The 69954-nt window shown below is 49.6% G+C and overlaps 2 protein-coding genes across 3 annotated transcripts; both read right to left on the reverse strand.

The window, feature by feature from the left end:
- Window positions 1-207: 207 nt before the first annotated feature.
- Window positions 208-16513, reverse strand: E2F2 (E2F transcription factor 2). Its single transcript, XM_054571467.1, has 7 exons — window positions 16262-16513; window positions 10751-10856; window positions 8742-8961; window positions 7759-7917; window positions 6585-6699; window positions 4541-4733; window positions 208-479 (listed from the first exon to the last, which is right to left on the reverse strand). The coding sequence occupies exons 1-7, from the start codon at window positions 16511-16513 to the stop codon at window positions 208-210; spliced, it is 1317 nt and encodes a 438-aa protein (XP_054427442.1).
- A 17960-nt stretch (window positions 16514-34473) lies between these two features.
- Window positions 34474-36075, reverse strand: ID3 (inhibitor of DNA binding 3). 2 transcript variants are annotated; one of them, XR_008528976.1, is made up of 3 exons: window positions 35706-36061; window positions 35506-35584; window positions 34474-34955 (listed from the first exon to the last, which is right to left on the reverse strand). XR_008528976.1 is itself a non-coding variant. In XM_054571468.1 (3 exons), the coding sequence occupies exons 1-2, from the start codon at window positions 36003-36005 to the stop codon at window positions 35529-35531; spliced, it is 360 nt and encodes a 119-aa protein (XP_054427443.1). In that variant the 5' UTR covers window positions 36006-36075; the 3' UTR covers window positions 34474-34955; window positions 35506-35528. The 2 variants fall into 2 exon arrangements, 1 of the variants encoding a protein (XP_054427443.1); XM_054571468.1 differs by having other exon boundaries at window positions 35506-35588; window positions 35706-36075.
- Between the last annotated feature and the right edge of the window lie 33879 nt (window positions 36076-69954).

The raw sequence follows: 69954 nt of genomic DNA on the forward strand, positions 1-69954 counted from the left end.
CCTGATACAATCCTCACCTGTACCCTCCACAAGCCGCCCAGACACCCTCGGCTGGTGCAGGGGTTTGGGGGGACAGGAAGGAGAGAAGACCACCATGCTTAAGGGTAACACCTTGTGTCCAACGTCCCTGTGTAGGCAGAGGGCCTGTCAGTCTGTCTGTGAGGAGGTAGAGACAGTGGCGGGGCTGCTGGGGGCGGGCAGCGTCGCTCAATTAATCAGCAGGTCCCCGAAGTCATAGGAGTCAAAGAGGTCGCTGATGCCCTCACCCCCATCCAGGCCCCACAGGTAGTCGTCCTGGTCCAAGGGCGGAGAGAAGCTGATCAGAGGGGAGCTCTCTGTCAGGGCTGGGGACAGGAACTGGTCCTCGGTCTGCTGCAGAAGCGGGTGCGGCAGCTCCAGCATGCTGTCAGTGGCCTCCAGAGGGACGAGGGACGGTGGCGGCAGCAGGACACCTTCCTGCTGGGGAGTCAGCGATGGCGCTGGAGACAAACAGACAAGGGTTATGACTGGCCCTGGTGCCCAGAAGCCTTTGGTCAGACCTCAGAGGATAGGGAGAGCCTCCTGGTTCCCTGGATGACCGTGTACCCTTCTCTTCTCTCTCGCCCTGCCCCACACCTAGTGGCGCAGGACACCACCCCCCCGCCCACCGCCCTGTCCTGGCACCAGCTCTAGCAGCTGCCCTCCGTCTCCCATACTCTCCTCCGTCCTCTCCCAGTGGGTGGGGTCTCCTGCTCTCAGAACCCATCCTCTTTCACCATGATGTCCCCGAAATCATTTTCTCTTTTTCCTGCATCATCAGTTTCACTCTACTAGATCATTCCCATCCACACAGGGACATATCTAACAACCCCTGACTCTGACACAGCATCCGCCCCTGACCTCGTGGCTCTCCAGTTACCCGCCCATGTAACTGCTCCCTTTGAGAGTACAATTTCTCACGAGTTTCCTGCACTCACTGTCATGATGAATGAACCACCACCCACTCAGCTGGCTAGGCCCAAAGGCCCAAGAGTCCTGGAATCCTGCCCATTTCCCCTGCATCCAATCCAGCAGCAAGTGCATCTTGGCAACCAAGTGGATTCTGAAAGCTCCCCACTTCTCTCCTCTTCCATCGTTGTGGTCCTTTTCCCGCCCCCTCCTCTCTCACCCACACCGCTGCAGGAGCCTCCTGACCAGCCACCTTCCTTCAACTCTTGCCCCTTGCCGTCTGTGCGGATATAAAAAGAACTTAGAGCCTTGGCTGGTATGGCTCAGTGGACTAAGCGCCAGCCTGTGAACCAAAAGGTCACAGGTTTGATTCCCAGTCAGGGTACATGCCTGAGGTGTGGGCAGGGTCGCCGGATGGGGGTGCATGAGAGGCAACCACACATTGATGTTTCCCTCCCTCTTTCTCCCCCTCTCTAAAATAAATAAATAAATAAAACAAACAAACAAATAAATAAAATCTTTAAAAAAAGAAAAAAAAAGAAGAACTTAGAGCCCTGGCTGGTGTGGCTCAGAGGACTGAGCACTGGCCTCTGAACCGAAAGGTTGCTGGTTTGATTCCCGTCAGGGCAGATGCCTGGGTTGTGGGCCATGTCCCTGGTTGGGGACATGATGTTTCTTTCACACACTGATGTTTCTCTCCCTCTCTTTCTACCTCTCTTCTCTTCTCTCAAAATAAATAAATAAAATCTTTCTTTTGGGGAAAAAAAAAAGGACTTAGAATAAAATGCAAGTTCCGACCAGGGCTGGGAAGGCCCTGCACGATCTGGCCCCGCCCCCACACTTCCCACGCAGCTGCTCCTGCTGCACTGGCCATCAGCTAGCCTCCAGCGCCAAGTTCATTGTCATATAGAGGTAAGAAGGCAATCTCCTACACAGAGATGTGGAGGAGGGCACAGAAGTCCCCTGTCAATATATCCCGATGCCTAGAATCTCTCACCATTTGAGTCATTCCTCAAAGCCCAACCAAGCACTGCTCTGACAATGCAACTGTGCTGTGCGCCTGACCGCCTGTGGGCAAGCGACTTAAGCTTCAGCCTCTGTTTCCTCACCTCTAGGACGGGGACGAGTATACAGACCCCGGAGGGCCGCTGAGAGGATTAAATGCTAAGCGCAGCTGAAGAGCGGCTGGTGTGCAGAAGCCTGCGCCGGGCCTGCACTGCCCTTGTCAACAGCCACAGGGACCCCTAGTCACCGAGGGCTTCCCGGGCCCAGCTCTGCTCTCAAGGAGGGGTATGTTTCACCTCCTGGGACACTCAAATGTTAGTGTTGTCACCCCTACTTACAGATGAGGAAACTGAGGCTCAAAGAAGTCCATCAAATGTATCCAAACGAAAACAAACAGACAAACATTTATCACATTGCAGGGGCCTGCAGGTATTACAGAAAGAGGTCTGGCTCGGGAGTGGGGAGGACATGGGCTCAGATCCCAGCCCCCTTTCACCGGCAGTGGGACCCAGCACCTCCATTTTACCACCAGGAAAAGTAAGGATCGACCTCAGTGAATTGCTGGGAGCAGCAGCTGGGATAACACGTGTGAAAGCCTCTGCTGCAGGCCAGAGCTCGCTCACGCGCACTCACTCTCTCTCGCTCTCTTTCTTCCATGCTGAAGGGAATTGCTTTGTCCTGTCTGAGCCTCCACTGTCCTCTGAATGGCTCGTATTCACTTCTATATCTCCCAAACTGCACACAGTAGGTGCTCAGTGCACATATGCTTTTTAGAAAATCACATTCACCCAGTATCATCTCCAAAACCCTCTCCATGAGGGAGTTTTAAGTGTCCCATTTTAGAGATGCGGGAATAGGCTCAGAGGGGCTAGAGCGACCCACCCACCATCACCAAGTCAGAGGAGGTGAGGTGCAGGCGAGTCTCCCCGTCTCAACTTTTGCGCCGTCAGCCTTATTTAGATTTACCTCAGAATGCCAGAGCCTGGAAGGATGGTGTCAGAGGACAACTGAAGTGAAAGTGGTTCTGACTTGGGAGAGCTGTGCACTTGTTGACAGCGGAGTGAGAAGCAGGAGGAAGAGCAGGGTGGGGCACAGGTCTGGAGTGGGAGATAGGCACTGGGAGGTGCCCAGAGGGGCAGATGGCTGGTGCAGGGAGAAGCCCTGGTCCCCAGACCAGGCCAGGACACAGGCGAGATCATTAGAGAAGAGCTGGGAGTCTGGGCTGTTGCCCAAGTTCCACCACCGACTTGCTGTGTGACCTTAGGGAAGTCACCTTCCCTCTCTGGGCTTCTGTCACAGTCACTTTCTTTTCTTTTTTTCCCCCCCTACAACTCTAACAATATGACAACCATTCTTAGCTCATGAACCATAAAAAAACAGGCCACATTTGGCCTCTAGGCAATAGCTTCTTAATCCTTGAGTTAAAGAAAGAATGGAATCCAATATGTATTCTATAGACCCTCCCAAACATGCCTCTTCCATCAGGCTGGTTCTAGCTCTGCATCTGTTTAAACATCGGGGTTCTACTTAAGGAAATTCTGCTACTAAAAACACAAAAAGTGGAACACCGGCCTCAAGAATCCTGCCAGTCTGACCTGAAGTGTGGTCCCAGGAAAGGGCAAAAACCATTCTGGTGGAGGGGCCTTCGCCGGTTCCCGCTCCTACTCCTTCCGGACTCCAACCGTCCCTGGGAAGCGCGCGGGGACCTCTCCTACCTCTTCACACCCTGGCAGCTGCCACACTCTACCTCCCGCAGGTGCAGCAGCGTTTGGCTGCGCTGTCCACCTCCCAGCTGGGGCTGAGCCGGGACCCCCTTCCCTGACCTGTTCTGTGCCTCGCGGGGACAGCACTGGACTGGGAGTGCGGAGATCAAGGCTGAGGACCCCACTCTGTTGTCTCCCAGCTGGGAGACCTTGGGCAGGTCACATTGCCCCTCTGCCTCAGTTTATTATCTCTAAACTGGGTATAATAAAACCTACCTCAAGAATTGCTGTGAGGAGTAAAGTGAAAATAGGTGTACCTGGTAGAGTCATGCTTCAAAAACCTTACTTATTACTGTTCACAAAAGTGTTGAGTCTTCCTCAAAAAAAGCCTATAGTTTCCACTTCCTGTGGGCTTACTGAGCGCCAGGAGCTTTGCTGTTCATGGCTGTCACAGAAGCAGCAGTACTATTGGTAGTGGCAATAATCATGATAACAGCAGGTAACATGTATTGCTAGGCACAGTTCTAAGTGCTCTTCGCATATTAACTCACTTAATTCTCACAACAACCTATGAAGTAAATACTATTAACTACTAGGCCCAACTTACAGATGAGGAAATTGAGGTAAATCGAGGTTAAATAATGTATCCAAGGTCACAGAGCTGGTAAGTGGAAGAGCTGGGATTCAAACCCAAGCCCCCCACTGTTGCGAAGCAGGATCAGCCTGCCAATGGGGCAGCAATGCGCATGTGCTTTACAGAGTGTGGAGTGCAGTACACACACACGGGAGGACTGTATCCCCTGCCGCTGGCCAGAAGGTCGACACCCAACAAATGCTGCCATGGAAGAGGAAACTAAAGCCAGTTGGTCTGCCCACCTCCTGTCCCCCCGGACAGAGGGCCCTACCTGGGGAGGCTGTGGGTTCCAGAATGCCAGGGTTGGCGCTGCTGCTGGGCTGGGCACCGTCAGGGCTGGGGCTAAGGGTGGACGTGGAGGGGACGGGCTCCTTGGCAGGGCTGTCTGGTTCCTGCATCTCCTCCGGGCACAAGTAGACTTCGATGGGCCCTTGCGTGCTCTTCAGGTATATCTGCAGGTTGTCCTGGAGGAGGGAGAGAAGCCAGGTCATGGCTCTGGGCAGCTGAACACTCACTCAGGGGTCCGTGTACATGGACGGACACACGTGGCTCCCACCATTCACGGGAGCAAGCTCAACTCCTGAGCTGGGCACTGAGGCCCGCTCGTCTGGCCCATGTAACATCTGCTGCTTCTGCCTGTCTGCCCGCCCCCCATGCCCCCTTCTTTTAGGGAGAATGCCTGGATTTTCCTGTGGGAAATCCCTTTACTCCTACTCTCAAGCTCCACTGGGTGAGCTTGGGATGCAGGACAAGAAAGTCCAAGTGACAGTGTCTGGGGCAGGATGGCATGTGACTCAGGTCAGTCCAACCAGCATCAGGCTGCAGGCCTGGCAATGGATGCTCCATTCCCACTGGGCTTGCTGAGCTGGTAACATAAAAGCTGTTTTTGCCACAACGGGAGAGCCCACCTGTGAGCAGAGTCAGCACAGAGAATGGCGGAGTGAGAGATGGAGAGCATGAGGGGGGCTTAAAGCCGTAAGGCGAGCCCCTGCGGCCAGCCTGGCCTGCAACCTCCATTGTTTCCCCCTTCCCCCTCACTGAAGCCAGCTGGACTTGTCTGTGACGTGCAACCGTGAGTCCTGATACATGGCTTTCCGCCTGCCTCTTGCCTACTACACACCTGCCGCTCCGGCTGCACTCGGCTCTCCAGGCCGGGGCTTGTGCAGTGCCCTCCTCCCCCTACTGCACTCGGCAAGAGTCCTGTGCAGTAATATTGAGAGAAGTTTGCACCGTGACACGTGATTACTAAACTTAGTGTGGCGATCACATAGTAAGGCGTACAACTGTCGAGTCATTATATTGTACACCTGAAACTAATATAATATTGTATACCAACTATATGGAAATAAATAAAGGGCTTAATTTTTAAAAATCCTATTCATTCTTTAGGACCCAGTTTAACTGTCACCACCTATGGGGGCTTCCTCCAACTTCCCTTTCTCCTGGCCCTCTAAGCCCATCTTCAGTCTATGAATCGCTGCTTGCTCGAGTCTTTTCTCTTTTAGGTTCCTAGCTCCTCCAAGGCAGTGAAGGCAGGGCCTTACTTATCTTGATGTCCTTCCATTAAATGAGTTATTTCTTGAGCCCTTATTGGGCTCTTGGTTGGGGGTACATGAGAGAAAAGTATTTCTAGGGCCTTTACAGTCTAACGGACGAAGCAGACACAGCCATGTAAGCACCAAGATATCCTGGCAAATGGAGGCTAGGTGTGGTGGGAAAACACTGATGGTTATGAAGTCTGGGGGTGATCAGGGAAGGCTTCTGGGTGGAAGTGATGTTTGAGTTGCGACCTGTAGGCTCAATGGCAGTAAACCAGGTGGAGAGTGGGAAGAGTATTTCAGCTGGAGGGAAGAGCACGTGTGGAGGTCCTGTACTGGGGACAAGCTTACTGTGGTGGGGAAACTGCAGGCAGAAGGGTGGCTGAAGCAAAGAAGGGACGGGGTGGGGGGCGGTGGCATCCAAGAGGAGGTTGGTGAGGTCAGAGCACAGCGGGCCTCGCAGCGGGTGTTAAGGATTCTGGTCTTTAATCTCGAACAGCATGGTTAGTGTGAAAGCATAATGGTGAGTACCAACAGCGCTGTGTGCAGGGACGCAGGGCTGGTGGGATGCAGAGAGGAACCAGAAGCAGAGGTTTTTCTCAGGCCAGAATCTGTCACCCTTTCCAGCTTCTGTCCTTTCTGCCTCAGCTCAGATCTTGCCGTGGACACCAGCAAGGACTGGGGAACCTTGGGGTCGGGCAGCGCCAGGGACAGGGCCTGCAGAGCTGCCCGGGGCCCTCCTAAGCCTCCTTTCCACTGAATGCTGCCCCCTCTCACCTCGCTCTTGTCGGGCACTTCCAGTCTTGTCTGCGGAGGGGCCTTGACAGCGATCACTGTCTGTTCCTTAAAGGTGCCAATAGCACGGATGTCCTGGTAAGTCACATAGGCCAGTGTAGGGGGCAGGAGAGTCAAGGGAAGTCAAAATCCACACTCTCAGTCCATCAGGCAGGGATCCCGTCCCTGTCCCCTAAGCCTTTGAACATTTTTCCTCACGCCTTATACGGCTTAGAAATGACCCCAAGCCGTAACCTGTTCTTTTAATAGCATAAGGTACTTCGGATCTCTTTAGAAAGCAAATGAGGGTATAAATCATTTTTCTTTAAATGATGCCTTTTATCAATTTTTTACATAAAGGCTTCCTCTCTCAAACTAGAGAAGGCCGAAAGGCACGTCTTATTGCTTTAAATCTCTCACAATGCCCAGCATCCTTCCAAAAAATATAAGGTCATATGCAAAAAAAAAACCAATTAGATGGTGAAACTATTTGGGAAAAACATATAAAAAGCCTTAACAAAGCCCATGCTCTGTGACCTCATCATTTCAATCCTAGTTGCAGAGAAATAAGTAAAAGAAAGGAGGAAAATGTTCTACATACAAAGGCATCCATTGTTGTGTTGTTTCATAAAAGCAGAAATCTAGAATAGATCTAAATGTTGATTTTGGGCCTTATTATCAAACTCAGAGCACAGTCTGAGTGGGACATTCTCAAAGCACTTTAAATATGAGGTTAAACCATATGAGACTGCTGTTTTTGTAGATAAAAAATGGTTCAATATCAATAATTTCATATAGATCAACCAAATAGGAAGGAAGGATTTGTAACCACATAAAAATTGTCTATGGTAATATACTAAGTGGAGAGAAGCAGGATATAAAATGTCATGCACAGCAGTCACACACTATATTCAAAACAACCTCTGTAAAGTTGGAAAACAATGGCTATGTTGTGGTGGCAGCTATTTCTTTCTTTTCTCCATTTTGCATTTAAAGAAATATTGTCTTACTTTTACTATGGGACAGTAACTTCAGTAGAATCAAGAGGAAAAGCCACCCAGAAAGGAAAAAACAGATATGCCAGGCCCTGAGGGAGGTACTGCGTCAACTCTGGACAGATGTGAGCAGGCAGCAGGTCCCAACCTCCCGACAACCTTCTCCCAACCAAAGAGGATATTTCTTGTTGGCCTTGTCCTCGGTCAGGTGCTTGAAGTTCAGCGAGCAGCTCTGGATGAGCTGGTCCAAGGCCTGCTCCGTACTCATCAGCTCCTTCAGCTCCTGCCCCAGCTGCTGCTGCTTCCTGGGCCCACTGGGGTCTTCAAACATTCCCCTGCCTCTGGGAACAGAGCAGCCCCCCAGTGTCAGTCTTAGTCCACACCTAGGGACCCCAACCCGAGGGCTGCTGTGCTCAACTGCAAAGAAAGTGCACAACCCCGAGGTGAGGCCATTCACGTGGCCTACGATGGTGCTCCTGGGCTGTGCAAAGCAGCAGTCCTGTCCAGCTCCCAGGTAGCTGCCAGGAATTGAACCCTGACCTTTGGGGGTTGGCCTAGGGAAAAGAAACAAGTCAGAGCCTGATCCCACTTATGGGAGGCTTTCAATTCTGTCGACCCTATGCCCCAGCCTCCCCCGCCAAATGGCAGGGAGCTAGAAATGACCTCAGTCCTGAACCCCCCCCCACCCCAGCCTGGGGTCTCTTAGGGTTCATGCCAGGGCTGCAGGTCTGCTCTTTAAAATCTTGTAGAAGTGAGAAGAGGAATGTGGAGCCCTTATATCTCTGAGCTGGAAGGAGTCTAGGTTACTACGGCTCAGCAACCAGGGGACTTTCCTACACTAGATGGGAAATCTTGGGATTCCTGGCTCAAGATGCAGTGCTCTTAGGCCTTTACACATCCTAGAAAGCATTCTCCACCCTGCCCGCGCCATGCTCTCCCAGTACTACTCCAGCTATATACCTGCTCTTACGCTCCATTCCTAGACACATTGGCTCCGCCCCCGCATATAAGCCTATTGGATGTGGCTCTTGGTCGGCTCTTAGCACTTGTGCCCATTGGATGTTACTCTCAGCCCCACCCCCGACTTTCACACCCACTGAATATTGCTCCTGGTTCCGTCCCCCAGCATGTGCACCCATAGGTGCCATCAGCCTCAGGCACTTACACCCACTGGATGTTGTTCTTAGCCTTCTTGCGGATAAGCTGGATGCCCTCCAGCACGTTGGTGATGTCATAGATGCGTCGCTTCTGCACGTCCAGCACCTCAGCAGCCCAGTTCAGGTCCAGGACCCCATCCTTGGACTCACTCAAGAGGTAAATGAACTTCTTGGTGAGCAGCCCCAGCGACGTGTCGTACCGTGTCTTCTCCCCAGGGGACTTGGGTGCTGAGGAGGAAAGAGGCCCAGTCAGTGCTGAGAGAAGGCCAGCCTGGGGAGCCCCCTTCGTTGATCTGGACCCATTCAGTACCACCGTTCATGTGTGCACCCACTTTCCAGCTACGGAGCACTAGGAGGCAAGGAGTCATTTGCTACCATTGTCCGAAGAGGGAGCCTCATACCTAGAGAGGGAAAGTCACTTGCTTAAGGTCTCACAGTCAAGGGCAGTGTCAGGGCTGGAAACCGAGTGTCCTAACTCCTGGTGCAGAGCAAGCACCTTGCCAACAGAGCTTAGGGCAGCCACATCACCACCACCGACAAGGACAACAAACGCTTACTGGGTGTAGGCCACCTTCCATGTATAACAAATTTAATCCCTACGACGTCCTATAAATTCAGTGCATAACCATTTTATAGATGGGAACACTGAGGCACAGACAGGTTAAGTTACATGCTCTCCTCACTCGGCCAGAAAGTGGCAAAGCTGGAATTTAAACCCAGGCACTGTGACTCTCAGTCTTCCTTCTTAATCATTATCCTATCCTGCCAGGTAGGTCAGAAATTTGGAGCTAGGATAGGGAGTGAATGACAAACTTGGATTTGAGAACATTCTTACAGACTTGCCTTCTCTTTCTATGTGCTCCAGTGGGGCAGGTTCATGAAAAAGATCCCTTTGTTAATGAAGCTGATGTCACAAGACCACATCTCAGCTGCAGCATCTTAAACCACAAAAGAACTTTTGCAATCAAGTGTCTTGCAAGTCATATAGCAAGTTAGTGTCCAAACTAGTTCAGGAAACTGAGTTTTAGAGAGTCTCAGATTCCTCTAGAAGGGGACCTTACGGTCCCTTAACATGAAGATGACAAATATTTGGCACACAGGCTCCTTTTCCAACTTTTGCGTCCACGGCAAGCATCACTAATTGATCAACGCTCTTAGGATCCTGCAATAAAGAGCTCTGAGCAGCTTCTACCAACCAACAGGAAAGGAAACTCTGGTGCTACTCCTGCTCTAGCTGTACCTCATTTTACAGATGAGACAACTAAGGTGCACAGGAGAGGAGTGGCCAGTCATGTCAGGTCAGGACACAGCTCTGCCTGGACCTCCAAATTCCTGACCCTGTCGCTTCCCACCCAGTCACATACCTTCTTTATCGGGTCTCTGACCGCCAAAATTAGCGTTCGCTCCTAACACAGGTGTTAAAACTCCCACTCTAACTAGGATGACTGCAAATAACAAGGTGGAAACATCTCTCCAGCTTAGCTTTAGAAAGTTAAGGCAGCAAAAACTCTGAGGTAGCATGGGTTGGGTTAATCCCAGCTCCATTCCCCGCCGAATCACTTATTTAGCTCTCTGTCTGCATGTGGGAGGAGGAACCTACTCCTCTCTGAGCTGGATTCTCTCTTTTAGAAAAGGTCAGATTAAACTAAAGAAACTTCTGAAACAGTAAGCTCCCAACAAAATTTGTTGGTCATCATATTTCGAACCCCAGGGCAGAGGTGTGAGGGAAGCAGTGCAAGGCTGGCTTGGGGCTCTGACCCCGCGTACCAGCCGGGTGACCTTGGGCAAGACACTCAGGCTCTGGGTCTCAAGTTGCTTCTTCAGTCAATGGCGGGCACCCCGACCTGCCTGGCAGGATCCACTGAGAGAGCGCACAGGCACTGTTTTCTACTCCAGGAAGTGTGCCACAAATATTGCACCTGATGATTTGGGCAGGGCTGCTGCCCTCTGCCCCTGGCCCCCCCCCGCCCCCAAGTCTCCTGAGTCTGCCCCCAGCGGCCCCGCCAGCACAACTTACTTTTAGGGCTGGGGAGGCCATCCACTCGGATGCACTTCCCCTTGGGGGTCTGGAATTCCAGGACCGCGGGCCTCCCGATCCCCTCCAGGTCCAGCTTCCTTTTGGCCTTGGAGAGAGAGGAGGGGAAGAGGCAGAGTTTGAGAATCCTTCCTCCTGCAGCCTTTCCCCGGCCTGGGGCCAAAGCACTGAGGCCACCAGCAGCCACTTCCCACCTCAGTTTACCCCCAGTCCTGGTGAAACATCACTGTACTTGGTGAGGAGATATCAATGACCTGACAAGTGACCTTTCAGGGGAAGGAAGTCCTATTTTCTGAGAGGCACACCACACTCCCATCTCTGAGGCCCAGGCACTTGAGACCATACCAAAGTTAGCCTGGCCAAGAGCTCAGAGTTCCTTAGTAACAGGCCACAAGGTCACTTCTACATCTGCCCCCTCCCCCCAATGTACACAGGATGATGCAGGAAGGAGTGGGTGGGGCCTAAACCACAGACTGGGGAGAGTGCCCCCCCCCCAAGCAGCTGGCCTAGCCAGGCTGGGTGCCCATCACAGCCCCACAGCTGTCCCTTATCAGGGTGGGGCTGGGCATCCGCCCAGGCCCAGGGGACTTCCTGGATTGGTGCCACAACCCAGGGAGGTGCCCACACTGGGAAGCAGTGCAAACACCCCCCACCCCTATGTTTGGGCTTCAGCTCAAGGGCTCCAGGGCCTCCTGAATAGACTCCATTTGCCATTCTTTCTTAGCGGAGAGGGGCAGACAATGAATCCTTCCCCTATGTCTTAAGGACAAGCAGCTGAGGTCACCCTGCTCCCCCTCCCTGTTCCCGCCAAGCTTGGGAAACACCTGCTGGGGAAATCAAACCACAGACCCATCTGCTCCTCTACACCCCATTGCCACCCGGCCCCAGTTAGGCCCAGAAGCTGCGCTGGCCCGGAAGGGGCCTCACTCCTGGTTAGAGCTGGGCAGGGGCAGGGCTAGGGCACTGGGGCACTGGAGTCAGAGACCTCTGCTTGCACCTCCCAGCTCCTTCACAGGCACACAAGACTTGGAGAAATGCCCCACGACTAGGAACCTGTTTCCTCCTCTGTAAAGTGGGGCAGAAAAATACCTCCATCAAGGGGCCGTTGTAAGAATTCAAGAAGATAAGCCCCGTACTGCTCAGCCCGTGGCTCAGCACACAGTAGTTGTTCAGGAAACACGGAGTCCCTACTCTAAAATCCAATCTCAGCCTCTTCCTCGGCACACACTTCTGGGGGTCACTGAGCCTATTTTCTTCTATTTTCTGTCCCAACCAGTCATCCCGACCCCAGTTGGGACAGAGAGGCCTATTTTAACCTTTTGTAGTGAGGTCATGCTCGGCAGGGCTGAGACTTCTAACCGCTACCGAGCACAGCTGGGCTGACAGGTGTAGGAGGTGCTGACAGTTCTTGCTCTAAGCTCTCCTTTGTGCTGCAGTGCCCCATTCCACCTCCTCCAGGGAGTCTTCCTGGATTGATGTGAGGAGTACCATTCCTTGGTTTCAGGAGTCTGAATATGATATTTCTCTCCTCCACACCTGCCCAGACCTGGACATGATCCAAACACCTCCTGAAGTCTCTTTGGAATATTCCTTTTCGAATATCCCAGCTGGTGACATCTTAGATTCTAGGGAAGGTGGCCTGCTCTAGAGAAAGGCCCAATCTTTCGCTGAAAACTTCCACATGCCCTGGTATAAGCCCCAACATTCATCGCCTCACTGAATCTTCCCAGCACCACTAATCCCCATTTTACAGCTAAAGTAACTGAGACTTGGTGAGCTCCAAGGCCTTTATCAATCCTGATCAAGGTTATTGATCCCAGAATCCTTCATCCATTCCTCAGAAGGAACGTTAAGGGCAGGGCAAAGAAGGGAAGTCAGGCTGAGTTCTACCTGAGGCAGGGGTGGGGCAACCAGAATCTCCCCAACCCCAACGACCTCCCTACCCGACAGGAGCCTGATCCTGCTGAGCTCACAGAACACTCCAGGAAGAACCTCACCGCCCGCAGAGTGGGGAGAAGTAGGGGAGGACCTTGAACAGAGTACCCGTGAAGAGCCTGTCCTGTGCTCCTCAGAGCTGCGACATCAGTACTGGCAATCTCTCTTGGTAGAGAAGCAGAGACTAGAGAGGCTAAGCCATGTGCCCAGTCTGGGAGCACATGGGAGGAGCCAGTCTGAACCCAGGTCTGCCTGATTCCAAAGCCATGTATGTACCAGGCTTCCTCAGCTCCATCCCACACACGTTCCTTCAGAATCTGCTGGACTAGGGGCCAAGGCCTGGCTATACCCACCTGCCTCCATCACTTTACTTTACACACACCAGTCCCCTCCCTTCTCACTCTCAATCACCCTTATTCTGCACTCTGAGTCCCAGAGCACAAAGTGTCCCCCACCCAAGGGCATCTCTCTGATACCTTTGTGCACTGCCCAGAAAAAGGCCAGCGCATGGATGTTCCTGGGCCTGCAGAGCACAGCAGCAGAGGACAAGCACAGGAGGAGGACCCAGGAGAGGCCGAGCACAAGCCTCAGAGCCAGGCCACCGGGGGTTCCCATCCAGCTCTCCGACCCCACTTCTTAGCTGGGGGAGCTGAGCAAGTAAGTTCACCTCCCAAATCCTGCCTGTAAAGTACGGGGGGTAACCCACTCGGCCTCTGCCAGCGAAGTGCTTTGCTCTTTGCTCACTCGGGAGCTGCCGTCACTAAAGTGCCAGAAGCACCAGAAGGGAAATGTTCAGAGGCAAGCTGGAAAGACAGAGGTTGCCAAGAGCAAATATCTGGGACCACACCCAGAGGCCAGGCTGGCTCTAACCTGGGCCCTCTGAGGCAGCCCCTTTGGCTGTCTCCTAAAAGCCTGGCTAAAATTCGAAGCCACCCAGCCAGTCCTCAGGGAGCAGAGCAGAGGCCCTTCCTCTGGCAGCCCCAGGAGTGAGGGAGCCAGACACCACCCCCTCTTGGGGCAGCAAGGTGAGGAAACTGGGGCTCAGGGGAGGGGAGGCGACTTGCCCAAGGTCACACAGGGAGTGGAGCCAGGCCTCTGAGCACCCAGTCTTAAGCTGGACAGCGGGGGTAGGAGCAAGTGAAAGGCCTTACTTGAGAGCCTCACTTCCAGGTCCCAGCTGGGGATTCACTGCCTTGACTCCCTGAGCTTGCGTTTCCTCACCCCACCCACCTTGCAGAGTTGTTCATCAAAATGCTCACTTTCTTTCATGGTTCTCAGAGGAAATTTGGAAAATAGAGAGAAATTAAAAGGAAGAGAACATTGCAGAATCCCACCCCCTTCACAGGTTCCTGCAGGTGTCAAAGACAATGATGCAGTGCCTGGTCGGAGCAGAGACTCAACAGACGGTCGTCCCAAGCCTTCTCCGGAGAGTGGTGGGAAAAGCACTAGACAGGGAGTGCAGGGACCCAGCCTCTGGCCTTCATTCTGCCATCCCTGGGCAGTGCCTGAGGTCCCTTTAAACAGCAGCTCACTGACAAATCCTGTTCACCCTGCACTTTGCAGCCTGGCCACAAAGCAAGCGACCACACCCAGGGTTGGGTTTGGAACTGCTCCAGGTCACACCCTGGTAAAATGAGTAAGCAGGGGGCCAAGGCCTGCTCACAGGGCCAGGGGCACCGGGCATCTGAGGGCTGACAGGAAAGAGGGAGCTCTGGGCCTGGTAGGCCCTTAGGGTGGTCTTTTGCAAGACCACTCTACCGCTTCTTGGCTTGTTCCTTGGAAAAGTGGCTTCACGCCTCTGCTCAGTTTCCTCATCTGTAAGATGCCTCATCCCAGGCATCTCAACCAAGATAACGAATGTGAAGAGTGCCAAGCAGTGCCTGGCACCTCGCAGGCACTCAGTAAAAGAGAGCCATTCTTGCTGTGATTACTGAGCCCCTCTTGGAGGGAGGTACAAACAGATGCACTCAGGCTCCTCTGGGAGGGAAGCAGTTCAAAACCACAGCTGTTACTGAAACTCTGCTTGGACTCCTGAAAGCAGCTGGCCAGAGGGGACAGGGCCAACCACTGAGCCCCTTCCCGGAATGCCCCCAGCTTCTAAGTCAGCCAGTACGAGGGAAAGTCAAGGCTGCAGAGAAGAGACTGATGACCACCTGCCCATGCCTCATACATCTCCCTGTATGGCCTTGGACAGGTCATATCCCCTCTCTGAGCCTCAGTTTCCCCCTACTGCCTTCTACTTCACAGGATTCAAAACTGTTTTAGGCTGTAAAATGCTGAACACAAGACAGATACCTAGTCCCAGCTAGTCCTGACTGCTTGGCCTGTAAAATGGGACTAGCTCTCCTGCCTTCTCCTGCCTAGCTGGAAATAACACTCAGGAAGCGGCTCTGGGTAGGTTAAAGCCTTGAATGTGGGCAAAGCAGGATTCCAGTAGCAGGGAGTGAGGGCTCTGCCTGCATCCATACATGGCTGGGGTCTGCGCCTGGTGACCGACGTGGGTCTGACCAGGTGCCTCCAGGGGCATGGTCTTACCCCTATACCTGCACTTATTCATCTCTCACAACTAAGCAAGCCTACAACCCCACTCCCTGCAGCCTGCTTCCAAAACCCAGCACCTGGAGCTGGAAGTGGCCTGAGATGAGTTAGCTCCACAGCTACTCCAAGCACACACACATTTTCAGGAAAATGAAACAGAAGCTAAGATTTGTCCGAGGACACAGTGAATCAGTGGCAGTTAAGACCAGAAACCAGGCTCTCCAACCACCATCCCCCAGTTCCCCAAGGGCTTTTCCCACCCCACCCTCACCCTATGGTTGTTTAGATTCTCATGAGCTCCAGCCAGGAATTCCACTCCCACAAAACACACCCTTGAGCCCAGTGCCACCGCACTTGGGGCTCTCCCTGGCAACAGGCTTGGGGGCTTAAGGAGGGAACAGTCAATCTGAACAGGAACCCCAGCGAGCTGCCCCCAACTTGCACCTGCTACTGGCTGTCTGGGAGGGAAGACTGGGCCTGGGGGAGAACCCAGAGCACATAATTAGGAAGAAGTTGGCTGGAATAGGAGATTTGGAGTCTGTCCAAGCCATATTGGACTGAGAAGACCTAACCACCCTCCCTTACACACACCCATTTTTAAGTCCTTACTGTATCTGCAGACCTAGCTCTCTGCTGGCACAATAGCAGGAGCCCAGCACTGGTTACTGAGCCAAACGATGAATGAAGAATGAATGAATGACAACAAAGTTGGCTCCCTGGACTTCCCCAAGGTCACAAAGTGCACTAGGGGTGGTGGGTTGGATCTCGACATTCCCAATCCAATGTTCATTCCACTCCATTCCAATGTTATTTTACCCCACGTTTGAAAATGAAGGGCTCTTCTCCACCGGGGGGGGGGGGGGGTGGATTGTTCTGGAAGCTGGAAACTCCCCTTCTTCCTCCCCAAACTCGACCTGCTTCATTCAGACTGGGTCCCAGGCGCCTCTCTCTCCTTGACCACACCAGGAAAGCATAAGGGGAAGCGGTTAGGGAGATTGTAGAAAGGGTCCCCAGAATTACCGGCAGCCGGCCAGCCGGCACGCATCGCACAGCTTGGCCCTCCGGTCCGTGGGGGGTGGCGTCGAGGCAGGTGCCGGGCACCGCGGCCGGAGGCACAGTCTGCGGGTACAGCGGGGCGTAGTAGGTGGTGGTGACCGGGCACAGCTGGGGGCTGCCGAGGCCGGACGGCCACAGTTCGGTGGGGCTCATCACGGGCAGCCCCTTCAGGGTCGGCCCAGCGGCCGGAGCCAGGGCCCGGGGCCCTCGCAGCATGGCGAGCGCAGAGCCCCCTCCCCTGGCGCGCCGGCGGGCACCAGCGGACTCCGGAGCCAGCGGTGGCTCACACGGCCCGCGGCATGGTGCGGAGGCTGGGGGAAGCCGCCAATGGACGCCTGCCGGGTAAGGCCGGACCCTCCCCTCCTGGCCCAGGGCCGAACTGAGCAGCGCTTGGAGATCCCTGCTTGGAGATCGCCCCGCGGCTGGGACTGCTGCACAGCCAGGGGCTGCCCCGCCCCAAGGGCGGCCGCGACCCGCGACGGCCCCACGCCCCCGGAGGCCTCGGCGCTTAGGGTGCAGCGCCTAGGGGTCTCTGGCGTACCCGCGGGCTCGACCGAGACGTGATGCGCTCGGACAGGGTAGGAGGACCGATTGCACTGACTCTCGCTTCGCTCTGCAGTCCCTGAGCCTTTCTCTGCCTCTTTTTTTTCTTCTTCTTTTTTTTTTAGCGCCAAACTGCGTGCCGCGAAATTCGGATCTCCCGCGGAAAATGCCGCGCTTCCGTTGGTCGCTGCAACAAGCTTAGGCTCCACCTCCCGGAAAGGACCCATCCCCTAGGCGGTGATTACAGGAGGAGTTTGGCTGCTTAAAGAGACAGTCACACCTGCTGTCGCTCTTGAAACAGACTGGGAGGGTGGTTCCGGTAATGTGCAGAGAAGCACCTGAGCACTGCGGAGCGCCCCGGGGAATGGGCCCGAATTCCCTGGGGGTGGGTCGGAAACGCAGTCTTGACCTGAACCCAGCCCCAGCAGTACATTACCCAGGTCGAGGGTCTATTGTTTGTTGGCAGGTTGCTTAGCTAGCATATATGCATTTCTATCCTTATCTTGATAAAGTGAAGGCCAGGAATCTGTTCTCTTTCTTGGGGGCCGAGGGGGGCCGCGGCCGAGGGACGGAGCCTAACATACCTCTTAGCAGGGGCATGCTAACGTCTATTGAGCGCCTACAGTTGCCGAGCCGCTGCTAGATGATTACATGCATTGTTTTGAATTTAATACAACAAATTCCTGGGAAGAGTAATAAGGATCTTCCTGGTAAAGATGTAGAGTGTTAGAGGATGGGTAACTTGCCTCAGGTCACATGGAGAGATTTGCTGATTTGAGAACTGGCAGTCCAACCTGGGACAGGCCAGCTCCTCAGCCCTCGTTTGTTCCAGTAAAAGGTTCCTCCTCAATTCTTCCAAGCTGTGCCCTGTGCCCTGCCCCTTGCAGGTATGGGGGTGGGGGTCCAGGGTTCAGAGCTCTGTCTTTTTCACAGTTGTATTCCCAGAGCCCAACACCCAGTAAATACTTGAAAATCTCCAGGTTTCTCCTAAACAATCCTTTTGTCACAAGAGCCTCCCTCCTTTATTCAAAACTTTTATTGTTGATAATCCACTTACATTCCTCTTCTCTCCAGTTAAGAGATGCTGTGGCTCAGAGACGTGACCTTGGCTAGTGAATGGCAATGCTGCCCAAAGCTGCTGCTAAATTCTAGGTCTGCTGATTCCTTCCTGGTGCCATGTGATTTTTTTTGCATGTCTGAGCTTGGCATTTGTAGCCATTCAGAGTCAGTTCCCAGCTTAATGCTTAGTCCTCATCCTCAGATAGTGAGGCTGAGGTGGCAATAATCCATGGTGACTAAGAGCCCAGACTTTGTAGACAGCCTTGAGTTTAAACCTAGGCCCTATCACTTGACTAGCTGTGTGACCCCACGCAAGTTTTGTAAACCAAGTTTTCTCATCCCTAGTAACAACCATCTTGTAGAATTCTGGGAAAATTTCATGAGATCATGCATGTAAAGCTCTCAACATAAAACCTGGTTCATAAGGAACCTCAAGAAATGGTAGCCGTGGTTACTTCTCTGTCATCTCCTGTACACAGATCCCTCACTCCAATCTACCTATTTCATTGGTCCTTCAACTCCTCCAGGAAGCTTTCCTTGCCTTACTCCCCTTTACCAGGGTTTTTCTTACACTTTCAACCCTTAGAGTGTTCTACCTCAACAAACAAGGCTTTGTTTTCATACCCTGTTTATTAGTTAGGTTCTAAGCTCCCTTAAAGGTAAGAACTCTATCTGAACACCCCTCAGCATCTAGGACCTGATTTTGCATGTGGAATGTAGGTAATAAATATCGACTATATGATTCACTCATCTTCCCAGCAAAGAGTGACAAGGAGGCCCCGATTCAAGTCCCACTGTGCACTTCCTAAGTGACCCTGAGTGAACTGCTGCTTCACGTCTCAACCCTCAGATATGGGTAATGCTCCCACTCAGCCTATTTCACAGGACTTCAGAGACACTATTAACATAGTGGTGATAAAAAGTTCCAAAAAGATAGCCCTAGTTGGTGTGGCTCAGTGGATTAAGTGCTAGCCTGTAAAGCAAAAGATCAACGGTTTGATTCCCAGTCAGGCCACATTCCTAAGTTGTGTGCCAGGTCCCCGCTGGGGGTGTGTGAGAGGCCATGCGTCAATGTTTCTCTCCCTCTCTTTCTCCCTTCCTTTTCCTCTCTCTAAAAATAAATAAATAAATAAAGTACATTACCCAGGCCGAGGGTAATTTTTTTTAAAGAATTAAAAAAAATTTTTTTTAAGATAGAAAGAAAAAATGGTGGTGGAGGTGATGATCAATATTTATGAGAACCTACTGCGTGTTGTGCTCCAAGCTCTTGGGCATCTCCCCTGAGCCTCACAACACCCCTCGGAGACTTGCACTCTTTTTATCCCCATTTTACAGATGTGGGAACCTGGAAGGAATTGTAGCAGAGCAGGTTTGGGGAAGAAGCAGAGCCCCAGGGTCAGGAAGGGAAATGGGGGTGGCAGGGTGGGGCTGAGACCAAAGGGAGCCAGCAAGGGGGCTGAGAGCCAACTCTGTGGTTGAGTTTCAGGCAGCTGAGGTTGGCTTTTGAGTTTCACTGCCTGGGAACTAATTCCTGCAAAAGGTGTGCACAGGTCTGCAGTCTGTCTCCCTGAACTTGAATTCACGCCCCATCCACTCCTAGCGTTTGTGAGACTGCTGCACCTCTCTGAGCCTCGACTTCCTCATCTTTGCAATGCGAATGGCACAAGTGACCTTTCCATTTACTGTGAGGATCCATAAGTTATAGGATATAAAATATTCAGAAGGGTGCATGCCAAGTGGGTACTTAACATGTTTTAGCTAAAGTTTGTATGAGATGAACCAGACGAGGCCCTCACATGGAATCAAACTAAAATACTTGCAGGTTTTGCATTCATGCGTTTGGACAGAAAAAAAAAATGGGGGAGGGGTTCTATGGAAAGTAACCTCACAGGGTGATCTGATCATAAATTCCTAACTGGGTAGGTCATGGTGGGTAGTCATGCCCCAGGCTTGTAACTTCTTTAGTGAAAGGTTTTAAGCAACCTCTGCCCTTGTTTTTGAGTATTTAGGTAAACATACCTTTGAAATACCAGGAGTAACACCCCTAGAAGGGAATATCAACCCTCAAGAGAGCAAATAATCTTGTTAACTGTCTTGTAATCCAATCCCCATGCTGCTTTCTCCACCTCCATGTATGTTCAAGTGTATAAAAGAAGCTGCAAAACTATTATTCTCCAGAATATTTGAGATCTTGCTCCCTGGCACATGTTGTCAGTTTGACCCAAATAAACTCATAAAAACGCTCTACAGGTTTAGACATTCCTTAATGTCGACATGCTCTACACTTTCCCATTTCCCAGGCTTTGCTTACATATCCATGTTTGCTTCATATCCATGAGGCCCGTCCTCGCTTCCATCCCCATGTGTTCAAATCTGATCCATCCTTCAAGACCCAACTCACAGGGGAGAGTGGTAAGAACAACGCATGTGAAATCAGACATCCGGTGAGACTTCAGACCCCTTGGGAGCAGGACCCAGGGTCCGTCTTCCCCTTTGTGCTCTCCTCCCTGCGAGTGCCAGGCACGGAGGGCTGCAGTCGGTGAGGACAGTGGTAAGGGCTCCCATCTCTCACGCACTTTCTCACCCTGAAGCTCCCAGCCAGGAGCTTTACGTGCGTTATTGTGTTGAAACATCCCACCTACCCTTTAACATAGGTACAATTTGGACAGATGAAGAAACCGAGGCTCAAAAATGTAAAAGGACTTGACTGATTAAAGATGAAACCAGGGTCAGAACTCAGATCTGTCTCCCAAGGCACGGAGGCATTTTGAACAAAGAACTTAGCCCCAGGACCCACGTAAAGGAGGGAGTGTTCTGCCAATGAACCAGGGGTTCCAGAGCTGCAGACATCGTTGGGCATGGAAGGTGTGCCCTCAACTAGGTAAGTTAGGGAGGCATAGTTTCATTTTCCGGATGAAAAAGCAAGGCATGGGGCACGTTAAGTGACTTGACTGATGTGGCACAGCTGGTAAAGAGGAAGCCCCTGGGCCAGCCAGGCTCAAAACCCTGGAAAAACCCCAAAGCAAACTTCTTTATCCCTGGTCTATCTTCTGCAAAACGCCTCAGGTTCCCTCTGCTTAAAGTCCTATATATCAAAATACAAAATGCTGTATATTAGCTTCCTGAAGACACGGATCTCTTGTTCCGTGGTTCCCCAGTGATTACCTGTTCCCGTGACCCCACAGTCAGAAAGAAGCCATGTTGGAGCTGCAGAAAGGAAGGAACATCTGCTCCATCTTCTTTGTGCTTCTCTGTATAGTTTTTTCAACCTATTCTACAATAAGCATGCATTACTTTGTAATTGGAGATAAAAGGTTATATTTAAAAAAGAAAAGAAACAAGTTGCTGCTTCAGGGAAGTTCTGCTAGTGATAATAATGTTTTTACTGGAAAATTGTTGGAATGCGAGGTTCATGGGTTCTCTGGATTGACACAGAGTAAATACTACATGAATGTTAAATAAATAAAATTCTGGGCTTGACACTCCTTAAGCTGTGTGCTTTGGATCATATCATTAACAGCACTACTCTGGGCCTCAATTTCTTCACCTGAGAAATGGGGCTAATCATGGCTGCCTCAGGGCTATTGTGGCGGTTTAAATCAATCTGGGATAATTATGTGAATGTACTTTGTGTGTGTGTGTGCGCGCGCGCACGCGTGTGCGGATTTCACATAGTATTACCAAAATGCATTGCAAAGGTAAAGGATTTGAATGGATAACTTTCCAAAGAAGATATACAGAGACCAAATAAGCACATAAAAAGATGTTCAACATCATTAGTCATTAGGAAAATGAAAATCAAAACCACAGTGAGATTCACAATCACTGTGATGGCTATAATCAAAAAGGCTGACAATAACAAGTGTTGGCCAGGATGTGGAGAAATTGAAACCTTCACATGTTGGGAATGTAAATTGATGCAACTGCTTTGGAAAACAGTTTGGCAGTTCCCAGAAAGTTACACAGAATGTTACCATATGATGACCCAGGAATTACATTCCTAGATACATACCCAAGCATACTGAAAACAAATGTTCACACAAAAACATATACATGGATGTTCAGCAACACTTTTCATAATAACAAAGATGTAGAAACAACCCAAATGCCCATCAACTATTGAATGGATCAACAAGTGTGGTGCGTCTATACAAAGGGATAGTATTCGGCCACAAAAAGGATAGCAGCACCGACATGCTACAATACGGAGGAATCTTGAAAACATTTCGCTAAGTGAATGAAATGAGACACAAAAGGCCATATATTGCATGATTCCATTTATGTGAAATGTCCAGAATAGGCATATGTATAGAGACGGAAAGGAGATTAGTGTTGATAGGGGTGGATCAGTTTCATCTCACAGATAAAGAAACTGAGGTCAGAGAAGCAGAGTTCCACTGTGTCTGCCTATCTCTGTGGCTTTGGAAAGTGGTTTCAGCCCTCGGAGGTGTAGTTTTCTCAATTGTAAAATAGAGATGATGATGCACACATGAGAGGGTGATTGCACATCCTTCCTGTACGTTAGCTCCTTTGCCATCTCTCTGGCCTTTGCATGGGAGTTGATAGGGTTTAAGGGTTAAGGCTGCCATCTAGAGGTGAACTCCAGCACCTGCCAAAAGCCTGCGAGGCTGTCTAGCCAAGTTAACTCCCTATGGGCCTGCGGAGGAGGAAAATGGAAGTGAAAGATGGAACCCCTCTGGGAAGGCCAGGGCTACCAGAGTGGTCAGATTCTTTCCAGATGTTTCCAGACCTGGAGATGTTTTTCACAGATGTTGGTCCTGTGGTGGTGGCCCCACATTGGGGGGTAAGGGGGCAATCGGATGCAGGTCCCAGTAGTGGTGCCCAGAAGAGCTTCGGGGAAGCTACTATCATTCCTGTTATTATGAATGTATACCCTCTTTTTCCTACTGGAACTCTTAAAAACACATTTCTAACCTTGTTACTCTCTAGCTTAAGATCTGGCAAGTAGTTCCCCACTGTGGCCTGGCCACCCCACCCCAGCCCTTATGGTCTGCAGTCTCCTTTACAGGGGGACCTTAGGCTCTGATCATACACACTTTTTCAGACTCCCTCAGACCTCCCTGCTCTCCCTGTTTGGCCATGCTGTTCCTTCTGTTTGGGTTCCTCTCTCCACCTCTTCCACCATGAAGAAAAGGCCTGTCCTCAGACACAAGTTTCTCAGATATACAAGTCATTGAGAATGCAGTGTGTCCCATGTACACACATGATCTCAGACGTCAATAAAAAAAGCGGGTATTTTTAACTCTTCAGATTAACAGAATTGAAACCTGGGACAGCACAATCAAGAATCCAGATCAATTACACTGAAAAATCAGGCTCAGAATTCTTTTGAAACAAGCAAGACATTCAGTCTTTGGAGTCAGGTGGCACTAGCAGCTTATACTGCCCAGGGCTCAGAGGCCGACTCTGACCTCGCTCCCCACCTCTGTTAGGAATCCCAGTCTGTCATCCTTTCACACTGTAATGACAGTCTTTCTGTCATTTCTATCTTTGCCAGATTTAAGATGCTCCTTTTCTTCATCTTCACATCCCAACATGCAGCCCACTGCTCACCACAGAGCAGAAGCTCGTCAACTGATTATTGAAGTGAAGTCAGTGAAAGGGTTTTCGAACAGTTGAAAGACCATTCGCAGTCTCTTCCCAGGACAGTCTCTGGCCACACTGTTAGAGGCTCTTTGTGACTCTGCATGGAGAAAAATGGGGGGCCCGAACTTTCAGGTATCTCCTTCTCCTGGCCTGTGGAGAGGCATAATTTCTCACTGCCTATCCTCATCCATCCCCCTGCCCCCAAGGTCATTCCTGCCCCAAAAAGCAAACCCAACCCCCCTCCAACCCCCCCCCATGCTAATAGTAGCAAAGTAAGGATAGTCACACCCCAAATCCACTTCAGTGATCACCACAGCCCTGTGAGGAAGTGGTGATTAGCTCCACTTTACAGCGGAGACAGCTGAAGCCAGGAGTCGTCCAATGACATGCCTGAAGGTACACAGCTCAAGTGACAGGGCCTGGAATTTTATTTATTATATGCCAGTCCCTGTTCTGAAGGCTTATAAATCTTAACTCATATAATTCTCATAATGTCCCGATGAGATATGTATTGTTATCACTTGCACTTTACAGATGAAGAAAGTGAAACGCAGACAGTTTAGGTAATTTGCCTAAGGTCACAGGGCTGATGACGGTGGAGCCAATTTTGAGCCAGGGTAGTCTGGGTTCACCCTGCCCACCCCTCTGCTCTGTGTCCTTCCCTCTGGATGTCCTCCAAGAGCCTTGACCTCAGCTTGACTAAGGAGGATAACACCCACCTCACAGGGAGTATGTTGGGCATCCGGAAGACAGTAGGTACCCAGGAGAGGTGATGCCGTATATTGCCGTGTATAATGAGCACTTCTGGTCCCAATTTTTGAGGGAAAAATAAGGATGTGCATCATATATGGATAGTACTAATTCTGTATCTATATAAGTGTTTTTAATTCTTTTATTTACACTTATAATAAAATGTAGAAATTGAAGAAGACAATACTTCTGATGTTGACAGTGATGAAGAGTCTTGGCCTACCATGATGAGTGAATATCGTAAATTTGTTACCGGCACCTAAAATTTCTTGTACCTAGTACCTGTCCTTGTGCTTTGTAATTGTTATATAAAATTTCTTGTACCATAATATGTTCACAAGTAAATGCTAAAATTCCTTTATAATATAAAAACAAGTGTCTAAATATAAATAAATAAAAAAGAATTTAAAAATTGAAAACAAAAGACTTTTTTACATTTTTTTCCTGAAAGTTTGGGCCAAAAACGTAGGTGCACGTTATACACGGCAAAATACGGTAACTTCTGTTCCTCTCCACAGCCTCAGCTGACAACTGCAGCAACTGGCCACCAGAGGGAAGTCACGCGCTGAAGACCTAAGCCCTTCCGCGGGACCTGGTTGACAGTTCAACGGTGAGGGACTCGGCTGAACTCCTTCCCCGCTCACCCCCGTGTCCAACCCTGAGACCGAGGATGTTATGTCACCAGTGCAGAACTTCTCAGAATAGACCTTCTTGCAAAAGAAATAAGGTTTAGGCCTTAAACACATCCAAGGGCTCCTTTGCCAACAGCACTTCTGGGACTGGGGTAGCGCGGGTGGGGACAGGGTGGGCGGATGTATATTGAGGGGAGCCCAGCTGTGTCCTATTTGGTGGTGGTAGTGGTAGGGGGTGACAATTATCAGCCATGCCCCTCCTGCTTGAGGCTGGGTTTCTAGAACCACAGCTGCAGGGTGGAAGGTGGCAGGGAGGGCTTTGGAATTGTCTCCCTAGGGGTTTCCATGGTTACAGATTGATGCAGGCAGCCCACTAGGCTGGGTCCTTTATCCGTATTGTCTCCGGGAGAGACAATGGCTCTGGGGATTGAGGGGGGGTCACTCCATGCAGATCAGTACTGCAGCAAGGGCCTTGTGTGCCCTGCTCTGTGAATCTCCTGACCCCGGCTGCTGGGGCTGAGAGAGTCGGGCAGGGGGGTCAGCCTTGGTAATCACTTCTTGCATTAGGGTCCAACACTACTGCTGCAGGGATGCTCCGAGAGGCCTGTCTTTCTGAGGCTCCAAAACAGCAAAGCTGCCGACGCCTGGGGGTATTAAATAAAAAACACACATGTTGTAGTCAGCCCTGATCAAATCATGATTCTGACCCTTACTGCTGTCTGACTGGGGCACGTTATTTTACCTGTCCAAGTCTCAGTTTCCTCATTTTGAAAGTGGGGACAATACCTGCTCTACAAAAATTACTGTGAGGAAGTGCCAGGCACAAAGTCTGCTGTCGAGAAGGTGCTCAGAGAGTACCTGGACTCAGAGAGGCTCATGGCATGGTTCGGGCGGCAGGACTGGCTCTGTCACTCACTCTGTGGCCTCATCAAAGCCCTCTTCTCTCTGGGCCTTAGCTGCCCTATCTGTGACTTGGGGGCTTTGAAAGGTTTGTAAGAGGTGAAATGATTTGATGCTAAGAAAATGCTTGGAAAAATAGAAGTCAAACCCCTAACACACAACTCTGCCTTCCAGGACTTAAGTCTCCTTGGAATATGCAGCACATGATTATAGGGGGCAGGTATGTGGCATTTGGGCGAGTCAAACCTTTGGTGCTATGGCACATAAGGGAGATTTTCTGAAGGAGGCAGAACTTGGAGGGTCTAAGAATTGAGGCATTACTCCAGAAAGATCTGCCACCCTGTGCCAAAAAGAAACAAAGGATGAAGGGACTCAGCTTTCTGCTGCCCAGTTTAATCATCTTGCCTGTCATCGCCATATTCTGCAATGGAAAGGTGTGCAGAGGTGGGGAGGAGTAAGGGAAAGTTATTGTCATTTATGTGACACACATGACGCAAGCTGATCATTAGCCCCATTTTATAGATAAGGAAACTAAAGATTGCTTATTCCACTGGATTGGCCAAACAATGTATAAGACCCAAGAATAAAATTAATTTGTCTGTGGTATGGAAGACAGAACTTGCCCAAAGGAAAAAGAAAACAATCTCTCCACCTTTAAGTAATCAGCAGAGGGAACCAAACACTTCCAAATGTCTATCACTCATCTTTCCAGTAAATGGTCTCAGCCCAGAGCCCCGCACATTGTAAGTGCTCAAGAAATGAAAGTTCTTATCACAATCACCATTACTATTAAATTTATTACTACACATTCATTGCTGAGGACACAGAGGTAAATAAAACTGCTTCCTGTCTTTGAGGAATTCAGCCTAGTGAGAGGGAAGGTGGGGGGGGGTTGCAAAAAAAATAATCTCTTATACTTGTTCAGCTTTACAATTTACAAAGCCCTTTTACCCACCCCACCCCACTGAATTCTCAGAACCACCTCATGAGGAAGGCATTTTTCCCATTTAAGAGATAAGGAAATGGAGGCTCAGCAGGCTCCACTGACTTGCCCAGACATCGTAAAATAGGAATAAAACATGACATAAAATAATTTTAGGAGGAAAAAATACTTTGTTGGATGAACAAATGTGTTACAGAGTGATAAAGTCTGTTGATTATGTAAGGCAGAGAGACCATAGCCCTGTGTCACTAAAGCATATAGAACAGATAGTTTTTACAGAATTAAAAAACCAGCCAGGCTTTTAAGAGCTCTCATTTATGAGCAACGACTATGTGCTTGGCACTTTTTATGTGTCGCCGTAATTCTCACAAAAATCCTCAGAGTTAGACATGGTCAGCCACCTTTCACAGATGAGAAACCAAGGCTCAGAGTGGTGAAGCTGTGTGCACAGGTTGCACAGCAAGGAAGGGACAGAGCCAGCACCGGGACCTGGGCTCTGACATGCAGGTTAAGAGCTGGAGTCAGGATTTCCTCCCATGTCAGTTTTGCCAAGGACTACACTTGGGCTGAGAGGTGCGCACGCTCTCTTGCCTCACTCCACAGAGCATGAGGAGTGGGAGGGAGAGTGCAGGCAGTTCCGCAAGGTAAGAGGGCCTGTTTCAGCCCATTTGGGAAGCAGCGCAGTGTGGCATGGCCTTCTCAAAGCATACGTGTTGACATGCATGCAGGTACACACATGTACGTGAGTGACTGTGTGAGAAGTTGGCTGGGTGCCAAGTCTCACAAAGCCATGTGATAAAAATCTGTACATCTTCCTGAAATGTCAATTTTACTTAAAAAAAAAGAGAGACATTATGATTTTATATTAAAGCACAGATGGTTAGAGAATGCATGAGAACGCAAACTTCACAAAATATGCTAAGAGAATGAATGACAACTGGCACTTGGGGGTTCCTGCTAGGGCCAAGCACTAGTCTTCAGAGTTTCATATGTAAATTAACTCAGTCCTCACAACAACTCTCTGCAGCAGAGACTTTTGTTATGCCCATTTTAGAGAGGCAGACACTGAAAACAAAAGAAGTTAAGTAACTTGTTCAAGTTTACACAGCTAGTAAGTAAAGGAGTTTGGGCACACATAGGCATTTTAATAGCCAAATATTAGAACAATCTGTTATCCATTGTTTGCTCTACTGAAAGTCCACAAACAGCTTTTGAGTTGAGAAGGATGATGAAGGAGCAGCTGGCTCCCACTGGCCTTCTTCCTCTTGATAAAACTTTAAGGGCTGCCACTTGCTAGCAGCTTACCTGTGCCAGGTTCTCTACCTCTGTTGTCTCATTTAATTTCTACAACAACCCTGTAAGAGTGACTATTTGGAGTTTTACAGATGAAAAACTGAAGCTCGGAGAGGTGGTGTCACTTAGCTGGTCACACAGCTCTGAAGTGGCAGAGACAGGTTTGAAGCACAGGTCTCTCTGATCACAAAGCTACTGCTCATGTGCATGATTGCACCATCTCTGGTCTCCAGGTCCTCTCACCTCTGGGTCACCCGCCCCACCCCAACCTCCAACCCCTAGTCTCTTCCAGATAAGGATGCTTTCATGAGTGAGCTGGTTCTGGATCAGGCTGAGCCTGGGCAGGCTCACAGGGTCTGAGTCTCTGTCTTTCCACCAGCTGATAACACATCTGCCGTGAAATAATTACAGACCCCAATAATGAGAAAGCAGCAGCTGGGCCCTGACCAGGAGTATGAAGATCTGGCTTTTAACACCCAGGTCTGTGAGGGAATCTTTCCACATGACATCGGGTGAGTCACTTCCTCACTCTGGTACTCAGTTTCTCCATCTGTGAAATAGGAATAGTAACACTCACCAGCCGTGACTTACTGAGTGCCTACCACATGCTGGCAGGCTTCTAGGTGCTTTTTACAGCAGTTCCTCACTAAATCCACACCATGGCTCTGTGGACAGGTTCCAGGCAGTAATATGCGGAGAAACTGAGGCTCAGAGATGTAAAGAGCTTGCCCATGGTGGCAGAGGCTGTGAGCAGAGGTCTGGAGCCCCACTTTCAGTCCCTGTGCTATTCCTCAAGGCACGGGACTCTCCTGCGTGTGCGTGAAGGGCTCTGGTGAGCACAGATGCTGGACAGGCTGTGCTGAGGTGCTATGACTGGATTATGCCAACAACACTAAGGAAGGAATTATGTTAGGAATCTGACAATGATGCCCAGCCAGCTCCATGGCTGGGGGGTCACACAGGATCTACCAAGTGCCAGGTGTTTTACATATGTCATCTAATTTAACCACGCAGTAATCATGTGAGGCTCCGAAAGGACAAATGACTTATCTGTGGCGGCAGAGCTGATGCAGAACAAAGCTATGATTTCAATAAGCATCTCTCCAATTCTTAGACTCAGAGAAAGTACACCAGGAGGGCTGCAGTAGCTAGCAGAGGCCAATTCTGTGTGACCCACTGGTTTGTACAGTTTTAAAAGAGCTGCAGAGGTGCAGGTGGTGTTGGAGACCTGGGCTCTGACGCTTACTCCAGGGGTGAAATGGAGGGAGCACCCCTCCCCCTGCCCCGTTACCTGATAGACACTTTCCTGCCACTCTCTTTGTATATGGAGACAAATCTACAGTGGAAAACGCAATTGGCAAGATGTGGGACCAACATTTAGGCCCCTAGGGGCCCATCTGGATGAAAACTTCGATGGAAGCTGGGATCAACCCTTCATACATCTGGACCCACAGCAAGATCTGCCAGGGGCCCCTGGTGTGAGTCAGGGTATGTGCCAGGGAGAGGGGCGTGTGGTTGTCTGTCCTGATAGTCCCCAAGTCCTCATCTCCTTCCTGCATAACCTATAGGTCCCATATCCTGGTGTGTCTTGATCCCCCGCCCCCTGCCCACCACACACATACACACACTTTTTGAGGCTAGAAATGGCAGAGGCTGAAAACAAAACCAGGTTTAGGAAGAACCGGGGTCAGTGAGCCGGTGGGTTATTCTGGGGAGTCTGCCGTGCCTTGGGTACCCTCATTGCCACACAACACACACTTTTAGCCCTAAACCAACCAGTTGCCAGCTGGCCAGCGACCATCTCAACTTAAGAGTAATGAGTTCCATATGTTTCCATAAGAAACCAGCTAAGCTTTTCCCCAGCAGTTCTTAAAAAGTGTTTTCTCCCCTCCCAGGCTTCCAACTCATGCTTGGCCACCCTTGTTTCATTTACTCCTAATGAGATCGAGAGGGAGGGGGCTGGGTGGCAATGACAAGGAGACAGCGCCTTAGGGAATCACCATTCCCTGACTTCACATTCCAGATCCTCTGGGTGAGGGGCTGTGCAGTCCACCAGCCCCTTGCAGTCCCTCTGTGAGAGCCGAGGGTGAGGCCTCAGCTGTCCCATCTCTGAAGTGGGAATAACAATCCTTGCTCAGGGTGGCCAGAGTATTGCAGAAAGAGCTCTAGATGGGAACTAGGAGGCTTGGATCTGAGGGCTGTCTTGACTAGTAACTTGCTGTGTGTCCCTGAGTAAGCTCTTTCCCCTCTCGGGTGGAACTTATGACCTCTAAGGGCCCTTCCTTCGCTGACAGGCTTTAGATGTATGAACAAATGACAGAAGGCACAGGGAAGAGCACTAACTTACCTGTTAAATATGGCTGGCTCCAGGCTTGGGTCGCTGGAAGCCTAAGGTCTTACTATGGTCAATGTCACCACCATTCTGGGCTCCTGTTGACCACAGTCTGGCCCAGTGAGGCCTTCTGCCTCTAGCTTCTGGCACAAAGGAGGAGCAGGATGCTGCTGAGGAGGAGAGGGAGTGTCCCCAGAGAGCAGGTCAGTCCCACCACCACTTGTGAGGTTTAGGGGGAGACTGTGGTCAGCCCCCAGCTATGGAGGGATGTGAATCTGAGTTCAGAGGGTTTAAAGAGCTCCCTCCCCTTATCTGATTTGTCAAAGGCAACCCCCAATCCTGGTCTTAGGATGACTTATTACCCTGACCTGGACTCTACCCAAAGGCCAAAATCACTAAACGTGGCCACTGAGGCTATTCAGACTAACCCTCACACCCTGTCTATTAACCCGGGACACAGACTGCGGCCAGCTTCTACCCACACTTAGCCCCAAACCCTGCCCAGTCAGGCTGAACCCCAGCTCTGGCCACACTCTGGCTCCTCCCTTTCGGACTGATCCCTGACTTTGGTCACAAAGCTACTCCCTGACCCTGCCACTGACAAACTCTTAACAGGAAAAATAATCAGAGAGCAAGTAAACGCTAAACTCTATGAGTGAGATAGGACATCAGAGAGGAGAGACTGAGGCGGGGTGGGGAGGGAGGCTGGGGTGGAGGGCAGAGGCTTCCCGGAGGAACCCCGTGGGCCTGCGGCCACACTCAGAAGGTCGGGGAGGCCTTGTGCGGGGCATTTCGCAGGCGCTCGAGGAATGCGAGTTGCCTGACAGAATGAAGGAAGGAAGGAACGGGGTGCGATCCAGGGCTGCCGCCCGACCGGCCGGGGCAAAGCTGCAAAACTGCCGAGGCAGGAAGCGGGGTGGGGGCGTGCCGAGGCTGCAGCGGCCTGAGCGCAGCTGGGGGCAGCGGGAGAGCAGTCGGGTCAGCGACTCCGCTGGGTGGGGGGCCCCCCAGGCCAGGAGGCTGGGAACCGGGAGGCCACGCTGCTGGCAGAGCGGCGGGGGCGCCGCGAGACTCCGGATGGGCTGGGAGCCCCGCCCGCAGGCTGCGGAGGGAGCCGGAGCCAGAGCGGAGCCAGAGCTCAGACATCCGGGCGCCAGCGAACACCTGCGAGCGGCCCCCAGGGCCCGCGGGGGGAGCGCGGGTCGCCCGGCCGAGGGCGGGCCGAGGGGCGGGGCCCGTCGACTCCGCTCAGCCGGGCTCGGGTCCACGTGGGCCGAGGCTCCGCCCCTGCCGGGCAGCCGGGAAGCCGTAGTTGGGGAGCGGCTCTCATACTGCTGGGCCGGGGGTGGGCAGAGGGCACCCTGAAAAGTATCTGTGAGGGACAGAGAGAACTACAGGAGGTTTGGAGTGTAGCCTTGGGAATGGAGAAGAGTGGTGACCATGAGACTTGATGAGGCCGGGAAGACACAATTGAAGGTTGTCCGGCGCATCCACAGCTAGGAAAAGCTGTAACTGGTCTTGGAAGGGCACTACTATCTCGGGTGTAAAAGGCAAAGATTCGACTCACTGCTTTGTTGCCTAGGAGCTGTGTGAACACAGGCAAGTTACTTTATTCTGAGCCTGTCTCTTATTTACAAAGTAAAAATTCCCTCCAAATATACATATTTCAGAGCTGATGCGATAATGACCGTTAAGACACACGATTAATAATGAACTTTGTATTTCAGGGAGCCTGGTAGATGCTTTAGGCGTGTTATCATTAATCTGAACCACAAACCTGTAAGGGAGGTACCATCATCCTTTTATCAAATGAAAGGGAGACCTCAGGTGGTCTTAGGTCTTTCTAGTTCACCAAGCACCCGCTGAGGACCAAATAGGTGCCAAGTCCGGGGAATGGCGAGGGAAAATAGCTGGCCTCGAGTAGAGGTGAGAAGGTGTGTTTTGAACCTAGATGCAGATGGAGTTTACTAATCCTTGCTGTGTGACCTGGATCAAGTTACTCAGCTTCTCTGAATCTGTTTCCTCTGTAAAATGGAAATAATGGTACTTTTCTGGATTGTGGTGAGGATTAGAAAATATTAAGATAAAATAGAGCCTGGCATTTGGTAGGCACTGGATAGGTGACTATGGCAGAATACACTGTCATCTTTCCGAGAGTTTTCTGACCTAGGGCCAAATTGCTTTCACTCTCTAAGGACTAATGAATTGGTGTGCTGGTTTCAGCTTTTGTCTCAGCCACCTGAACAGCTCAGTCTCAGCAGAGCTAACAGGCAATTTCCTTGGAATTAGCTTAATAATACCTTGTAGGTGTGTGATGCATTTCAAAGAACTTTCCCACCATTATCTTCTGTCCCGGGATGCAGTAGTACAAGAACCACCAGCTGCTGGGCTGGGGCAGAGAGAGGCTTGGAGAGGTAAAGTGGCTTGCCCATTCTAGCCTTCCTCAGCACCACAACTTCTGAGCAAGCAGGAAGCAGCATACTATAGCAAAAAGGGTACAGACCCTTGAGTTCAGTGCCTGGTTCTACTGCAATTAATGGTGTAATGTGAAGCCAGGTGCCTCAGCTGTATCCTCAAGATCTGCAATTTTATACAGATGTGAAAACTGAGGCTCAGTTATACAGCTAGTATGTGGCAGAGCAAGGATTTGCACTCCTTTGTGGCTGTCTCAGGCACCAGTACAGCACACCTAACTAATGATCTAAGGTAGACCCAGCCTGGGTCTTGCACGTTTTGGTTTGAGACAAGAGTTCCTCACATGAAGACTAAGGGCTTTCCAGGGGATTGGAGATCTGCTATTGCTCTTCAAAGTTGTATGTATTTGTGTTTATTTTATGAAGAGTGTTCATACCTTCCATTATATCATCAGGAGACCAGGAAACAGGTTGAAAACCACTGGTCAGCTGGGAGGATGGTTGGCAAAGACAGGTTGGTTCCCTCCCCACCAGATGCCCCTGTTCACCCCTGAAAAGCTCACCAGGGTTAAGGTGTGAAGGGTGATGACGTGAGCTGTTTGTTATGAAATACTAAACTCACTCATGCCAGGGGCCAACACACAGATGAGATCATATCATAAACAAGAATCTAGCGATGCCAGATGCCTGTGGAGCCCACCTGGGGAGCTGCCAGGTAGGAGGCAGATTGGCATGGATTGGGTTTGGCCCCATGGAATATCCAGTCTCAGGCCCTGCTCCTGTCTGTTACAATGTTAAGTCACTGTAGTTAAAATTAAAATCCCATTTCTGCCTCTCAAGGGGCTGCGATAATCTGCCTAAGACTCATTATCAACTGAGCCTCAGTTTCTCCATTTCTGAAATAGGGATAAAGAGGCTTGCTCACAGAGTAGGCTCTCAATAGAGGTGTTTGGGAAGGAAATACCACACGAATGAGGCTATAGGGCCTCTTCCTCCAAATCCCAGTCCAGGGTCAAAATCTTCAACAACCTGATGGGAGAGGAGGGATTGGTACCAGTACTTCCCAACCAACACCAAAGTCCTGATCAGTGTCTGGGGATTTGAGGGCAGAGACCCCTTACCCATGTTAACCAATTTTGGAGGCCCAAGAGGAAGGCAAACCAGAGAGCATGAGGAGGGAAATGAAACCAGACCCAGTGAACGATTCATCTCTGAAATGGGTCTATAAACCACCCGTCTGGGCACCAGGTGAGGGCTCCTCTATTCCACGTCCCATGCTAGAAAGACAAGAATAATTAATGGCAGTGAATTGAGACAGCCATCTGCTAGTGTAGCACAAAAGCCCAAGGGACTTAGTGGGATTCAGGCCTAATTTCTATCCTGTGCTCCCAACTTACTGGGTGAGTTTGTTAAGTCACTTCCCCTCTCCGGTCTTCCCTCATCTGTAAAATGAGAGGCCAGGGCCAGGATATTCTCTGCATCCAACCCTCAATAGATGTGGGGCTCCCATCAGGAGCTCTTTACATTCCCCCCTCCACCCCAGTGTTAGTTGGACTTTTCCCCATCTCCCTTTTAGGGGAATAAGTAAGTTTGCTTTTCTCAGACTCCAAGAAGGGCATTTACTCCCCCTAAATTCAGCCTTGTGAGAGTGTTACTAGCACTTACGGAAATCAAATTATATACACAAGTGTTTAAAAACCGTTTATTATGCAAAATGTTAACTTTTATAAAAAGTTTAATAACATACATCGCTTGGTTACAGAAAGTCACCTTCCTGCAAAAAAGGTACAAAAGCTATATACTCTATTATAGAGTTCATAATCAGGGCAACAGAGCCTTTTCCCGAGGAGACCAGAAGACCAGCTCTACTGCTGCCTTGGCAGAGTTTGGAGAGCAGCCACTCTCCCCCCCACCCCACCCCCACACTCTGAAAGACAGTCTTTAAAACTTAGGGATGGGGTGGGGCCGGGTGACGTTGCCCAGCTGGTGCCCAGAGCTAGCTCTGGCTCTTTAGGCCACCCAAGTTCACAGTCCTTCGCTCCCGGGCGCCAGGTCCAGCCTCGAAGCAGGGGTTTGGGGGAGTCAAGTGGGCAGGGAGAGGCTGGGGCACATCCATGCTCTGGGGCTTCGGGCCAGAGTCCTGGGGTCCTGGGTCCCAGGCGGAACGGGCGCCAGCACCTGCGTTCTGGGCGGGGGAGGAGAGAAGACCAGAGAGCCGTCAGTTTCCGCTGAGAGAGCCGAGGCGGGGGCCGTCCGCAGACTGGCCGGCGCCAGGGAGGAAACTTGGTCTCTACCTCCAGCTGATAACTCCGCGCCCCACGCTGCCCCCACCCAGTTGGCGCCAAAGGACCACAGGCGGAGCTTGCGCCACCCCTCCCTTTTGGAATTGACACTAGTTGGAAGGGGGCTGAGGAAGACACAGCTCTTTTTACGGCTCCGACTACCAACAGACGTCTGCTTTATTTAGTGGGACCTGCGTGTACTTTCTTGGGTCTTTGGCCACTGTGGGAGGGCAGGAGCAACGTGCGTTTAAGGTTGAAACGCGCACAAGACGAAAATTGGTTCCGTCATTCATGTGATATGGCTACGGGCAAGTTACTTGCCCTCTCTGGCCTTGGTTTCTCTATACAGTGGGGGTGGTAATCCCTTAGGAGATGTACGCACTCCAAGATTTATTGTTTAACCACCACCACGCCTGCACCCCCACACCCCTCCAAGAAGGTGAGGATACTCACCTGGAGATGCCAGGACGGCCAGGTCAGTGGCAGAAGCTCCTCTTGTCGTTGGAGATTACAAGTTCAGGAGAGAGGTCGGCTGTCTGAGAGAGAAGGAAAAGATATGAGAGAACGCATGGCACTTGGGAGTTCCAGGAGTGCAGCAGCATCCCAGTCCTGGAACTCAGCCCCGCCCCAGCTTCCGCGCACGCCCAACGTACCTGGATGGGAAGATGCGGGCCGTCTGGGGGTCCAGGGGCGGGTTCGGCCAGGACCACCTGCAGGTCGAGGATGTAGTCGATGACGCGCTGCAGGATTTCCACCTGGCTAAGCTGAGTGCCTCGCGGGACTCCGGGTACCAGTTCCCGCAGGCGCGAATAGCAGTGATTCATGTCGTCGAGCAGGCTCAGCGGCTCCTCGGCTGCAGGGCCCTTGCCGCGGCCCCGCGCGATGGCTAGGCTGCGTTCAGAGAGGCAGCACACCGCTTCGTAGCAGCCGCGCACCGGGCTTAGCGCCTTCATGCTGAGGAATGAGGTTGGAGGTGGGGAAAGGAATAAACGCGCAAGAAGAAACCTTACAGCAGCTTGCTGTGCGCGCACGCTCTCTGCAGCTCCTACTTATAGAGCCAGTGTCGGAGGCACGCCCTTTTATGCAAAACAGCCCGTCTCGGCCCCGCCCCCGCCGGCCAAGGGCGTTCACAACGCGGTTAAATTGCAAACAGGCTTTCTTCGGCGGGTCTGACGGCGAATACCGCGGAGTCGTGGATTCAAAGAATGAGGAAGCGCTGATACTGAGGAAAGGCGGGCCTCTTTGCCAGCAAGGATTTCAAAAATCACTTAAAACCATTAGCTTTAAGAATTTGCCTTTTCCTGGCAGCGACCCAGGTCTTTGAGCTCCCCTGCCCCCTGCCAGTCCACCCACAGCCCAACACTAGTTCGAACCCATAGCTCCTCTGAGGTCATAAATCCCTGAACAGCAAAGAAGCTTTTTTTTTTTTTTTTTCCAAAAGCAAAGATTTTTCAAGGGAAACTTGTAAGGAATTAGTGCCGCCTTGTTCCCCAATTTGCTGTTCGTCTGACCTCCAGACTCACTGGCGTCAGGAATTATCTTGTGACCAGAGGGGAAAAAAATTAATTGCGGTGAAGCTGAGGTTACAATGAAGAAAACAGATTTGGGCTAGGCGCTGAGATTACAGAAGGAGGAGGGGAAAGGGATTTGAGCAAAAAACATTATTTGAGCAACAGGGGAAAAGAAAGAAAAAAAAGGAGCCTGAATCGGTGCTTTTTGCATGGGAAAGGAAAAGAGCTACCATCCTCTGGCTTCATGCACTCCGTAAGGAGCCAAATATATGCCCAGTTATGTTTTGGAAGTGAGTTTGATTTGATTAGAATTTTGGACAGTTTTGAATGGGGGAGGTGACAGAAGGGATGATTTCTATATAACCTTTATAGGAGACACCCATGGAGTCACCAAATCTCTTAACTCTTGCTTCCTCCTTTCTCCCCACTCTTCAAACACCTCTATGCAGAAAACATTAGTTTGGTGATACCACAGCTTTATTGTCTATTCCCTTTCTGCTATGAAGTGGCAGGCCACCTGGACCTGATTATTCTTGGCCTTGATGAAATAGCTCCAGCTCCATCTGAGAGCCCAGGAAAGGGACCAGAGGACATGCAAGTTGAGCCCTGTCTTGCAACAGGACAGTCATTCCATTCGGTATCCTTTGCTTGTCTTTTTACCACTTCCCAGAACTTTCAGGAATTTGCAATCTTAAAATGCTGGTTCCCATCTTGACACTGACCAAGTAGGATCCCCCAATGGTTGCTTCCTCAATCAATCAGTTGGTAAATATTTATGGAGTCACTTCACATAAAGCAGTGGCTCCTGCTCTCAAGAATCTCGCAATTTGGGGAGACAAGATTAACACAGGAAACAATTAAGAGTTCTATAGTAGGAGGCACTGATTAACAGGACAATGAGAGCTCTGAGCTAGGAGCTTCTCAAAATAATCATAATAAAAAGGACATGGGACTAGAAATCAGGAGGCTTACAGTTCAACATCCCAGCCCCACTAAAAATTTGTCAGGTGATCTTGAACAAGCCCAGCTACCCTGGCCTCATTTGCCTGTGAGTAAAATGGGGAGATGGTTCTAAGTGTTACTTTTAAATAATTTCCAACTCTAGAAGTCTAAGGCTTTATGATTTTGGGCAGGCAGACGTGGAATGGTAAAGGGTGCAGAGAGGGGCTATAAAGCGTGTCCAATGCCACACCATAAATAAGGGCCGAGTCAGACCTGAAGTCTTGTTTTTTGCTGTCATATCACAGTGCTCTGTGTCCCAAGAATTGTCCTTGGAAGACATCTATGTTTTCAAGGACAGCGTCTTTAGTATAAGAAAAAGGAAAGAAAGAACCTGTGAGTAAACAAGTCAATGCATATATACTAAAAACATGAAATGGGGAGCATGCCAGCTATTTGGTCATGGAAAGGGAAAATGGCGACCATGGTGACTCCTGAATGACCATATAGAAAGCCCTTTCCTTTTCTGTCATGGAGCGTTCCATGGTTTGTGCAAAATAGTGAAGCCCAGTAGGTTCTGGAAATATCATGGTCCTCGGGTCCAGGCAGATTTATGTTCACATCCCCATTCTCTTTTACTAATGATGTCACCTCTCTGTGCATCAATTTCCTGATTTATAAAATGAACCTAATTAGACCAACCTCATTCCTTCAGCAAGTAATTGTCGAATGCCTCTTCTTTGCAAGGCACTTGACATGCTCTCACCATCAAATCTGTTAGTCTCTTTGGTGCCTGGGGACTCAGCATGGGCCAGGTGTGTGGTAGGTGCACAGTCCACAGGTCCTCACAGGTTTTCCTCAAGCCTGTAAAGCCATTTTCAAAACACCTTCATGTTTGTTATTTCCCAAGATGCTTTCAGATTGAAATGCTTTTGGGCTGTGTGACATAGGCAAGAGAGAGATAGGCAAGAGAGAGATGCAGTAGGATTAGCAAACAAAATTGTGTCCTGGCCATGACAATAACTTGCAGTGTGGCCCCGTTTCCTTCCTTCCTGGACCTCATTTTCTGTAAAATTGGGTGTGGGGAGGGGAGCAAATGACCTCTAAGGTCCTCTCCAATTTAAGATTCTAATTCTGAAAGAAGCAGGTTAAGGTTGGAACACTAAATGAAGTTTGAAGCCCAAAGACTTCTTTTTCCCAACAGCAGACTGGAGGGCTAGCTCAGGTCTTATGCAAGTTGCTTAGCGGTGGCGGGGCCTCAGCCTCTTATTCCAAATGCCTCTGAACTTTCTGTTCCCAGTTCTGCTCCTTTTACCAGCTTTTCCCCCCTCTTGCATTTTTTATTTTTATGAAAGGATGTCATTAAGGCTTTTGTCTGCACTGTTTTTGTTTCAGAACTTTTCTCACAATCCTATTTTTTGTTGAGGAATCCGCTCCTTTGCCCAGCTGTGGGTCCCGGTCCCACAGCTGTGTTGATCTAAGACTCAGCCCCAGACAGCCTGGCGCCAGGGTGGGACGTCATGCGTTCACACAGGGATGCGTGTCCCAGGCAACCTTTCCTCGGGCAGTCACCGGCCGGCGACGGCCGCCCCCACCAATGAGCGTCCGACACCCGAGAAAGGGGCGGAGTCTGTGCCGCCCCGGCCCGCGAGCGGCTTGTGAATCGCAGATGCTGAGAACTTGATAACGTTCCTTGAATTGGTGCCTTTTAGAGTCTTTTTTCACCCCTCTTTCTTTTCTTTCTTTTGTTTGTTCTCGTTCTTTCCACTGTCTTCCTTTATCTGTATATGTATGTAGTTTTTCGTCGTCGTCGTCTTCCTTTTTTAACTATCTCCTCCCAGTGTCAGGAATTATTTTGTAAGCATTTCCAGGAACTGAATCCTCCTTTGCCAAAATTAAAAAAAGAGAGAGAGAAAAGAAAAAAAAAAGTGTTGTGCTCTCTGATTTTTTTTTTTTTGAAGAGTTGGCAGAACTATTAAGTTATACTGTTTTGTCTTTAAATTTTTTTAAAGTGGTGGGGGGTCTCTGAGCTGTCGATTTCAAAGCCAAACTAATGATGATGAGAGTTGCAGATGTCTTTTTGCCTAAACCGAGCTTCTATCTACTTTTTTTTTTCTTCCGCCATTTATGTTGAAAGTGAGGATCAAGGAAACTTCAGAAATTTGCCCCAGGTTACTTGGGATGACAACTGCCCACCTGTGGCCAAGACCCAGACCTCCCTCTCATTTGGCTTTCTGTCCACTCTGCCCTCCAGCTCTCATTAGCATTAGAGTGGTTTGCTATGGTCTCAGAACACCCCCAGACACTGCATTGTACTTGTTTGCTCACAAAGGTCCTGTAAAGGTGTTCTGAGGACTTCCCAGCGGTATACGGAGAATATATCTACCCCTTCTCCCCTCAGCAAGGCTACACCTCAAAGTACTGCTTCAGACTTGTGCAATACCAGAAAGCACAGGGAATTCAGAAGCAAGGCTAGCCTCAAATCATTTCACAGACTACTTACTCTCACTCTGCCTCAATTGTCCCCTCTGTAAAATGGGGTGAAAAATAATACCCCTCTTCCTCACAGCTGGGAGGGTCAAAAGGGACAAGAGATGGAAAGTATTGGGAACCAATTACTGTTCCCAATTGGGAACAACTGCTGTTGTTATTTTATGTTCACCTGAGGACATGCTTATTGACTTTTTTTTTTAGAGAGAAGGGAGGGGGAGAGAGAGGAGAGAAGCATCAATGTGAGAGAGAAACATCAGTTGGTTGCCTCCCATATGCACCCTGACAGGGAACCAACCAGTCTGAATGGCAACCTAGCCATTTGCCATAACCATAAATCGAACCCGCAACTCTTCAGTTTACTTACTGGACGAGGCTCCAACCAACTGAGCCACACTAGCCAGGGCTGTAATTATTTTTATGTGCTATGATGTAAAGTAGCCTCTGGTGAGTAGGATAGGTGGTGCCAGGTGAGTTTAATGGTTCCTGCTGAGACTGTTTTCAAGAATCTGAGAAATACTGAGAAGGGGCTCATGGGGAGCATCTGAAGCTAAGGCACGAGTCTTCATAGGGTTGGGGTTTTTAGGAGCCTCCAAGTTGGGTTATTCTATAGTTTAGAAGTATTTGGTGCCATCATTCTCATCACCATCCTTCAGTGGCTCTTAACTATTTGCCAAGTCCCGTTTGCCTTCTCTCACATTATCTCATTGACCCATTTTATGGACAAAGAGACTGAGGTTCCAGGAGGTTAATGTGCTTGCCCATGGTCACGTAACTTGTAAGTGATGGGGCTAAGATTTGCAACCATGTCTGCTTGTCTCAAAGAGTGTTTCCTTTTGTGCCTACGCTTTTCATTCTGCTCCTTCACAAAAGACCTCCTGGGAAGGTAGCTTGGATCTGAGAGGGTTTTATTCTGCATGGCAAGGAGTGGAGGAATGCATTAAAATTTAGAGAGACAGAGGAAGGGAGAGAGAGAAACACTGATTTGTTGTTCCACTTATTCATGCATTCATTGGTTGATTCTTGTATATGCCCTGACCAGGGATTGAACTGGGAACCTTGGCATATCAGGATGACGCTCTAACCAACTGAGCTACCTGGCTCAGGAAAAGCACTGTTGTTGTTTGTTTTTTTTTTTAAGCAGAGACTCAGAGAGCATTGAAGTTATCTAACCCCTTGCTTCAGCAGGAAGACAGTGCCCATGGGATGCCCAGGGACTAGCCTGGCATCTGGGGTGGGGTGGGGAAGTTGACACCCGCAGGGAAGTGAGAAGGAAGTTTATTTTCTGAGAACCTATCATGTGCTGGTGCTTTATATATTGTCTTGTGTCATCTTCTCTAGAGCTTTTAGGGGTAGGTATTACTATGACAAAGATACTGACAGTCAAAGAGATTTGCCCACACAGCTGGTAGGGAAAATCTCTAACAATCAAGATGTGGCTCAAACATTGACACACACAAGGATGGAGACTGACATTCAAATTGCAGTGTCCAGACACAGAAGGGCTAGTTCCCTCACCGTAGCATTTCTAGGCCAATGAGGGCAAACCAGGATAGCTGGAAAGCATCAGTAGGTTATGTGGGGGTTTAACTCTGACTTAACAAGAATAGATTGCAGTTGTTTTGCTATTTCCAAAGCACCTATATTCATGGTATTACTGAACACTCTCAGCTACCATACGGGGCATAGAGCTCACCTGATTTGTAGTCAAGTCTTCTCTCCCTGATCTCAGTATCACAGTGCCTGAAACAGAGTGGGTACTTAGTAAAAATGTACTGAATTAAGTTCCACCCCAGTAATCACTTTCGGGAGACCCCTTAGAAAGGGGTTTAAAACTCAAATACAAGTTGTGCCACATGACTCTCTGATTGTGGCTCTCAGGCATAATGCCCTTTGCTGCAGACAGATGCTGACATTTGGATTTGGGCTCCCACTAATGGAGTTCAGGAAATACTTTAGAAAGATAATGGAGTCCAAGGCAAGAAAAGATGAAGGCAAAGAAAAAAAAAAGGCCTTGGAAGGTAATGTTTACTCTGCTAGATATTGTCTTGTGTTGGCCTACATCCCAGCAGCAATTCAAAGGCTTCAAGGGTAGTAGGTATGGAGGTAGAAGGGAGGGACCTGGCCTGGGGACACAGCTGACACTGTCAGAGAGGAAAGGGCTCCTCCACCCCTAATCTGGCCAGACTCTGCAGTGAGTTCAGCGGGCCAAAGATGTCCTTCAGTGTAATCACTACAGCAGCCTAAGCATCAGCAAGCTTGTACAAGATAACTTTTGCTGAGTGCCAACAATGACCCAGGCATCTTACATGATTTTATCTTCCCAATCCTCATATGGATTGAAATTCAGGTGAGATGACTTGCCCAAGGTCACACAGCTGTTGGGAGGCAGAGCAGGGCTGCCTGAGTCCAGAGTTTATGCTTTGATGTGCAAGCCAGACTACCAGCTGGAGGGAGAAATGCTGGAAAATGGGCGACTGTCTTGAGGAGAATGTCTTGGGGATGGAAGAAGGAAATTCTTATTTGAAATCTGTTTTGCTCAACAGACCCTTATGGTGTCAAGCAGCATAAGTGGGTGAGAGTCTCTGAGTAAGTGGGTTCTGCCCTGAGTATGTGTGTTTCTCCCTGAGTGTGTGATCAGTCCCTCTCTGAGTGTGAGAGACCCTCCAGGAGCCTTGCGTGTCTAGGCCCCTGGAGAGTGTGTCTCCCCCTGTGCGCTGGAGGCTATTTAAACGTGCGGTGTGTCTCTCTAAGTGCTGTGGCCCCCGCCTGAATAGATGACCTCCTCTGGGTGTGCGGCCTCTGCCTCGGCACCCCTTCAGTAAGTGTGTATCTTCCCCCAATCTCCAGGCCAGGTGCAGCACAGGGCCAAGAGGACAATGGGCTTGTGCGCCCGGGTGGCCTTTTCCTCCACTCCCTCACCCAACACGATACCCACCCCCCCCCACCCCCGCCAGCACCCCGTGCCCTAGCGGCCCCCACTCCGGCCCTGCCCGACCCTCCCGGCCCTCCCCACTCGGGCCCCGCGCCCCGGTGGCCCCCACTCCCGGCGGCCTCAGGCGCGCAGCTGCGGGACACACAATCGCAGCGCCCCCTCCCCGCCCCCCGCGCAGCCCCTCGCCCAACAAAAGCCCCTTTCTTTCCCCACAACAGATTAAAGACCAGGAGGGGGTGAAAAATAGCTTCTCCAGCCCTGGCGGGGGGAGGGGCGCGGGAAAAGCTGGGGCTTTGGGGACTCTTTGATGGCGAGTGTGTGGGAAACCCGGAGGAATGTGGCTGAATGTGGCTGCTGGGACCGACGCGGCGGGGCGAACCGCCGGGAGGACGGTCCGCCCTGGCACCCCTGAGTCCCCTGTGGCCCCGGCGCCGCCCCACCGCGCTCCCCGCTCGCCAATCCTCTCTCAAGCGCTGGTGCTCTCTCCCCTTGGCGCCCTTGCTCTGTCTTCCCTCAATCAGCTTTCTCAAATTCTAATTTCTCTGTCTCCTTCCCCTTTCTCTTCTAATTTTCCTTTTCCTTCCTCTTCCACCTCTTTCTCCTCGTTTTCTCATTTCTATTCTTTGTCTCCCTCTGTGTCTTTATCTTGATCTAAACATCCATTCTTTGTCTTCCCTCTTTTGTTTCGGACACACTCTCTGCCTCTCTGTGTCTCTATTTCTTGAGGGCTCCTTATCTGTGCCTTTGGCTCTGTTTCTCCTCGGCAGGGATGCAGCTGCCTTGAACAGTTTCTGTCGCCCTTTCTCCTGTCTGTTTGGAGAGGGTTGGGAAGAGGGAACCTGGACTGTGGGTAGTTTATCGAAACATCCCTCCTTCTACACACATGTGAGTGTGGATGGGAGCTGGTGGGGGAGTCTGCAGGAGCCTAAAAGCCCCAGGGAGACTTGGGGAGGCCTGGCCCCCTAGACTAGGGTTGGGTAGGAATAGGGGCTCTTGGAGGCCTCCAAGGGTTCAGAATTATTTTCGGCTCAGTTTAAATCAGTCTTTGAAAGGAATTCCTGGCTCAGGACCGGATGGTGGCCTTGGGACCCTGATGGGAAATGGGTTGGGTCTCCTGGCTCCCTCCTCTCCAGTCCTTGGGACTGGCAGGCTTAGGGGAGGAAGGGGGCTGGTTCAAGACAAAGGGCTTCCAGGTGGCTGGGGGCAGGGACCATCAATGCAAAGACAGTGAGGTAGAGTCCAAGAAGCTCAGTCTGGGATCCTGGAAACCCATCCTTTGCACTTGGCTCTGCCACTCACTGACAGCTCTGGGTACATCCTTTCTCCTCTTGGGCATCAGTATCCACACCTGTAAAGTGAGGTATTTGTTTAGACCAGTGGTCCTCAACCTTTTCTTCCACCCACAGACCCCAAGATCCGGTTTATTCCAAATGTGTTGCTTATATTAATTAATCTGCTTTCTCATTTTGTATTTATGAAAGACAAGCATTCAGTCAGAGCGTCTGATTAGCATGATTCATTACCATGCAGAGCTGTCCTAATTCCAGCCAAAGACACCCCAGGGAGACCCCCAAAGCACTTGGTGCTTTAGTAGTCTGTGCAGCGAAATCCCAAGGGAGGCTTGGGTTTGAATCCTGAATCTGCTAGTATCCAGCTGTGTGACCTTGGGGAGGTCACACCCTCCCTCTGTTCCCTTATTTGTAAAAAGGAGATATTCATAATATCTACCCTCCTGGATTATGCAGAGCATTATATTATGTCAGATAGCGGATATAAAAATGTAAGAAATAGGTGCCCAATAAAGAGCAACTGTTAGGATGTTGATGATCTATACCAGCAATTTTCAGCTGATTGTGCCACAAGAATTTTTTTAAATTTTTAATTAATTAATTTACTTTTACATACAAAAAGCTGTATATATTTAATGTATCAATTTGATGAATTTGGAGATACATATACACATGTGAAACCATTATCTCAATCTCTGCCATTAACATATCACCTCCAAAAGCTTCCTGTCACCCTCTTATTTATTATTTTTATTTATTTATTTTTTTTGGTATAAGAACATATAACATAAGATCTATCCTCTTAGGTGTTTTTTTAAAGTTTTATTTATGTAGAGAAACGGGAAAGGAGGGAGAAAGAGCAGGAGAGAAACACCGATGTGTGAGAGATACATCAATCAGTTGCTTCTTGCATGTCCCCCAACTGGGGACATGGCCCGCAACCCAGGTATATGTCCTGATCGGGAATTGAATCGGCAACTTTTTGGTTCGCAGGCCAATGCCCATTCCACTGAGCCATTCCAGCCAGGGCTATCCTCTTAGACATTTTTAAGAATCCAATAAACTATGGTTAACTATAGGCCCTGTGCTATATAATAGATCTCTAGGACATTCGTTTTGCATGACCAAACTTTTTTACTTTTTTACTAATACTTTCCCATATTTTCCTCCTTACAGCCTCTTGCAACCCCCATTTCACTCTCTGTTTCTCTGAGTTTGATTATTTTATATTCCTTGTGTAAGTGGTATCATGTAGTAGTATTTGTTCTTCTGTGTCTGAGTTATTTCACTTAGCATAATATCCTTCAGGTTCATCCATGTTATCACAGTGGAAGGATTTGCTTATTTTTTTAAGGCTGAATAATACTCCTTTTTAAGTATATGAATACTATATCTTCTTTTTTTTAAATAACTTTTTTATTGTTCAATTACAGTGGTCATCATTTTCCCATTTTCCTCCCCTGCCCTGCCCACTCCCCTCTCTCACATTCATGTGTCCTTGTCCATGTGTCCTTATACATGTTCCTTGACTTGACCCTTCCCCTTCTTTCCCTCCTTATCCCCCTCCCCTCTGGTCACTGCCAGTTTGTTCTTTATTTCCCTGTCTCTGGTTCTGTTTTGCTCGCTTGTTTGTTTTGTTGATTAGGTTCCACTTATAGGTGAGGTCATATGATATTTGTCTTTCACCCCCTGGCTTATTTCACTTAGCATAATGCTCTCCAGTTCCATCCATGCTGTTGCGACGGTAGAAGTTCCTGCCTTCTTTCTGCCGCGTAGTATTCCATTGTGTAAATGCACCACAGTTTTTTGAGCCACTCATTTACTGATAGGCACTTAGGCACTTGGCTACTGTAAATAACGCTCCTATGGGGTGCATAGGTTCTTTTGAATTGGTGTTTCAGGATTCCTAGGTTATACTCTCAGGAGTGGAATCACGGTGTCAAAAGGCAGTTCCATTTTTAGTTTTTTGAGGAAATTCCATGCTGTCTTCCACAGTGGCTGCACCAGCCTGCATTCCCACCAACAGTGCACTAGGGTTCCCTTTTCCCCACAACCTCCCCAGCACTTGTTGTTTGTTGATTTGTTTATGGCGGCCATTCTGACCGGTGTCTCGTTATGGTTTTAATTTACAGCTCTCTGATGGCTAGTGATGCTGAGCATCCTTTCATATGTCTAAGAGCCCTCCGTATGTCTTCCTTGAGAAGTGTCTGTTCAGGTCCTTTGCCCATTTTTTAATTGGATTGTTTATCTTCCTGGTGTGGAGCCGTGTGAGTTCTTTATATATTTTGGAGAGCAAACCCTTGTCTAAGCCATCATTGGCAAATGTGTTTTCCCATACAGTTGGTTCCCTTTTCATTTTGCTGATGTTTTCTTTAGTCATACAGAAGCTTTTTAATTTGATGTAGTCCCATTTGTTTATTCTTTCCTTTATATTCCTTGCTCTGGCGGATATACCAGTGAAAATACGGTGTGCCACGAGAATGTTAAAACATGCAATACCTGACTAGTTAGTTAGGGGCATTAAGCTCTTTTCCCTCATGTTGTCAAATAAAAAAACAAAACAAAACAATAGCCAACACAACAATAGCTGTCCCATGTGACCGAATCACAATTCTACCTATTTTTTTTTTTTGGTCAGGTTGGCAAAACATATAATACATATTTTGGTGTGCCACAGAATTTTAGTAATTAGTTTATGTGTTGCCATGAGATGAAAAGGTTGAACATCTCTGATCTATACCACTTCTGTCCAAGAGAACTCAGTGCAGTTACAGATGTGAGCCACATACGTAATTACAAATTTTCTAGCAGCCACATTTTTAAAAAACAATTTCAATAATGTATTTTACCTAATTCAATATGCCCAAAATATTATTTGAACATGTAATCAATATAAAAAACTATTAATTTTACATTATCTTTCATACTAAGTCATCAAAATCTGGAATGTATTTTACTGGAATGTATTTTGCTGAATTGCACATCTCCCTCTGTTCAGACTAGCCACATTTCAAGTGCTCAATAGCCACATATGGCTAGCGGCTACCAATTGGACAGCGCTGATTTAGTTCATTAGAAAGTCAGGATAGACCTTAGGAAATGACATTGGAGCTTAGTGTTGAAGACCAGGTGTAATTTTAACACATGAAAAGAGGGCAGGAGGAAGAGAAAGGAGAAGACAGAGGATGACGTGAGCAAAGGTGCTGACTAGCTTGGCGGGGAGGAAGTTAAAGGATGGGTAGATGGTAGCCAAGACTGGGTAGGTGACTGGAGGTAGCGTGTGTGGAGGGCCTTCAATGCCAGTCTAAGAGCATAAAGAATATGGGCATTAATTCTTCAGAATGGCTCCCTCTTTGAGATCTGCTTTCTTTTCAGGGAAGGAGGCAGCAGTATTGTGGGTACTGGTGACCATTTATTGAAGATTCACTATGACCAGGCACTATGCTAAGCACTTTGTATTAATTATCTCATTTAAATCTCATTTAAACCTTCATACATTGCTGAAGGGAATATAAAACTTTGGAAAACAGTTTGGTAGTTTCCTAAAAAGTTAAACGTAAACCAATTATATCACTTAGCAATTACTCTTTTGGTATCTTCCCGAGATAAATGAAAACATATATCTACCTGAAGAATGTGTAGAGAAATTCATAGCAACATTGTTCATTATAGCCAAAAGGGGGAAACAGCCCAGAGGTCCATTAACTAATGAATGGATAAACGAAGTGTGGTATATTGCATACATTTACATATGCAACACATGGATGGACCTCAAAAATTATGCTAAGTGAAAAAAGAAAGAAACAAAAAACCACATAATATGTATGATTCCATTTATGTGAAATTTCACATGAAAGTAAATCTATAGAGACAGAAAATACATTGGTGGTTGCCCAAAGCTAGAAAGAAGAAGGAGAGTGACTGTTAATGGGTATGGGGTTTTTTGGGGGGGGGGAGGGAGTGGTTAAAATGCTCTAAAATTAATGTGATGGTTGTACAACTCTGTAAATATGCTAAAAATCATTGAATTGTATACTTAAAGTGGGTGAATTTTATGGTATGTAAATCACACCTCAGTGAAGCTCTTTAAAAAAGGAAGAGAATTCTCCCAACAGCTTTTGTGATAGATGCCATTATTATCCACTTCACAGCCGCGGGACCCTCAGAAAGGTGAAGTCCAAGGCTCGGAAGTGGAGGAGCCAGTTGTAAACCTGCAAAGCCGAGCTCCTGGCCTCTGGGCTCTCCTCCTTCCTGGAGGTTCCCTGGGCAGCGCCCTCCATCTTTCTGGGGAATTTAGCTCACAAGTTCCATGCCAGACATGTTTTCAAGCTACAACAACTGCTTCTTAGATGACGAGGGCCAGGAGGAGGTGGCAGAGGGCCTGGGACACTGGGAAGTCCTGCTCCGTGAGAAAGCTCAGGCCGCAGCTCGGCCAGGGCCAGGCCATCACAGCAACCCCCACACTCTGACACCCCCTCCGCGACCCTGTCTTCCTCCCAAGGGACAAGGGAACTTGGCTCCATAGCTGAGGGCAGAATATGAGCCAGAGACCTGACCTGACCCCCACCTTGGAATCTATGGGATCTGAGGCCATGATGGAGGAGCGACTGTCCCCAAAACAAACGAACAAACCAAAAACCAACTGTCCCACTCAACCCTGTTGTTTTATAATCGCACTATAGGACAGACTTGAGTTGAAAGTCATGGGACCTAGAGCCTTGAAAACCTGCTTCCAGCCCCTATCTTATCGCCGACATCAGTGTGCCTGAGCAGCTTACCTTCTGCAAGCTTCAGTTTCCGTATTATGAAATGGAGACAGCAATACCCTCTCAAAGGGCGGTTGCCAGGATTTGGTGGACCAGAGGTGAAATTCTCTTGTTTTAGTTGTTCCGGTTTTAATAATTCCCCCATGCAAAAGAAGCAAAGTTAAACGAGAATGGTAAAAATAGTTAATACTAAGAGTCAGCATTTAGGGACACTGATCTTGTGCCTTTTCAAGTGTTTCACATGCATTAACTCATTAATCTTTGCAACAACCCATGAAGTGGATATCGTAATTACCCTCATTTTACAGATGCAAAACTGAGGCTCAGAGAGGTTAAGTAAGTTGCTTAAGGTCACCCAGTGTGGAAGGGGCAAGTGGACTGACTCTAGAACCTTAACTTTTTGCCATTAAAAATGAATTAAAATAGACCTCAAGAAGATACCCATCTGATTTATTCAAGTCCTGGTGTGTGAGGATAAGGAAAAGAAGCAGTCAGTTAAGATGACAGATCCATAATAACTGGCCAAAATTAATGTTTCACCATTTCTAAACCATCCTGCAAGGAGGTCCCATCTACCACCTTCGTGGAAGTGCAATACAGTCACCGTGACAACTGCATTCGTGATTTGACTTTGAATGTAAGCTATTACACTGTATTTCAAAATATTTTTTAAATGACTATGAGGGTAGTCATTTAATGTTTTAATGTTAGTGTTTTAATGTTAAAACATCAGTTTAATGTTTTAAATAGGTAACACTTTCACCTGGTTCAAAATTCAAAAAACATGAAATGGCATCAGGTGAAAACCTCCTTCCCGCCCCCACTCCTACCTCCCCCAGCCTGCCAACCTCCTCACAGCCAGCCAATATTGCTAGTTTTTTCAGGGCGAAGGGAAGAACTGATACTTTTTGAAATTAGAAAATGTGTGCTTGATTTGCTCTGAAGCTGCCAGGCATAAAGTCTACCTTACTCTGGTTGATTTCTTCAGGTTGGCCTCTGCCTGATTTCCTGTACCCTTTGATGCATCACTGCTTCCTGCAGGTGATGCTTGGTCCCTTAGGGAAATGGTTGGTCCCTTCTCCCTCCAAACTTTCCCCCAGGAACCCCCTCAAGTACCCATTATTCTCCTGGCCACATGCCCTCATACCTTCGGGCCCTCTTGTTCCTCATCCCCTGGGGCCCCCGGAGCCTGTAAATGCCAGAGAACGCGCCATCATCCCACCGTGGCTGATGGGGTGGATGTGGATCACACCTGGGTGGTCTCAGGCCAAATCTAGCTCATGAGAATATTTTTGTGGTGGTGGGGGGGGGGTGCTTTGCCTGGTGGTTTCAAAATTGGAAAACGTCACCTGAAAATCCAATTTTCCAGCTTCTTTTTAAATATTGGCAGATCCAGCCACGCTGACCCTGTATTCATTCATGATGACATCAGCTGGGGCTGAGTGGCAGTTGTCCCCTTTAGAAGGAGTATGTGCTCTCTGGATTGTCTCAGTCCCTATTGCACACCGTCAGGTAATGTGGTAGACACAACAGCCCCTCCGAAGATGTCTACACCCTAATCCTGGAACCTGTGAATGTTAGGTTAAGTGGCAAAGGGGAATTAATGTTGCTGATAGGCTGATCTTGAAATAGGGAGATGATCTTGGATGATCTTGTTGTGTCCAATGTAATCACAAGGATCCTTAAAGGAGGAAGAAGGAGTCAGAAGAAGAGAGTCAGAGAAAGAGATGTGGGTATGGAATCAGGGTCGTAGAAGTGCCATGTTGCTGGCTTTGAAAATGGAGCCATGAACCAAGGAATGTTGGCAGCCTCTAGAAGGTGGAAAAGGCAATGAAATGGGTTCTTTTCTAGAGCCCCCAGAAAGAGATACAGTCCTGCGGATCCCTCGATTTTAGCTCAGTGAAATCTGCGGCTGGGGGAGTGGGGCACGGCTGGCGAGAACTGCTCTAAGTGTGTAGATGCTTGGCTTAAAATGCTCCGTACATGGCACCTATTGTTATAAGGCATAAGTGTGTAAGGGAGGTCCCCGGCAGAGGGGAGACATGAGTGGCTCCTGCTTTGGCTTTTTCTGTCTCTGCTCTCCTCGCACCCCTTGCCCTGGATTTCTTCCCAGAGCCCAGCGCTCCCTGAGAGAGCTGGGCTGCGCAGTTAGGCCTTGGGGGCTGCACAGGGAAGTCCCTCAGAAAGGTGGCAGGTGTCGGCAGCCAGCGGAGGGATCTGATCGCTGATTGAAGACAGGATTAGAGGGTCAAAATAGAAAAGCAGGAACTAGGCCCAGGCTGGGAAGAGGGCCGCTGGAGCTGCAGGTGGGAGGGTAGGGGTAGATCCTGAAGTGAGGGGCAAGGTGGGCAGGGCACGGCGCTGGTCCAGGCTGTTCCAGGCAGCGCTGGCTAGTGTGGCGTGACTGGTGGTTCACGATTGCTGGGGGCGGGGCACAGTGAAGTAGGCAGACATGCTGGGAGGGACCTGACAATCTAATTTATCCAGAGAAATTATTGGTGACTGCCAGTGGTTTACTGTGTCAGACTTGCCAAAGGTATGTTAACAGTGCCTATCACTTGAATATAAAAAGAGGGCATTACCGGTGGCATTGTCTGAGAAGGAAAGCCCGCGGCCAGGGGTATGTAGGATGTTTCATGACAGCCACATGCTTTTCCTGCTTTTGGGGCCCCGCACCCTCAGAAGGTCTCCCTCTCCCAGGCCCTGTGCCCTTAAAGGTCCTCAGGCTTTCATTTACAATTCTTCCACTTATTTTCTGTACATTCTGGGCAAGTTTTTTGTTTATTTGTTTATATTTATTTATATAAATAAAATAATCATACAATACTTAATATATGCCAAGCACTGCTCTAAGTGCTTTACAAATATTAATTTATTGAATCATAGTAATAACCATTGACAAAGGTACTGTTAACTCCATTTTGTAGATGGGGAAACTGAGGCACAGAGAGGTTAAGTATCTTGCCCAGGATCACATGGCTAGGGAGTGGGTACACTCTCTGAGCCTCAGCTTTCACAGCTGTTATAGTGGGATGTATATAAGAGCACCCTCCGCCTAGCAGGTTTCTCAGCCCTGACACTGTGATATTTTGGGCCAGACAATTCTTTGTTGTGGGAGTTGCTTGAGCATCATAGAACATTTAACAGCATCCTGGCCTCTACCTATGAGATGACAGTAGCAAGTCTCCCTCCTAAGGTCTGACAAGCAAATAACATCTCCAGACCTTGACAAGTGTTCCCTGGGGGCAACCTTAACCGTGGCTGAGAACCACGGCTCTCACAGGATCTGGGGAGGATTAAATGAGTTAACACACAGCATGCAAGATGTCTCCATTCATTCCTCTTTCCGTCCTTCTATGCTTAGGCTTGGTGAATTTTGACTCCTTAGAATTCTTTTTTTTTTAAGATTTTTAAAATTTATATTTAGAGAGAGAGGAAGGGAGGGAGAAATTGAGGGAGAGAAACACGGACTGGGTGCCTCTCACACGCCCCCAACTGGGGACCTGGCCCGCAACCCAGGCATGTGCTCTGACCAGGAATCAAAATGGTGACTTTTGGTTTGCAGGCTGGCGCGCAATCCACTGAGCCACACCAGCCAGGGCCTGACTCCTCACAACTGCTTTTTTCTTTCTGTTCCTTCACTGATCTTGAAGGTGGGCCCAGCTAAATGTAGACTGGATGCTTGAGAGCTTCCTGCAAACCTGAAGCTGGCTGCAGGAGTCAGACCTGTGCTGTGGCCCCGTCACTTCCACTGACAGGCTGTGTGGCCTAGGCGGAACCCCTTTTCCTCCCCGAGCCTCGGTTTCCCCATGTGTACAATAAGAGGGCTGATCTAGAAGTTTTCCAAAAAGTCTTCTCACTGCAGAAATCAGTGACTGAGTGATTCATGCCAAACACAAACAAATTCCCCTCACAAAGTCCAAATTCTTTCAGAGATTTAGTCATTCCAAAGTTTGAACTTTCTCGCAGAAGCCATTTGAAAAATTCTTCCAGCTTAAAAAAATCTATTAAAAGAAAGTAAAAGTTTCAAAACCAAATCCTAAGCAAACACCCCTGAAAACAATGCATACACGCATGCACACACACGCAACACCCAAGGTAACTCCGAGAACAGGATATGAAACCTTGCAAGCTGGTGCTAAGAAATGATTCAGAGGCCTTTTAAGATGCTTCTATTTCAAGGCATGATCCGCCCACTGGATCTAGTGGCTCCAAAAACAAAATAAACCTTAAAGAAGCTGCCATTTCTTATCTCAACACAGAGTTAGCCTTGCCAGCATCACCACGTCTCAAGGGCTCCAGCCAGAAGACAAAGTTGAGTCCTGTGAATTCCCTTTCTGTTCTATTTCAAGTCTCAAGCTGCTGGCTTGTTTAAAGAAAGTCTTTTGCATCTACCTTTGGTTGGCTGACCCGAGTTTAAAGCAACAGAACCTAATGGTTTTACAACGCAGCCTGTGAGTTCATAAGTTTTGTTTAGCAAGATTCCATCCTACTAGATTCCGGCCCGGCCATTCCTATAGCTGTCTCCAACTAAGCAATCCTACCTGGCTTGGGTATTGTGCATATCAACATTATATTTGCCTCAAGCCAGGAGACATGAATTTTAACACATCATTCAAAATGTCATGTTCTTACGTAAAATAGAAATGTAAAAGTAATTTATTCATTCAATGAAATGCATATTGAGCACTTACTCTATGCCAAGCACTGGGCTAGGCACCAGAGATGTACTGCTGCTAAGATACAGCCCCTGCCTTCAAGGAAATAGGGAAAGGAATTGAATAGGAAAAGCAGGCAAGTTAAATACGGTAGAAATGTATGGAACAATTCCCTATAGGAAATATCCTCCATAAAAAGTGATACCAAAGTTGGAAAAAAAAATTAAAGAAATTGCCCTGGCTAGTGTGGCTCAGTTGGTTGGAATGTAGTCCAATAAACTGAAAGGTCATGGGTTCGATTCCCAGCCAAGGCACATACCTGGATTGCGGTTCCAACAGGTTTGATCTTCAGTCAGGTCACATAGCAGAGGCAGCTAACCAATCTCTCTCTCTCTCTCTCTGTCTGTCTGTCTCTCTCTCTCTGATGTCTTTCCCTCTCTTTCCTTCCCTTCTGCTCTCTCTAAAATCAATAAGCATGTCCTTGGGTGAGGATCAAACAAAATTTAAAGAAATGTAAACTCTTGCGATATGGTTAAGTATGTTTTCATCAGCACTTAACCTTGATTTTTTGTTTTAGATTTAGAAAACCTCTAACTTTCACTGATGCTTCAGTTGCTCCCCAGAATCCTGCAGAAAGGGCCACCATTTGGCCCAAGCCAGATGTTCACACCATTATAGGTGAATATGTTCACACCACCATTTCTACGTGGAGTCTCCCGCTTCTCCTTCTCATCTGCTCTCCAGGGCCAGATGCAAAGCCCACGTCCCCCAGGAAGCGTTTGCAGGCCTATCTGGCCGTGTCCTCACTGATTCCTTAACGCACAGAACTCGTGCTCCTTACTTGGCTCTTTGCCTGTCCTGCCTTGTGACCTCTCTTGTGTTTCTGTACTGAACTTTTACCTAACTTGTGAATTAGGGAAAAGAGGATAAAAACTGATATTTATTAAGTGCTTTCTTGATGCCAGGCATTTTGCTAGCTGCCTACTGTACATTATGTACCTGCATACAGAAAATGTTCAATAAATATTTGCTGTCTGACTGCTTGGGTGAGTTCACTTAAACCTAATAATGACTCTTTGAGGCAAATGCTAGCACTGTTCCCCTTTTAGAAATGAGGAAACTGAGGCACAGAGGTTAAAGCCTGGATTTGAGGTCTTTCTGCCTCCAAAGCTAAAGTCCAGGCTCATTCTTCTATTCTGTGTTGCTTCTTTCCAAATATATGTACTGTATACATTTCCCTAAAGTATCTTGCACACAGTAAGTGCTTAATAAATAGCTTTTGATTGATAGGACAACCATCATGTTCCCTCCTTTACCCCATCCCAGATATTACCAGCTGCTCTCTTGTGTGGGTTCATATTTTTTATTTCTGTACTTAGTTTAAAACCACTGCCCTGTTACCTGTACTGTCTGCCTCTCCCGCTAGAGTATGGGTGGCATTAAGGCAATGCGGCTGCTGTGTCCCTGGCTGGCCCGTTGTTCAGTTTCAGTGAAGATGTGGTGAACGGGCTGGGGATATAGTGTGTTGAACTATGCCCCCTACAAAGATACGCCAAGTTCTTACTCTGGTACCTGTGCATGTGATCTTATTTAAAAATAGAGTATTTACAGATGTCATTAAGTTAAGGATCTCAAAATGAGAACATCCTGTATTTAGGGTGAGCCCCAAATCCAAGAACTAGTGTCCCTCTAAGAGGAAGGAAAGTGAGATTTGAGACACAGAGGGAAGGAGGCCAAGTGAAGACAGAGGCAGAGGTTGGAGTCTTGAAGCTCCGAGCCAAGGAGCACCAAGGACCGCTGGCAGCTGGCGCAAGCTGGAGGACAGGCATGGAGTGGACGCCCCCTCGAGCCTCCGGGGGGAACCAGGCCTGCTGAAACCTTGATTTTGGCCTGCTGGCCTCCAGGCCTGTGAGGGAGTAGGTGTCTGCTGTTTTAAGCCGCCCAGCTCGTTACGGCAGCCCTGGAAGACAAGGGTCGGGCAGGAGGGCAACCTGGCTGAGAAAGTCAGGGCTCAGAGAGAAATGGTTTTGACTTTGGGGTCACCCAGACCTGGCTTTTCCACCTACCTGTTCTATGGTCTTGATTATCGACTTTGCTCCTCAGAGCCTTAGTTTTCATCTTTGTCAAATGGGGAGAGTCATAGTAATAGCTGCTATCCGTGTAGCGCTAGGCAGTGTACTAAGCATTTTGCATGTGTCTATGACTTGGCCTGGATAACAGGCTAGGAATCACCATGAATTTAAAAAAACTGGGCTTGAAATTTACAATCTCACCTTGCCATGTATGGAGACATCTCCATCTGGCACCGTTTTGCTTTCAATCTGACAATGAGGTAATTCATGGAGAGAGCGCAGGCGAAGTCAGACAGGACCAGGTTCAAATCCTCACTGTGGTGTGGGCGAGCTGGGTGAACTGGTGAGATCTGCACTGCTCCTCTGAGCCTCAGTTTTCTTATCTGTAAAATGGGGATGGTACTGATCCCCACTTCATAATGTTGATATGATGTCTGAATTAAATGATATAAGGGACTGCACGCAATTATGCGCTCTTCGTACAGGATAGTGCTGTTCTGGCACTTAGTAGGTAGTTAACGAAAGGAAGTGGCCGCTGCTGCCAAAGATGATGATTCAGGAGGGGACAGTCCAGAACAGCAAGCAGATGAGAAGAGGACTGCAACAGCTGGTGGCTGATTTTCCCAGAGAAGGACTGAGGGACAGTGAGGGCCTCTCAGGCAGCTGCTTCCTGGGGTTGTGATGTCATCAGCCCATCCAAGAGGCCAGGGTACCAGCGCCTGTCACTGCCTCCCAGCTGGCCGGCTCTACTTCCTGCACCCCGAGCCTGCCCTTGCCTGCTTTCTCATGACCCTGGGGAGACAGCTGGATAGCGGCTCAAGGAGCATCTCTAATCTGCAAGTTGGAGGAGCAGGGGTCCCCCACCACTAGTCAGGGCTCCTGCACCATAGGAGGGACCCTAAAGGGTGACTCTTGTGTAGTGGTTTTCAAACTGGGTTCCTCCAATCCCCAGGATTCTGTGTAAGTGCCTCAGGGACCACTGAGGGCAGGGACGGTGGACCAAGGTGGAAGCAAGGGGCACACCAAGCAGGCCAGTTCTCGGGCCACCCCCTCCGCTCCTCTACACAGCCCCTTTTATCTGGTTTATGTATTGGATCTTCATAGAAAATTAATTTTAGGGAAAAAATTCTGCAACAAAAGAAAGTTTAAAAACTTTGATCTTTTATGTTATTTGAATTGTATCTCAGTTAAAAACAAAACAAGTCCTGGCTGCTGTGGCTCAGTAGATTGAGCACCAACCTGAGAATCAAAAGGTCGCCGGTTTGATTCCCTGTCAGGGCACATGCTGGGCTGCAGGCCAGGCCCCCAGTTAGGGGCGTGTGAGAAGCAACCTATCCATATATCTCTTGCATGTTTCTCTTCCTCTCTTTCTCACTCCCTTCCCTTCTCTCTGAAAGTAAATAAATGAAAATAAAAAATAAAAGCAAAACAAAAACAAACCTCCAATCTATACTTCCCCTTTCATTTTCCAGATGGGAGACTGAGGCCAAGTCAAGAGAAGCAGCCCATTTGTGGTGACCTAATGAACTCATCAGTGATAGAATGGGAACCAGGGCTTCTGCTACATGCCAGAGGCTGCTTCTACGCCATGTGCCACCAGGGCGCTGTGGGGGACAGACAGTTCTGACTGCCACATCTGACAGTCACCACCTGATCCCATCGTCACTCTCTGGAGCTCAGCTCAGATACAAAGTGGAACCAATATGGGGACTAAAAGCAGCAAACTTGAGGCTCGACGTCCAATCACCTTGCCTCTCTGAGCTTCAGTCACCTCCCTCTGTAAAAGGAGTTACCAGTGCCTAAAGAGGGCTGCTGGGAAGATTGAATGTATTAGCTGTTCTTTGAACAAATTTTTTAAAGTGCCTACTATGTGTGAGGTATATAGTACTTGGTTTTGAGAATCGAGGAAGGACCAGAATGTCAGGTTCCTGCTCTCATGGAAACTTACGTTTTTATGGGAGAGGCTCATCATAAACAAGTAACAAAAAGTCAATAGGAAAATGTCAAAGAATGATAAGTTCTATGATGAAAATAAAAAGGGTGGTGATGTAGAGACAGAGCACATTTCTGCCTAGATCGGACAGTCAGAGAAGGCCCTCTAAAGAGGTGACATTTGAACCGAGATGATGTTTGAACGGACACCTCAAAGAGGTGGGCACTTAGCGAACTGATGCTAGTGAGGGCGCTGTGTAAGTGCTAAAGCGAAGGGTGAAACGGACCACCGCGAGCATGCATCGGTACTACAGCTGAATTACTGTTGTAAGTGTACGAATGTGATGTGCACATGTCACGTGTTTCTTTCTCTACTAGCATTTGATAACGGTAATAATTAACATTTTTGTGATGTGTTGCTTCATTTCATCATCATAACAACCCTGTCAGCTAGACATTGTTATTTCCACCATTTTACAAATAAGGCAACTGAAGCTCCGAAGGGTGAATCGACTTACCTGAAGCCACACAACCAGAAAGTGGTGAGGCTGGAATGTGAATCCAGTTGATCCGGGGCCTGTGGTTTAACCATTGCCCAACGTTGCCGATTGCACTATCTGCCCATAGTAGGTGCTCAATGAAATGGACGTCTGCATGTGTTTGGAAAGAGGAAGCTCTGACCAGCTGTTCAGCCATTCCAGGCCCTTGGCACAACTGGCCCTTGGGTGGCATACCTTTCCCTGGCTTGCTTCTACCAACCTTCCAAAATAAATCCCTGATGTCCCAATTCGGGGAGGGGGTGGCCATGGCGGTAGGGGTGACTGTTAAAAATGTGTTGGCAGGAGACACAATGGCGTCTGCAATCATCTCTGTGGATTGTGAAACCTAAAAAGGTTCTGAGACCATGACTCACAAATTTTACGTCAAGAAGGAAATTACAAACAAGTAATAACTAGGAGCATCGTTTCACAGAGCGTCCTTTTCTGGTGGTGTCACTCGGGCCCCTGACCCTGTGTTTTAGTCACTGCAGGCATCTGGAATGCAGATGGGAGCCTTGCGCCCCGCCCCCCAGCTCCGGGCATCCTCCCCTCCGGTCCTCTCTCTGTGGAGGGTTGCATCAGTCCCTTCCCAAGCTGCCACCTGATCCTCCTGCGGTTTTCTAAGAGGATGGCTCCTGCTGGGAAGCCGGGGTTTGAATTCTGGCTCAGCCACTTACTTACCAGCTGAGCTCCCTTGGCAAATTTCTGACCTTAACATCCTTATTCAAGGACTGGCCGGGGCTGCAGTTCCCCATCTCCTAGCGCTCCACGAGGGCGGCATCCTCGTCTGCTGTCTTTATTGCTGTATCCCCGGGGCTTAGAATGGTGCTGGCACAGAGCAGACCCTTAGTAAATATTTGCTGAACGAATGAACGGAAGTTCCTAGTACAGTACCTAGACACATAGTAGGTGCTCTGTATCCGGTCACTGTTATCATGACTACTGATTCCTGAAAGAGAACTTCCTGAGCCGTTGGCCTCAGGATTCCCGCCATTCAGCCTCTCTCTCTCTGAGGATCAACGACTATGCTGCTTTCAGTGGGTCCTGGATGGGTTCACTGGTGCGAGTCAGGATCCCAGAGCCTGGACTCCTGGTCTGGTGGAAGGTGGCGGGGTCGGGGGGGACGAGACCCTGACCTCACAAAGTTGGGGAGGAAGGTGGGGACACCAGGGCTGCTACCTGTGGGGCTCCGCTGGGCAGGCAGCGCTGCAGACACCCCCCTCCCAGGCCTCTCCTCTCAGCTGCTCAGCTGCTCAGCTTACTCCACACCTCTGGAGACTTCCCCAAGACTACTCTGTCCTTTGGGGTACAGGGACCTGCTTTCTGCAGCTGGGGTGAGGGGCAGAGTGAACCCCTTGATAAAAACAGGGGCATTGGCTCCTTGCTTCAGTGAAGGGTCCAGCAGGAACCAGAGGGCTCACTGGAAGGGGCAACTGGAAAGAGAATTAAATGAAAGGGCTTCATCTCTCAAGGGGCTGGCAGGGTAAAGGGACGGAAGTGCACCCAGGGGCTAGTGGCAGCAGGAAGCCCTGGGCACCGTAGCCTGAGGGGTGAGGGGAAAGAGCGGTGAGAGCTGTAGGTCCAGGAGGAAGCTGTGGCCTTCAGTAAAACTAAACACAGTCCACCCAGCCCACAGGGTAGGAGGGAGCCAGGGCAATAAAAACCTGTCCCCCTCTCTTCCTTTAGACACCAGTCTTTTGCCAGTGTTTCCATTGAACAAACCGGAGTGGAAGCCAGAGAGCAGAGAAGCCCAGGTGCTTCCCTGGGGGGAGAAGGGAGGGCCAACCTGGAGCGGCACGTGGATAACGCACAGCAAGCTTTGTTTTTGTTTTTAGCACCTGTGTGTGCGAAGGGCTTTACATGCATTATCTGCGTATTACATATATTCTGACAGTCGCTCTGGGAGGTGAGGAAACCAAGACTCAGGGAGGTCAAGTCACTTGACTGATCTTCTGACCCCAAACCCGCTGTTCTTTCTGCGCAACATGGCTCTGACAGGGCTCACGCCGGCTTCCTGGCCATGTTCTACCTTCGGGGAAATCTCTCTTGACTGGGTGATGCTAAGACTCAAAGGGGAGGAAATTCAGGGGACAGGGTGGACTGATGACAGGGAAGATGGTCACACTGTGGAGCCCCTTTGTGCTTACCAACCTGTTCCAGGACCACCTCTGAGGGGGATGAGTCTCATTCATTCTGTGAGTCAGTAGTTGTGAAACCTACAAGGAAAGGCCTGCAGGGCGGGGGTGGGTGGGGGGGTGGGGGGGTGGGTAAGGTGGGGGGGGGCGCTGGGCGGGGGAGGGGCATGGTCCAGGGAGACAGATGAGTCATGAGGCCATTACCACCTGGCATCCCACCTCCTGGAGGAATACACACTCGTAAGTGCAAAGAGGCCTAGGCAACGATGAGCAGTGCAGCTTTTTCTGTAACAGGGAAAAATAGAAAGCCTCTAAATGTCCATTATTCAGTGCTTTGATGGTACCTGGGATTTAATTCATAGAGGCAGCCGAATGATGACACAGTGAGGCCAATGCCATAGAAAGAAGTTTTGTTACTTACAGTTCCCTAGGGGAGGGGCCGCATCACACCACAGGAGGCCACATGGGGAAGCACCATGGTCGGTCAGGAGGCAGAAGGAACCGGAGCTGAGGTTAGGAGGGGGAACGGTCGGGTGGGAGAACATGACCCACCGCCTCAACTGTGGTTTTCTGAGTAGGAATGGGCAAGGTAGGGCAGACGAGTTTGAACACGTTTAAGATTGGATAGTCTGCGTATTGTCGGCAGGCTCTGGCTTGGGGGGCATTCTCAAGCTGTCTGGTAGCTAGCCGGGTGATTTAGGGCAGGGGAAACATTGGCTTGGTGTGTGAGAGTCAGCTGAAGGAGGTGGCTGGGGGCAAGGGCCCCAAATATGAGAAGCGCGTCCTCAGGCAAGTTGTATACTACCTCTAGGAATTAGCTCGCCTTGGGAGGGGCTGTCTTTCCAGGATTAGCAAGGCCCTAGGATGCGAAACTATCAGAAAATACAGAAAATTAAAAGCATCATTATTACATTTGAGGACTGACTAACATATGACAGTATACTCATATTTTGGAATACAATACAGCAGTTCTGATGGAGATGGCCTCTAAGACATTACTAAAAAAGGAAGTTGTGAAATAATAATTACCCACAGGATTCTATTTACATGTGGAAAAAAATAAACATGAATCTTAAACACATCTATATGTGTGTGTGCACACTGCACCACAAAGATATGAATGAATGGACACGCCCAACTAGCATCAAGGAAAAGGAAGTCTTTTACTGTATCTATGTACATGTTCATGTATTACCTGGGTAATGAAATAGAAAACAATTGATTTAAGAAGCAATCCAGTGGAATAAGGGAAATTGGGTGAAGGTGGCCAAAAGGTACAAACTTTCAGTTATAAGGTAACTAAGTCCCGGGGATGTTACATACAGCACAGTGACTACAGTTATAGTATAAAACTATAGTTATAGTGATAATACTGTATTGAGGATTTGAAAACGGCTAGGATGGTAGATCTTAAAAGTTCTCATCACAAAAAAAAAATTGTAACTATGCGAGTTGATGGGTGTTTACTAAACTTATTGTAATAATCACTTCACAATATATACGTATGTCAAATCATTATGTTTACAAGTTAAATACAATGTTATATGTCAATTATCTCTCAATAAAACAGGAAATAAAATATAAGAACAACGCTTCTTCCCCCAGATAATGTCAGACCTATGTGATGAGCACCGTGACAGGGAAGCGTGGGGGCTGGCTGGTGTGGACACAGAGAGGAGGTGGCTTTCGCCATGACCAGGCAATCAGGGAGGGCTTCCCCCAGGAGGTGGGTCCTGAGTTATGTGCTGAGGGATGGTTGAACATCTAGGCAGGGGAAGAGGTGGAGGAAGATTATTCCAGACAAAGGGAAGAGTGTGTCGGGGGGTGTAGAGGAGTAGCTGCTGTTAGGAACACAAGACTGCGAGGGCGAGAGGCGAGGAGTGAGGCTGGGGAGGCGAGTGGAGCAGCTCTTGCGGGGCCTCATGAGCCCAGCCGAGAGGGTTTGATTTTTGTGAAACGGGTGAAATGGTTTCGTGATGTGGTGAGGTGCCTTGGAGGGGTTTCAGCTTTGCCTCGAGGGGGCCAGGGCAGCGAGTGGATGGGCTAGAGTGAGGCTGAGGATCAGTGGCCAGCCCCTCCCCCTCCCCACGCTTCCCCTGTGGGGCTTTCCTCCTGAGCTCGAACTCAGTGACTCAGAATTTAAGGTGCCTCAGAACCACCTGGAGGACTGGTCAAAACCCCCCAAAGTTTGTAATAGGTCTGGGGTGGGCCCTGAGAAGGTACATGTCTAACCAGTTCCCAGGTGACGCTGCTGGTCAGGGGACCCCGCCTTGAGAACCACTGCTCTAATGGACCTCCCCGTTCCCATTCTCAAGGCCTTTGAAATGCTGCTCCTTCTCCTTGGAATGCTCTTCCCCAGATCCTTGTCACCCCCTCAGAGAAGCCTTCCTTGGCCGGTTACCCTAAAGTATCCACTTGGTCACTATTGTCTTGCCCTGTTTTGCTTTCTTTAGAGTGCTGGTCACCATTGGAAATGATCCTGTTACTGTATTTGTTGACTTGTTTACTCATTGTCTGTCTGTCTCTACTAAACATGTAAGCTCCAGAAAGGCAGGGTCTGTCCTTGGGGGTCTAGGACAGCGCTTGGCCTGCAGCAGATACTCCAGGCCATCCATTAAATGGGGAGTGGCTTCACGACCACCTGGGGAATCCGTGGGAGCTGGGGGTCTGGTGGACACCAGAAGAGAAAGCTGTTGGGATTATTGAACTGAGCTGTCGACACAGGTTAGAAAAACTCATCCTCTTTTGGGGGAAGGGACAGGGTGGGGTGAGAAAGAGTTTAAAATAGGCGACCTTTTCAAGCAGATGTGGGAGGAAGGAAGAGCCTTGACATCGCAGCTGAGAGGCCCAGAGCTGCTGTGGCCCAGGGCCCAGGGCCACCGAACAGGCCCCCAGCCTGAGTCGCCCCGCCCACGCAGCAGGTGACCAGGCCAAGCCCGGGGGTGGGAGTGCGGTCCAGGGAGGGTGGGGAGGGCTGGGAGAGGGGGCAGCTGCTGTTCAACCTGCCTCTTCTTTCTCCCCTCAGGCCTACCCCAGCCATCCACCTACACACCGCATCATGCGTGCCTGGGCAGGGCACAGGTCCTCAGTTTCCCTATCTGGGAAATGCGGGCAGGGGAGGGGAAGGATCAAGTTCACTGCTTGTCACAGATGACCTCCCCACTGTTCACCTCCGTTCAGTGCGCCCGCATTTGCGTCAAGCTCTTGACCAGCCCTGCCTTAGACCTCCATTCAAGCTTTTTATCCTCCTTCCCCCCACAACCCCCCTCTAGGGCCTCCTCCCCTAAGCCAGCGCCATCTCCCAGGCTCGGGAGTGCGGGGTGCCGGCGGGGGTGGGGGTGGGGGGCGGGAAGAGCGCGGGCCTCGGAGGCCCGCAGAGCACCCCAGACGCAGCTCTCTCCCTAACACCCTGCCGACCTCGGGGTTCTTTCCCGCAGAGCGAGTGTGTCTGCTTTTAGGCTGTGGTAAAGGTAAAAATGGCCCTATCGTGAAAGCTGGCTTCCTTTGCCTTTTCTTTCCCGATTTTTTTTTATTGTCGTAAAAATACACAAACATAAAAGTTACCATCTGAATCATTTTTAAGTCCAGTTCAGTGGCATTAAACTAATTCACAATGTGCAATCGTTACCGCCATCCATCTCCAGAACTCTCTTCCTCTTGTAAAAAAACTGAAAGTCTGCCCCCGTTAAATAATTACGCCCCTTGCCCCTCCCCCAGCCCTTGGCAACCACCGGTCTACTTTTCGTCTCTAGGAATCTGACTACTCCAGGTGCCTCATATAAGTGGAATCACACAGTATTTGTCTTTTTGTGCCTGGCTTATTGCACGTGGTATACTGTTCTCAGGTTCATCCATGTCGTAGCCTGTGTCAGAGTTTCCTTCCTTTCTGAGGCTGATAACATTCCATTATATGGATGCACCACGTTTTGTTTATCCATTCATCTCTCAGTGACCATTTGGACTGCTTCCATTCTAATTAGTATGAATAATGCTGCCATGAACATTGGTGTACAGCTATCTCCTTGGGACCCTGCTTTCAATTCTTTTGAATATACACCCAGCAGCGGAGTTGCTGGACCACGTGGCAACTGTACTTTCAATTTTTTGAATGAGGAATCACCATGCTGTTTTCCACAGCGGTTATACCATTTCACATTCTCATCAAGGTTTCCTTTGCCCTTTTCCCCTTCAGTTCCAACGACTGCTTCCCTGAAGTCTTTCAGAATTTCTCAAAAAGATGAAGCCCAGTAGCTCTGACAGCCTTTGGGCTGGCCTCCCAGGAAGCCTTTGACCCCAGCCAGGCTGAAAGCAGGGGCTATTTCACACGTCACCAGCTCTACCCCAGCCTCTGGCTCGGAGCTGGTAGCAGGGCAGGAGGGCTTCCTAAACACCGGCCACCAACCGCATACCTCCTGGGTTCTTCACACGCATCAGCCCCCTCACTCTCATCGCTGTACAAAGGTGTTGTTATGCCTACCGGGGGAGAGAGCCCCGGAAGCTATCCTGACTTGCCCAAGCAAATGTTGTTGGGTTTGGGTGGGGAAATTGAGGTGGGTCCATGTTGCCTAATACAGCAGCTGTGTGGTCTTAGGCAAGTTACTGTTCCTCTGAGTCTCAAGTTCCTCATCTGTGAAGTGGGCTTAATCACATCACAGCCTCCTGGCGAGCTGTGAGAGTTCAATGAGATCACTGAGACATGCAAAGCACTTACTCAGGCCAGCGCCTGGCACCCAGCAAGAATTCAGTCACCCCTGAGCCTCGGGGGAAGAGGGACACCATCATTTTAATTGTAACCATCAAGCTCCTCAGACAGCTTCTGGGGGGGCTGGGGTCTTCCACTCGGAGGAGCACCCCCAAGCCTGGCTGTTTTGGGCAGGCTCTGTTGGATGACATTTCTCTGCTTCCTGGCAGGGAGGGTGGGAACGGCAGCCACGCGTGCAGGTGCCACCTCCCTACCGTCCTCGGCTCCTGCTCTCTGCCCCGTGTCTATTTCCAGCAGCCTGGCTGCCTGAGGCCAGCGCCAGGTGTGGGTGGTGAGTCAGAGCCAGGCTGAGCGCACACAGTGGCCCTGAGGGCCTGAAGTTGTCACAACCTTCCTCCCTCGGTGGTTCCCAGCAGCCCTTTGATAGAGGGTAGGGGAAGCCAGACCAGTGCTAAAGGGTCCCTCACCAGTGTCACCAAAAATACATGGGGACAGAGTGCCAATATGCCAGAAATCTACCTCATTGGTGGCTGGAGGTGGGGGCGGGGGCCATGTCCCGTTGCAGCAGGGTGCGACAACGTTCACTGTCTGAAGGAGCTGACGTACATAAAGGACTTTGGAGAACAGAGATTTGTTGTGTGCAGGGTGCTTGGGAGGACAGAGCTTGGGTTTTGGAGGTAAACAGCCAGACAGACAGAGACAAGGTTTATGTGACCCTGAACAGGTGAATTTGTCTCTCTGAGCCTCGGTTTGCTCATCAGTGACACGGAAATAACAAGGTACACCCTGTAAGGGACCACTGTGAGGTATAAATGAGGTCACCTCAGAGGACTGTCAGCCGTGCCTCAGACCCTCCCTGTAGTAACATTACCAAGGGCTTTTGTGGCAAGCGCACTGCCATGCCTGCTCCTCGCTGGGTGGCAACCAGCTCCTGGGTCGGGGCTGGGTCTCACTCATTGTTGCTGCTCTGTGCACGCACTCGGCCTGGCACAGCGTCAGAGCTCCACGCATGTTTGCCACACGACTGACTGATTCCATCCAGGACCGGAGCCTGTGAGAATAAACAGTGGCAATTGTGACAGTAGGCTGCACACCACTCCCACCCAAAAGAGAAGCCAGCTTTTGGCTTCTTAAGCACTTGTATGCAAAGAACTTTGTAGCTTAGTTCATCAAATTCTCACAGCACCACATAAGCAGGTACTGTTATTATCTTCCTTTTACAGATGAGGTAACTGAGGTATAGAGACATTAAGTCACATGCTTGCAGTCACGTGTTGACCTAGAGGTGGAGCTGAGACCAGACCCAGCTCTCTCTGCTTTCATGACGTCCTTAGTGGTCCCTGCTCTCTCTGACGTAGACACAGAGGGAGTCAGGAAGGCACTGCTAGCGGATTTCCTTGCTGATCTGTGCTGGCTTCAGGTGGCCAGGACCCCAGGCCTGTCTACAAGTCTGTGTGCCCCGCACTCACCCTGACCCATGCCGAGCACTGAGGACTTTCAGGGATAGGACTGTGCCTCCTTCACCTTGAGAATTCCAGGGCTCAGCACAGGGTCTGGCCTAGGGCAGGTGATTCACATGAGTTTCCAGAGGGAATGCGCGGCCTTGGGCTTTCTCTGTTGACTGGGTCCCATACTGTTGAAAGGACACAAATTATTCCACTTGAAGGCGCTTAATTTCTGAGCTCCAATCTAATCCCTACTGGCAACAGTAGGTGCATAATCAGGGTCACCACCCCCAGCTAAGCTGGTTTCTCAGTCATAGTCAACACTTTCCCCGTTTCAGGCCCAGATTCTCTCTCTCTCTCTCTCTCTGCTAAGACTGACGTTCTTTCCTCATTCCTTGCACAGCTTTCATACCAGGCCAAGCAAGGACTTGCTTTCAAGGTCACTAAAGTAGCTTCGTGTCAGCTGGGCTGGGATTTTCAGTCCCTGAGTACTGAGTCGTTGCTATACCCCCAGTTCCTAGCACCATGCCAGACACGTAAGAGCTGCTCAATAAATATTTGTTAAAAGAATGAGCAAATCGTAAGACTCAACATATCTGCAGCCCTATGGAGCTCTCTGCCAGGAAAGCTCTGGACTGATGTGTGTGTGTGACCTTGGCACCCCTGAGCCTTGGTTCTCCCGTCTTTGAAAGGGACCCTTTGATGGGGGCGGCCCTGCTCACCCCCGTGCCCACTGCGGCAGGCTGGGCAGGCAGCGGCCATTCCCATGCACAGGCCTCCCCCGCCCCATGCTCACGCAGATTCTAATGAACCTCCACAATTTTTGCAGGGGAAGCAAAGCCCTAAAATGATTTGCAAAGGTCACAATTATCAACCTGGAGTCTAGGCGCTCACTGTGAGTTGGAGCTTTACAATCCTCAGTGCAAGAGCAAGGCTCCCTTTTGTTCTCGAGGAAGCAGATTGCAGAGCATCTGGTGTGAATGACATTATTATGGGACTCATTCGTTCACCTCTTTTTCTCTTTAACAGCTGTTTAGGGAGCATCTCTGAAGCCCTGGCTCTGGGGATATAACAATGAACAAGAAGCCCTTTTGGGGCTTACATGCTGGTTGGAGAGACAGGATGTAAAAAAATAAGGATACATATTAAGCAAGACGGGTTCTGATTAAGAATAATGCCCTGAAGGAAATCGGCAGGGCGCTGGGCTGGAGAGGAACGAGAAGGTGCTGACTTAGCAAACAGCAGAAGGAAGAGCATGTGAGGCAGAAGGAACAGGATGTGCAAAAACTCTGAAGGAGGAAAGGGATCATCGTGGATGCTTTTTATTTTTTATTTTCCAAAAAAAGAACATCGATATAAAACTGTAATTTTTTAGTTATTAGTAGTGCCAGGTTAATTTTCTCCTTCGACAAACAAGCCCCTAGTGCGTAGCTGGCCCTGTGCTAGGCCCTGGGGACAAACAGTGATGTATGAAAGCGACATTTTTGTCACACACATCCTGGACCTGGCACCCCATGGAGATGAGCTGATCCGCTGTTTGTGAAGGGCTCCCAGCTTGGATCCTTGGGGAATCCAAATAAACCCCGCAGGTTCTGGCATCCCAGGCCTCCCGCCAGCCGCTCCGGCTGTCCTGGGAGGGAGGCTTCTGTTTCCTGCCTCTCCCTCCCCCACCCACCTGGGCACAGAGGGTCTTTCATCCATTGTTACTGCTTCCTGCCCATCCATCTCCAGCTGCTGGTCTGAACCCAGCAGATTTACACTGACAAGCGGATGCTTTAACCCGGACCCTCCAGGGGGGATAAGGAGGGGAGTGGTCTGGGGTGGGGAGCCAAAGGGGGAGGGAGGCCTTCAGCTCTGTGACAAGGAAGAGTTTCCTGCCCTGAAGAGGTGTCAGACCCTAAGGGCCGAGAGGACGGGAAGCAGGCCTCTGTCCCCAGACTGTTCGCGCTGGGGGAGAGCGAGATGAATGGCCCCTGACAGGGCAGGGCCTCCGTGCCCTTTGGATTGGGTTTGGGTTCAGCCAGGAACCACTAGACCTAAGGAGTGGGGAGTAACCCTGTACATTAAAAGAGAGAATTTCATAGTAAAAGAGTTATTACTATAGGCACTGGTGAAGTCAGCATGGAGTGGGGAGGGGGTGGCCTGGGGGGCTCCCACCAAGGAAGACGTGTGAAGAGCCGAGCCTGAAATGGTGAGTGTGAATGAAGCAGCGGCAGGAAGGGCAATCCTGGCAGAGGGCACAGCTTGAGCAAATGAGCCAAGGCCTGGAGACCAGAACCAGCGCCAGGTGCTCCAGGGAAGTGCAGGGGAAGATTCAGATGAGGCCGTAGGGTGATGCAGCGATGCAGCCGAGCTGGAGCTCAGGCTCCTGTAAGCCCCAGTTAGGGGTTGGGTCACCATCCTGGGCGGTGGGAGGGTTTTAGGGGAGGAGGAACAGGCCAGGTTTTGGTTGAAGTGTGGTGGGTGGGTAGGAAGGGTGGTACCTGAAGGCACCGAGGTCACACGGGAGGCTGGTGCAGTAGCGCTGAGGGTAGTAAAAGGGGGGAAAGCTTCCCCGCTCCACAGAGAGCCTTGCACAGTGGCTGGTACATAGTAGGTTCTCAGTGAGAGGTCACCCTAAATGTAGTTAAATGCTGAGAGTCTGAACCGGGGCAACGGCAGCAGGGATGGAGTAGGAGACTGGTTTGAGAAACACAGAGAAAGTCAAGTCTGCAGGAGTCATCGATTGACTGGCTGTGGGCTGGCTGTGGGCGTGAGAGGGGTCAGGGGATCCCTTGAATACTAAGCACCACTGTATTTATGAGCCAGTTCCCTCAGCTGGTTGTCCAGCTTCATTCCTCTAGCTTCTTATTGAGCACCGACTGTGTGCAAGGCGCCTTCCTGGGTGCTGAAGCTACAATACAAAGCAGAGCTAGTCCCTGGTCCCCTGGAGCTCGCTGTTCAGACTTGGTTAACGATGGAAGGACCAACTGTCAGCTTTCATCAGATGTCCCAAGACGGCTAGAGCCTCTGGAGCTGCCTCCTGGCTGTTCTCTTGGCGATTCACAGGCTTCTTAACCTAGCATGCCCCCAGTGAACCCCTTCACCTGTCCCTCCGGCCTGCAGGCTTGCCCGCCTCTGGGAGTAGCACGGCCACCCACCCGGTGCTCAGGCCAGAAACCTGGGTGCCCCCCGCAGGGCTGTCCTCTCGACCGTCCACCCCACCCCCATGCAGTCCACCTGCCACTCCTGTGAAGTTGATTTCCAAAACGGACCTTGAGTGCGTCATGTTCTCTCCCTTCTCCCTTTCCCCTCTTAGTCCAGGCCACCGGCACTCCTACCTGGATACTATGTTCTTGCCTAACTGGCCTTCTTGTAGCTGGACCCCACCCCCACCCCATCATTGTCCCACACCACACGCAAGAGGAGACTTCCAAAAAGGCCCACAAACCGCACCCCATGATTCCACCACTCCAAATCTTGCTTCTGTGGTTTCCCATTGACCTCGAA

This window comes from Pteronotus mesoamericanus, unplaced genomic scaffold, assembly GCF_021234165.1.
Source record: "Pteronotus mesoamericanus isolate MK-2021 breed Mesoamerican mustached bat unplaced genomic scaffold, CSHL_Meso_final contig_221, whole genome shotgun sequence".
Lineage (NCBI taxonomy): Eukaryota > Metazoa > Chordata > Mammalia > Chiroptera > Mormoopidae > Pteronotus > Pteronotus mesoamericanus.

Excerpts from the sequence above, each read along its gene's own strand:
- E2F2 (XM_054571467.1), bottom strand. The coding sequence starts at position 16,513 with ATGCTGCGAGGGCCCCGGGCCCTGGCTCCGGCCGCTGGGCCGACCCTG. Across the intron at positions 7,918-8,741 it reads AAGAACAACATCCAGTGGGT|AGGCAGGGGAATGTTTGAAG; the intron begins GTAAGTGCCTGA and ends CTCTGTTCCCAG. Across the intron at positions 480-4,540 it reads GGAACCCACAGCCTCCCCAG|CGCCATCGCTGACTCCCCAG; the intron begins GTAGGGCCCTCT and ends GTTTGTCTCCAG.
- ID3 (XM_054571468.1), bottom strand. The coding sequence starts at position 36,005 with ATGAAGGCGCTAAGCCCGGTGCGCGGCTGCTACGAAGCGGTGTGCTGC. Across the intron at positions 35,589-35,705 it reads GCCCGCATCTTCCCATCCAG|ACAGCCGACCTCTCTCCTGA; the intron begins GTACGTTGGGCG and ends CTTCTCTCTCAG.